The following is a 72,089-nucleotide window of genomic DNA, read 5'->3' on the forward strand; positions in this document are numbered from 1 at the left end:
CAATGCTGTGCGAACTTTTATAATTGTAATATGTGGACCCCGAGTGTGGTGGAGCCTACAATAATGTTTTTATATGAAAATGTTTTGAATATAAATAATTGAAAGGAAATAATATAAAATTTAACAAATATAATCTTACTTGTATGACTACGTGTTTTCCATCCACAGCACCTATGCAATGTGGAAAATTACATTTTAGTTCAAAATTTTTGGCGATTTTTTTCCATTCATCACATGTAGGTACTTTAAGTACAATGGATACTAAACTTGTCCATAATGCATCACATGTTTCTGCAATTATCTTTGTTATTGTGGATTGATCGATATAATACTGATATTGTAACGACATCATTGAATCTCCAGATGCCAGATATCTAAATAAGAAATTGTACAATCAACATTGAAACTATCATGTAATTACCTTGATTTGCTGTCAATATTGTTACATTTACATATTAATAAGTTACTAATATAAATTTTGTACCTTAATGTAAGCAGCAGACGTTGCTCAGGTGATATTGGCTCTCGACAAAGTGTTTGTTTAGTGATTTTTGGTAAAATTAAAGTACATAGCTCTTCAAATTGTGTTGCATTCATTCGACAATAATTTATAAATAAATTAGGAAGTAAGAAAACTGAGAGTTCTAACTCAGGTCCTCCGAGGGGGGGTGCGGGGCGCGGGGGTATCTCAATGGCGCGGGGTATGACGTCACGCGGGACGGGGGGTATCGCTGTGGCGCGGGGGCTGACGTCACGCGGGCGGGGGACGCTTATCGCAGAGTTGGGGGGGGGGGTCTAAGCATGTTCGGCAACTGATTATCTTTGTGATTTATGGCTACCCGAAGCCATAAAACTATGTTTTTCATTTTATGGACATTTTATCATTAGGAAAGGAATGAATTGGAGAACTTGAGGCGGCAAATGGACAAGCTCCGCCACGAAAACCAGAATCTAAGGATTCTTTTGCAGAAAATGGAGCGGAAACAAAAGGCCGCAACCGCCAGGATGGAGAAGACGATCCCAGGAGAAAGGGAAGCGGAAGCGCCACTCCCACAGAGAAGAGCAAGGAAAGGGAAGGAAGGACACGGGGAGACCTCGCTTCTGTCCAAGGACAGGAAGGCCTCCCCGCATCGAGAGGAGCCAGGAATCCTACTTCCGCCCTTAAGCGGGGGGATCCCAGGCCCCTCGTGGAGAGAGGACATACAAATGGAGATGGAGGAAACATCCTCTCCACCCGCAACGGAGAGCCCTCCCCCGGCAAGTGTTCCCTGCCGGGAAACGAAAGGACCAGCAAACGAGGAAAGGGATAGCCACGAGCGATTGATGGCAATGCTGGAGGGGGTAGTGGAGCGCATGCTGGACAGGCGTTTCGGAGCCCCACCAACAAGCCACGACCGATGGAAGGAAGGGAAAAGAACAACTACTCTTCCTCAACCGGGTGGCAGCAAAGACCCCCTCCCACCAGCAGGAAAGAAAGGAAAAGAGAAGAAGGGGAAAGGAGGAACCAGGAGCAAGGCCACTATCACGCTCAATCCCCCCGCAAACCCGGGGAAGAGTGTGTCGGCCAAGCTTCCTAAGAAGGACTCGAGGAAGGAGGTCACTGCTGCGGCACTGAAGCAGTCAAAGCAGCCGCCAAAGGCCACTCAACAGCAGTCTCAGACGGCTGCGAAGACTGCAAGCGGCAAGCAGCAGCAACTGCAAGAAGAGCAACAGGGGACGTGGGCCACAGTGGTAGGCAGGAACACGGCCCAAAAGGAGAAGAGGAGGGAAAACGCAGTGACAACCTACGAAAGGAACCGGAAAGGGCCAGGCTCCTATGAAGCCCAGCCCGGAGCCACGAACAAGAAGGGAACCCAGGGCGGCAGTGGTCACCATCACCTGTCCCCCTGGGCAATATGAGGAGACGATGCGGGAGGCCCGCACTAAAGTGAACCTCGGTGAACTGGGGATCACCGGGGTGAGGTTTAAGAGGGCGATTACCGGGGCCCTCATAATAGAGGTTCCCGGCAAGCAGAGTGACCATTGGCGGACAAGTTGGCCGTCAATCTGAAGCGTGCCTTCGCAGCGAAGAGGGACGTGAAAGTTGACCGGCCAACGAAGATGGCAGAACTCCGCCTTACAGGGATGGACGAATCCGTCACCCCGCTGGAGATAGCAGTGGCGGTGGCGGAAATCGGCGGGTGCGAGATAGAAGAGGTGCGAGTAAGGGACAAAAGAATGTCCTCTGCTGGCGTAGGGACAGCTTGGCTCAAATGCCCTCTCTCCGCGGCGAACAAGATAGTTGCTGCGGAGAGGATGCAAATAGGATGGGCACTAGTTACGGTGCAGCTGCTGGACAACCGGCCCCTTCAGTGCTACAAATGCCTGGAGGGGGGCCATGTCCGGCAGTGGTGCCCAAATGATGTGGACAGGAGCCGACAGTGCTATCGCTGCGGCTCCACTGAACATGAGGCGAGGAATTGCGGGGAGAGGATTCAGTGTCCTGTATGCAAGGATAAGAATCTCCCCGCAAGTCATCGATCGGGTGGTAAGGCGTGCACCTCAGTGCAAAAAGGAACCAGAGGACTGGCCCTGAGCAAGATGGTCTCTAAGGTCCAGCCCTCTTCCCAAGGGAAGGAAAGAGAGGAGGAGAGAAGACCAGCATCGGTCTCCTCCACCAGAGCCCCTACCCCCCTCCCGACTGAGAGGAGGAAGGGGGATCAGGAGGAAGACCCCTCGCAAATCGGGGGAAGAAAGAGGAGGAGACTGCGGGAGGAGCTGAATGAGGACCCCGCCTCCAATATGGAGGCGGAGAATGCAGGAGGCCCGAGCGATAGCGACGATGACCTGTAAAATAATACAGGCCAACGTTAATCACTCGGGCAGGGCGCAGGACCTCCTGCTCCATCATTTGGCGCAGGAGGGCTGTGGACTTGGGATCCTCTCGGAACCTTACAATGTCCGAGAGGGTCCCAGATGGATGGTCAGCCTCGAGGGAGGGGCGGCCATTTATTGGAGGGATGCCCCGAATTCCCCTCCCCTTGAGCCACATGTCAGGGGGAGGGGATTCGTGGCGGCTTTCTGGGGGCCCATCGTGGTGGTATCTGTCTACCTTCCACCCAGCCTGACGCCCGACAACTACGCGCGTCGGCTGTGGAGGGTGGGCAGACTGGTCGGAGGCTCTCTCCTCGTCCTGCGGTAGTCGCGGGTGACTTCAATGCCAAATCTGGCGTCTGGGGGTCCCCGCGACGGGACTGGAGGGGGAGCCTGGTTCTGGAATGGGCGGCGAGCTTTGGTCTTGGTATTATTAACACCGGGACCCAGAATACCTGTGTCAGGATGCGGGGGGGATCTATAGTCGATCTGACCTGGGCAAACCCCCCCCCGCAGAGAGACTCGTCAGGGGCTGGCGGGTGGCGACGGAGATGGAGACACTTTCTGATCACGAATACGTGACATTCTCCGTCGCCGCCATCCCAGTGGAGACCAGAGCTCGCCGGAAAGAGAAAGACGCCCAGTGCAAGCAATGGCCCCTCAGAAAGATGGATGTGGACGCCTTCCAAGCGTTCATCCAATGCGCCCTCATGGCCAGGGAGGACGCAGAGGAACAGGGATTGGAGGATCGGCTGAACTGGGTCCTAAGCACCATGGAGACTGCATGCGACGCCTCCATGCCCAGGGCCAAATTTCGGCCACCAAAGAGGGCGTATTGGTGGTCGGACAGCCTAGCCGATCTACGGAAGCGGCTGATCCATGCCAGGAGGCGGGCCAGCCGCCATCGAGGGAAAGAGGAGGTATGGGCGGACTACAGGTCCCTCAGGGACGATTTCCGGCGAGACATCAGGGCAGCCAAGGCCCGCTCGTGGGGGGGAGCTGTTCTCCTCTCTTGATAAGGATCCTTGGGGACGCCCCTATCGGATGGTATTGGGTAAACTCAAGTCGGAGACGTCCCCGATGACGGAGACGCTGGATTCCCTCTTCGTCCAGGAAGTGATAGACACGTTGTTTCCCTCGATGGAGGACGGTCTTAATGACCCGATTCCGGAGAGGGAATACGATTGGGACGAGGAGGTGATGCATGTCTCGAGAGGGGAGCTAAGGGGCGTCGTCAGAAGAATCAAAAGCGCCAAGGCGCCCGGTCCTGACGGCGTCCCTGGTAGAGCATGATGTCTCGCCCAAAAGGAGTTCGGCGAAGACATGAGGGACCTGTACACCAGATGTTTACGGGAGTGGAAATTCCCCCCAGAGTGGAAGAAGGCGAACATCGTTCTTCTTCCCAAAGAGGGCAAACCGCGGGACCAGCCTTCCGCGTACCGGCCGATATGTCTCCTAGACGAGGCGGGCAAAATCCTTGAAAGGATCATCTGCGACCGCCTCGTCGATCATCCGACCCGGGAGGGCCGAACCTAAATGCGGATCAGTACGGGTTCCGCGTCGGGCGCTCGACGATAGACGCCATTCGTCGGGTGCGCTCGATCGCGGAAGTGATGGATGTTACTTGCGGTAGCATTGGATATTTCCAATGCCTTTAACACCCTGCCCTGGCGACGTGTGGGGGTGGCAATGGAATACCATCGAGTGCCCCCCTACCTAATCGCCATGGTTCGGGACTACTTTCGGGACAGGAGGCTCGTGTATTACGACCGGGACGCGGTAAGGACTGAGAGAGTGATGTCGGGTGGTGTTCCACAGGGATCAGTGCTTGGCCCACTGCTGTGGAACATCACCTACGACGTGGTCCTGCGAACTGCCCTCCCCTCCGGCTGCAGTGCCATCTGCTATGCCGATGACACATTGGTGCTGGCTGGAGGAAAAGACTGGGGGGAAGCAGCCGCGAGGGCGAACCTCGCGACTGCCAGGATCGTTCACACGATCAGGGCGGTGGGGCTCAAGGTGGCGCCCCAGAAGACGGAAGCTACGTTCTTCCATAACGGAAGGCACGGGGCGCCACCGCGAGCCACGATACGGGTCGCGGACATCCCAATCCTGGTGGGGAGCCAGATCAAATATCTGGGTCTCCATCTCGACAGCCGATGGACCTTCGGCGAGCATTTCCGACGGATATCCCCTAGGGTAGAGAAGGCGGCCATGGCAATTGGCCGCCTCTTGCCCAACCTGGGGGAACCTGCGGAAAATGTTCGCCGATTATACGCCGGTACCGTCCACGCCATGCTGCTGTACGGTGCTCCAGTATGGGCCGGAAAGGTTGAAACCACCCGGACGCTGAGGAATGCCTTGCGGCAGACACAGCGCCGGGTGGCCAACCGAATCTGTAGGGGGTACCGTACGGTCAGCTGGACGGCGGTGGGGGTGCTCTCCGGAGTACCCCCCGTGGAACTTCTCGCCCGCATGTACGCGGATGTGTATGACCGCGAACGCGAGCTGCAGCGGGCGGGGTTCATCATTACGGACGATATGCGGCGTACTGTGAGGGGGCAGGCCCGACGAGTCCTCATTGTGCGATGGGCCAGGCTTCTGGAAGATCCAAACCTGCCTAGCCAGAGGACCGTCGAGGCCATAAGACCGCATTTGGTCCATTGGCTAAATAGGCCCAGGGGAGGGGTGACGTTCAGAATGACCCAGGTGCTCACCGGGCATGGGTGCTTTGGTGAGTACCTGTGTCAAATAGGTAAGGAGCGCACGACTCGCTGCGTCCACTGCGGCCACGAGTAGGATGACGCACAACACACTCGAGGTGTGCGTCACGTGGAAAAAAGAAAGGAGGGATCTCGTGGCCGCGGTGGGTGAGGACTTGTCGCTCCCGGCCGTGATTGAAGCAGCAGTCGGGAGTGACACGGGGTGGAGAGCCCTCTCCTCCTTCTGCGAGACAGTGATGGCGCAGAAGGAGGAGAGGGAAAGAGAGAGGGAGCGTACGGGAGGGAGAAGGCGCTCCTTGGAGCGAGAAAGAAGAGAGGAAGAGAGCAGCGGCGGAGACGAACCCCCTCCACCCCGGAGGGGGAGACTTACCCGCCTTCCCGTGGCCAGTATAGACCCGGGATGGGGTTTTCGGGGGTGGACCCGGGACACTTAAGGTGCCTTTTCATGCTGACGCTCGACGCTCATTTTTAGCGTCAAAAGACGTCACGTGACCAAAATTGACGAATTGGTATCTTTATTTTTGGTCACGTGACGTCTTTTGACGCTAAAAATGAGCGTCGAGCGTCAGCATGAAAAGGCACCTTTAGCTCCTAGTCTCCTCCCCCGACAACCTCGCAGGAGGGAGATGGGTGGCATGTACTGACGAATAATTGGGACAAGCCGCCCGAACCTCGAGGAGGGTCCCCTGGCTGACGGTCGAACCCGCCTAAGGGCGGGGGGAACCACAGCCGGGGGGCAGGGGGGCCGGGGCTCGAGCGGGAATACTCGAGCCCCGACCCCGCCCCCAACACCATTTTTTTTGGCGCTATGGAAACCTCATGGTACCACTCACCCACCGGGTAGGGGATGAGGGTTATGTGGGACTCCTTGTCCCACATCGCCGATCCACGTATGGATCAGCCCCCCCGAGGGGGGGGACTTGATCTCTATCTGGGCGGACGCCTCCTTCTCCTATTTGTTATTGGAGGGGGGCGTCCGCCCACCCTTCCTCCGTCTCCTCCATTTTGTTGGAGGATTCTTTCCTCCCACTCTCGCTCTCTCTCCGCCACCTCCTTTGCCAGCATGACTGCGTTGCAAAAGGAGGTGACGGAGCCCCACTTCTCTTCGCTCTCCAGCATCGCCTTGACGATGCTGGAGAGCGACAAATCCTCGCCCACCTTGTCTTTGAGGACACGGCGCTCACCCTTGAACGCACTACAATGTTCGAGGGTGTGTTGCGCCGTGTCCTCCTCTTCACAGTGGCAGCAGCGCGCCCTTCCTATCCTACACAGGTACTCCTGAAAGCATCCATGGCCTGTGAGCACCTGTGTAGTCCTGAACGACGTCTCGCCGTGAGCCCTCTCCACCCATTCTTCTAAGAACGGGCCCACGGCCCCGACGACGCGCGCCCCCGAGTGCGTTGGGGGCGCATTGGAGGTAGTTTTTCCACCTCTCCATCATGCGTCGCCGGGCCCAGAGTTTCACCTTATCTCTCACCCCAGCTGAGAGTTTAATGCCCCACCCACGGAGCTCCCTTCCTCGCGTGTATGATTCTTCATACATCTTCGCTGAGAGCTCCATGGGAGGCATCCCAGCTAGGGTAATTGCCGCCGCATGGGACACCATCCGATAATCGCGGATGCAGCGAATGGCCACTTTCCTTTGGGTACGCCTGAGCGTATCCCGAATTCTTTTTGTGGCCATCGCCGCATCCGCCCAAACCGGGGCCCCGTACAGGGCCACCGAATTCACGATGCCCGCATACAGACGGCGCACTCGACCGTCCGGCCCTCCCAAGTTGGGCAGCAGGCGACAAAGCGCGCCTGCTACCCCTTCTACTTTTTTCGTCAGACGGTCGAAGTGCCCGGTGAAACTCCAGGTACCGTCCAGGTATAGACCCAAGTACTTAAGGTCTTTTCCTACCTGGACGGAGACGCCGTTTACTGCGACATGGGCTCTTGACGGCACTCCTTTTTTTGTTTTTCGAGTGCCGTTATGGATGAATAGCGCCTCCGTTTTTTGAGGCGCTACTTTTAAGCCCATGTCGCTTATCGCGCGCACGGCGCATGTCACTGCCACGTTCGCGATATTTATCGCTTCCTGCCAGTCTTTCCCCCCGGCTAGTACTAGTGTGTCGTCTGGATAGCAGACGACACCACAGCCGGGGGGAAGTGCCGACCGGAGGACTCTGTCATAGGCAAGGTCCCACAACATAGAGCCAAGTACTGACCCCTGTGGGACCCCGCAAAATATTTCCCTCCTTTTTTTTCCCTATCGTTGTGGAAACCTCATGGTACCACTCACCCCCCGGGTAGGGGATGAGGGTTATGTGGGACTCCTTGTTCCCCTTGGCCGATCCACGAATGGATCATTCAGGGGGCCCAAGACCTACCGCACTAAAACCACAGCGGGTGTTCTACTCGGGCGTTAGGTGGGGGACGGCGAGGATGCTGGTATCCCATGCCGACTCGCCGCCCCCCGCCTATTTCCTTCTCGGGGAGAGCGCCGCCCCTGAAGGGGACGACGCTCTCCCTCCACGCATCGTGTGGATTGTTCGCGGTTGCAGCGCAGGGCGACACCGACCCCACACCACGCCCTCCCAAAAAGTTTGGGGGGCGGGGTCACGGCTCGAGTATCCCGCTCGAGCGGCCATCCCCCGCCACCGGAGTGGTGCTCCCTCCCCCTCCCTAAGGGATAGGGGATTCGGCGTCCAGCCCCGGAGGCCTTCACCAGGGGGGCCCCTCTCAGAAGGAGAAGGACCCTCTCTACGGCGCTTGCGCCCTCCCACCGGTGCCTTTCGGCTTCCGGTGAGAGGGCGCTCCCACCGCATCTACGTCTAAGAGGGGTGAGATCGCGCCCCATGCGGCCGGGCAGTGCGCGACCACCACAGGCGCGCGACCCCTCCCCCGGCCACCCCGGTTGCTCCCTCCGCTCCCTTGGGAGTTAGGATTCGGCCGCAACCAAGGAGGTTGCCCATTTGGGGGCGCGACTGCGCCGGCCCCGCCTAAGCGAGACCGACGCACCCGCGCCCCCATTTCTCGTGAGGTCCTAGGGGGGAGCGCCGGGACTTAAGCGTCCCCGGCCCCCCCCCCAAAGACCTCATCCCGCGTCCAAATTGGACACAGGTATATTCGGGCCCCCCCCCCCCCGATCCCCGCCACCACGAATGGGCAAGCCCATCGACGGCGGGAAAAGAGGGGGCCCGTCCCCATCCTCCATATCCGTCTCTTCCCTCTCCCTCCTTCTCCTTCTATTGGGGTGGCGCCCCACCCCGATTCCCGGCCCCGCAAGTGGGCAAGCCCTCTGACGGCGGGAAACGAGGGGGCCCGTCCCCATCCTCCGTATCCGTCTCCTCGTCCCTTCCTCTTCTTCTTCCTCTTCTTCCCTCTCGCTCCCTCCGTCTCTGTTGGACTTTGGAACGGTCTCTCCCAAATTATCAAGGGGGCGCGCTCTCTGCACGAATTTAAGCAGGGACTCTATACACACCTACTTGATCTGACTTCGTTGGACCATACGCGCTCTCGCCTTGCCTAACTCTAACTCTTTTCTCTCTCTCTCTTACACACCGGGACCTTTACAGTCTGACATCTATCTATCTGCAATATACATAACTTGTATTAATTAATTTACTTTGTGCTTATATTTTTGAAAACCGCTACTATAATCACATATAATTGTATTCAACATACTCTAAGAAATGGCGCCTGAGGGGACTCTGCTCCCAGGGCGCTCAATAAATATTGCTTTCTCTCTCTCTCCCTCCCCCTCTCCGCCTCCTCCTTCTGCAGCATTACTGTGCTGCAGAAGGAGGAGAACCCTCTCCACGCATCATCGTTTTCTGTCATTGCCCTCACTACTGAGGGCAATGACAGATCTCCTCCCACTGCGGCCACGAGTTCCTCTCTTTCTTCCGCCCAGGCACCACACTCCTCCATTGTGTGCTGGGCGGTATCGCACCCGTGGCCGCAGTGCCAGCACCGCGTCGTGCGCTCCTTTCCTATCCGACCCAGGTACTCACCGAAGCATCCATGGCCTGTGAGCACCTGGGTCATACGGTAGGACACCCCACCTTTGGCCCTGTCCAGCCAGTCTTCTAGACAGGGCCGTATGGCCCCGACGGTGCGCTGACCCGGCAGCCTCGGATCCATGAGGCTGTCCTTCGACCTTTGGATCAGCGCCCGTCGGGCGTGGACTCTCACCGTACGCCGGAGGCCCTCCGTTATTGGGACGCCCGCCCGCTGATATTCTCTTGTACGCTTGTATACATCTGCGTACATGCGGGCGAGCATCTCCACTGGGGGTACTCCTGCTAGTACCCCCACAGCCGTCCAGCTCACTGTCCGGTAACCCCGGCATATTCTATTGGCCACCCGCTTTTGCAATTGCCTTAAGGCATTTTTTGCACCGCGGGCGGCCCCCAGACTCTCCTCCCATACCGGGGCTCCGTACAGGAGCATGGAATGAATTGTTCCGGCGTACAGTCGACGAACACCTCCGTCCGGTCCCATAAGGTTTGGCAGCAGGCGTTGCAGCGCCATTGCTGTCTTCTCCACCCTGGGGGAAAACATTTCCCTCCTGCATTCCGTGCCATTTCTGTCCCGGAACATTATTTGTCTGTGTGCAAAATAACTCCTAATGACCCCCATGAGGTAACCAGGGACGCGATGATAAACCATCGCGTCCCCGATCCTGTCCCAGGGCAGGGTGTTGAACGCGTTTACAATATCTAGTGATATGGCGACAACAACCCTGCCCTCTTCTATGTGAGACTCCGCGAGGGACCTCACCCGCCGTATGGCGTCGATGGTGGATCGTCCCTCGCGGAAACCATATTATATATATCCTCATGGAGGTCTATACCGTCCCGGGACAGATGCCCGACGAGGCGGTTCACTATAAGTCTTTCAAACAGTTTACCCGCCTCGTCCAACAGGCATATTGGCCTAAATGCAGGAGGGGAGCCCACCGGTCTTCCTCCCTTGGGGATCAGCACTAGCTGTGCTGATCCCCATTCATCAGGGAACTTTCCGTCCCTGAGACAGTTATTATATAACTGCCTCATGAACCCGGACAAATGGCCCTCGACCAACCCCCAGATCCGGCCGGGTATTCCGTCGGGACCAGGGGGTTTATTTCTCCTGGCCCTCAGTCTTTTGAACACCTCGGCCATCTCACGCTCCGTGATCTCCAGCTCCTGGTTCCACCCGATTGGCTCCTCCGGAATTGGAGGAGTCCGTGTTGTGGGAAACAACTTTTCTATAGTTTCCTCCAGGAGCCGGAGATCCATACTTTCCGTCGCGGGGGGCGCCCATGGTTTAAGCTTGTTCATAACAAGCCTGTATGGGCGCCCCCAGGGGTCTGCGTTAAGGACGAGCAGCTGCTCGCCCCACGCTTTGGTTTTAGCCTTTCTGATGGCCGCACTGAGGGATTTCCTGGCTTCCCTATATCCCACCAGTGCGTCCACCGTCTCCTCTTCGTTGTCGCGCCTCCTCATCTCTCTCACGAAGCGGCGCCTTGCATGGACGGAGGCCCTGCGGAGTTCCGCTATCTCCTCCGTCCACCAATACGCCGCACGGCGCGACAGCGATCTGGCCCGGGGCATGGCGAAATCACACGCATCCGCCATTACGCCCCGGAGCCAGCTAACCTGACCTGGCACATCCTCTTCCGGCACTTGGATGCCAGGCCAGGTAGCTGAAGAGACAGCTGCCAACAGTTTGTCCGGGTCCATCTTTTTGAGGGCCCATCTCTTGGGGCGGGTGTTCTCCCCCCCGTTGCCGCGGTTGAGCACCCGTTGACGGGTTACCTCTACATCAAATTTGATGTAGAGGTGGTCGGACAAGGTCTCTTCGTCCGACACCCGCCAGTTTCTTATTTTGCCGGCCACAGAGGACCATGTTAGGTCCACGATTGATTCCCCCTGCGGCCGGAAGGGTGCTCCTCGACCCTGTGTTAATAAGACACAGGTCGAGTGCCGCGGCCTACGTCTCTAGGACCCTGCCTCTCTGATTCGTGGCACGGGAACCCCAACGCGTTGACTTCGCATTGAAGTCCCCAGCCAGGATCATTGGACGAGGGAGCCTCCCGCGGACGTATTCCGTGATTTCGTCCAGCGCTCCCTCGTACCTGGCAGAGTCCCAGCTGGGGGGGATATACACCCCCACCATTGTGATGGGCCCCCAGTCCGCCGCAACAAATGCGTCGCCCTCCCCTGCCTTACTGCAGGGGGGGCCCCCAACACCAACGGGAGGGCGTGATGTGGGGTCGGTGGCGCCCCGCATCATAACCGGGAAGGATCCGCACGATGGCGGACGGGGAGAGGTCTTGATCACCGATCAAGGCAACTCCCCGGAGAAGGTGGCGGGGGGGGCGTCTGGACGGCATGGGATACCAGCATCCCAGGCGCCCCAAACGCCCGAGACGGACACCCGCTGAGGTTTTAGTGAGGTAGGGCTTGGGCCCCCTAGCCGAACCATTCGTGGCTCGATTAAGGGGAACAAGCAATCCCACATAACCCATCGCTCCATCCCGGGGGCATGGGTACCTATGAAGGTTTCCTCAGCGTATATATAAAAAAAAAGGAAAGGAATGAAGATTTTAGGGCCGACGCTGCGACGAACATGTCAAACGTTATTTATAGGGGTGCAAATGTAAAAGCGTTGACGTTCGGCAGCTTTGTACCCTCGCGGAAAATCTCCCATAAACGAAAGCGAAACATCTTCCTTAATATTTTTTTAAGGAAGAATTGCGACGTATCAGCGCAAACGTTCGGCTGCTTGTAACCGGAGCACTCTAGAATCCATAAAACTATGTTTCTCATTAAATGTCCATAAAATCATTAGGATATTATTGAAAGGAATGGGGATTTTAGGGCCGACGCTGCGACGAACATATCAAACGTTATTTATAGGTGCAAATGTAAAAGCGTTGACGTTCAGCAGCTTTGTACCCTCGCGGAAAATCGGTCGTAAACGAGAGCGAAACATCTTCCTTAATATTTTTAAGGAAGAATGCAACGTATCGGCGCCAACGTTCGGCAGCTTGTGTCCTTACTCCTCTATCCATAAAACCGATATCTCGGGAAACTATCTTTTGAGATACGCCAAATGTTAGAAAAGGAGATAGAATTAGGTGAAATATATATAAGGAGGATGAGAGCGCGTCAAACCATAGTACGATTTGAAAGCGCATAGATGCAGCGGTGAAAAAAGTTTAGTGGTTACTTTCTTGTATTAGAAGTGTTAGTGGTATAATAGTGAATAAAAGAAATAATGGAAAACATCGAGCAGAACGAACGCGACCTGTTGGAGCGGTCTCATCAAGTCACCACCTTGGGCGAATATTTTGAATGGGCGCTGCGCTGCGAGGACTTTATCAAACTGCTCGAAGAACGCAGTCGTGACAAGCGTCCGCGACTCTCGATTGGATATAGACAATCTTTGGTTGCTAGAATCGCGCGACTCGAGGGTGCAAAGACTCGATTGCAGAGACAGTTTATACCCAGTGGTGGTAATTACAGTGGCGATAATAACACGGGAAGACTCGTTTGGCGAGAGATCGATACCGCGTTCGAAAATCGGATACTGACAGGTGCGGTGATTAACGCAGACTATATCGAACCGCTACAATTTTTGGAAGACGCTAGTAGTGTAGTACTCGAGCAAGTGCAAGATGTTATAAAAATACACAACTGTGCAAAAGTAAATACCGTGTTCAACGGTGAGTTTGTGACAGGTGATAAGCGCGCCAACAAAAGCATTAACACGCGAAATTATGAACTCTTTCGCACGTCCGATTTACGCGAGTGGTATGAGCGGCATGTCATCGAATCCACATTGGCGTCTCTCGAAGAGTTTCAGGAACGTGATAGCGGATGAGCATTGTCACGAATCCTTGATTTTACGGGCAACGTCAACTAGTGCAATCCTATGCGTGCTGGGTGTTATTTAAACTTGCCGCGAGATATTGTGACGAAGAGAGCATTGGTGAACGTGCAGTCTAAAGACAATGCATGTTTCGCGTGGTCAGTGGTGGCCGCTCTGTACCCCGCCGAAAGAAATGTGACACGGGAATCTTCATATCCTCATTACACGACAGTGTTAAATTTTCAGGACATTGAGTTTCCGATGACGTTAACCAAATAAAAAAATTTGAACTGGTAAATAACATCTCAATCAACGTCTACGGCATTGAGAGGAAGAAGCAATTATCTATTCTTCCGATACAGCTCACCGATCGGAAGAGAGAAAAACATGTAAATATGCTGTATGTGGAGGAGGATGATAACATTGGGCATTTCGCGTATATCAAAAATCTATCTCGCCTCGTAAGCTCGCAACTGAGCAAACACAATGGTCAAAAATATATCTGCGATCGGTACGTATATTTATTGCAAATTATATAATAATTGTAAATAAAATTGTAAATAAAATTGTAAATAAAATTGTAATTTTTTTTTCTTTCACAGATGCTTGCACTATTTCGGATCGGAGGACAAGTTGCAGTCACATACAGTAGACTGTCGAGAAATGAACGACTGCGCTACCCGATTACCAAGCGATAAAGACAAGTGGCTCGACTTCGACAACTACAACAGAAAGGAGCGACTTCCCTTCGTGGTGTACGCCGACTTGGAGTGTGTGCTGAAGAAGACGCCGGAACATGCGTCATACTCCCAACATCACGAGGTATTCAGCATCGCCTATTATATACATTGTTCGTACGACAACTCGTTATCCGCGTATAATTCTCGCCGTAGTATCGATTGCGTTTCATGGTTCGCCGAAGAACTTAAAAATTTAGCGCATCGCGTAAAGGGTATTTTGTCTGATAATGTCCACATGACAAAATTAACGCAAGATGAACGGGAAAAACTTCATAGCGCCACGCAATGTCACATTTGCGAAAAACCGTTTGTACAAGACGATACACGCGTATGCGATCATTGTCATTTGACCGGTCGATACAGGGGTCCCGCGCACTCAAACTGTAATATAAATTACAAAGACTCTTATGTCATTCCTGTAGTTTTTCATAATCTATCCGACTATGACGCACATTTTATCATAAAAGAAATAGCTACCGCGTATGAAGGACGCGTAGATGTGCTTCCAATAACAAAAGAAAAATACATTTCATTTACAAAGACTGTCAATAGTACTGACGATAAAGATTGGAAAGCTTGCGTGAAATTACGATTCATCGATTCATACAAATTTCTCAGTGCTAGTCTTGACAAATTGACATCTTTTTTGAATAAGGATAAGTTAAAAATTTTACGTTCCAATTTTTCTGCATTATCCGCTCACAATTTTGAATTATAAACGCGAAAAGGTGTCTTTCCGTACGAGTACATTGACTGTGTGGACAGGCTGCAGGACACGCGTTTACCACCACGCGAATCGTTTTACAGTTCTTTAACCGGTGACACTGTATCCGAGAGCGACTACGCACACGCCGTCAACGTGTGGCAGCAGTTCTCCATTCAAATCTTGGGTGAATACAGCGATCTGTACTTAAAAACTGATGTCTTGTTGTTGGCAGATATATTTGAAAACTTTCGCAACACTTGCATCGCGAGTTACGGACTCGACCCTGCGTATTATTATACTCTTCCCGGGTATACATGGGACGCCATTTAAAACATACACGCGTAAATTTCGAACTGCTTACCGATATCGATATGGTCATGTTTATCGAACGGGGTATACGCGGTGGTCTAAGTCAATGTTCAGGAAGATATGCGCAGGCCAACAACAAGTACATGCAGTCATGTGATCCATCGAAACCATCATCATATCTCATGTATTTTGATGTAAATAATTTATACGGATGGGCAATGTGCCAACCATTGCCATATGCCGATTTTCGATGGGTCGATGACGTATCTAATTTTGACATCTCGTCAATAGCGCTCGATTCGCCTACAGGCTATATCCTCGAAGTAGATTTAGAGTATCCACAACATCTTCACGACACGCACACTGACCTACCGTTTTGCCCGACACATGACAAACCGCCCGGCAAGCGGGAAGATAAGCTTCTCGCAACGCTATATGATAAGAAGCGTTATGTCATACACTACCGCAACCTGCAGCAATGTATGCGACACGGCCTTCGCGTTACAAAAATACATCGCGTATTACAATTCACTCAATCTCCATGGCTCCGAAATTATATCGAACTTAATACAAAATTTCGAACACACGCGAAAAATGATTTTGAAAAAAATTTATACAAATTAATGAATAATGCAGTATTTGGCAAAACGATGGAAAATGTGCGTAATCATGTGGATGTAAAATTACTGACAAAGTGGAACGGACGATACGGAGCAGAGGCGATGATTGCTAAACCAAATTTTCACAGTAGAAGCATCTTTTCGGAAAATTTAATTGCCGTAGAATTACGTAAACTCGAAGTAAAATTTAACATACCAATCTATGTCGGTATGTGTATACTCGACATATCGAAAGTGTGTCTGTACGAATTTCACTACGAGTACATGTCACCGCTCTATCGTGAAAGATGCCAGGTAATGTACACTGACACAGATAGTTTAATATACCATATTAAATGCGAAGATGTATATGAGAATATGAAGCGCGACGTGAGCAAATTTGATACGAGCGATTACGCTGTGGGCAATGCGTACGGTATACCGCTCGTGAATAAAAAGGTACCCGGTCTAATGGAAAGATGAAAACAACGGCGCAATTATGACTGAATTTGTAGGGCTTAGAGCAAAAATGTATGCCTTGCGAGTGGATGGCAAGAAAGATACCAAAAAAGTAAAAGGTGTCAAGAGTAACGTCATCGCGAGAACGATAACGTTTGACGATTATACGCAGTGTTTGAATGATGATATTGAAATGACACGTAGTCAGTCTTGTATAAGATCGAAATTGCACGAAGTATACACCATTCGCGAGACAAAAATTGCTCTAAGTCCGTACAACGACAAGCGGTATATCATACCTGAACCACTGATACATTACTGTGGGGACATTATAAAATACCATTGTAAATTATATTTTGTAATGTAATGTAATGTAATGTATTGTAATATAATGTAATATTGGTGTGTGTGTGTGTGTGATATAATTGTATGTAACATATGTGTATGTATTTCATATATTGGAACGGAAGGGATGTATTGATAAAGATTTTGTATTTCACATATTTCATGTATATTGTAATATTTCAAATATTTTTATATGTTGTACACATTATATATTTTTAAATTTTTGAGTAATTAATAAATACAGTTTGTATGAATTAAATTGTATTATCCTTTTGTATCCAAGAGTTGTGTGAATTGTCAAATCCCAGCCATTTTACGTAAACCTCGTCACCCCTTCTGCGCAGTACTTTCTCCACGAGATATACGTCCGGATAATTCGCGCTATGCAACTCGTGCTCGTAAAACGCTCCAGCGACAGATGTTTTGCGATAGTCCTCGAGTAGATAGTGTAGGAACACGTGAACGGTAGCAATGAATAATTTTTCTAAGTCCTTATACGATAAAATAAGAATATATTTGACTCAATTACAAAGTGATTCGGCGATCTTAGCAGTATCGAAAACGAGCAAGGACTCTCTGCCGTGGCGGTAAATCGGATGTATTTATTTCTTTCGCTTCGGTTTCTAGAACGTTCTTGATTTTTCGGTTACCGCTTTGTCTGTCGACTTCGTCAAGGTACTCGGAGTTATTTTCTTTTACTTATTTGCCTTACGAAACAAAGCGAGTCGACCCACACTGTTTTGTTTACGTTGCTATTATAATACAGAGTTTGTCTCGAACAAATAACGGTTGAAACGAATATTCGGTATTATCGGTTCGCTTATGAGAGAATTATTCACGCAATTTAATATTACTTTTAAAATAATTCTAATCCTACATTCGGCCGTTCTGACAATTGAATCTGTCCTCAGATTTCGTCTGAATTAATATCGTCATCGCAAGAGTCGTCGTTTTCCAGCCATGGTTTTATATGATCGGCGGATGTCGAGGTTTCGATCGGTCCTTCATGGTCGCCGATTTTTTTTACTACATATCGGTCGTTACGCAAAGTTTTTATTATTTGATAAGGTCCTAGGAATTTCGCAGCGCACTTTAACCCTGGTCCTGCCTGTGTTCTTTTAATCGCTACTAAATCGTCTTCACTATAGTGTCTCGCTTTTTTACGCCGCTTATCATAGTTTCGTTTATTTTCTGCTTATGTACGCGTTATACCTTCTCGCGCTCGCTCTCTCAACTCATCTCGATCAACACAGAATATTGCCTCCATTTCTTCTTCGATCAATTCTCTTAACTCGGGGTTATCTCTCAGTCTCATATGAGTTCCGAACATTAACTGGAATGGAATTTTACCTGTGCTTCTACTCGGTACCGCGTTTAAGTATTGTTGCGTTTGATGCAGATATTTATACCATTCGTCTGGCTTAGGCGCGGCTAATTTTGTCAATACCGGTATCAACGATCGATCTATTCTCTCGACTTGCCCGTTCGCCCGAGGAACGCCCGTCGTAATTAATATATGCTCGATATTTTCCTTTTTACTATATTCATGAAATTCGTTCGACGTAAAGGCAGTTCCTCGATCCGAAATAATTCTTCTCGGGTTACCGAAATGAACAGCTAATTTATTCAATTTATCGATTACTTCCGATGTACCGGTCGATCGCGTAGTGAAAAGCCATACAAATTTAGAAAATGCATCCACTATCACGAAAATATAGTGATATCTTTTTTTTGTCGAAGGAAGCGGTCCTAGGTGGTCGATATGATACGTCTCGAGAGGTACATGGCCTTTAGGTATCGGATTTAAATAGCCGTCTAATCTACCTGTTTTTCTGTTCGCCAAGATGCAACTCACGCAATTTCGAATAATTGTTTCGACTATATTACGCATGTTCGGAAACCAATAGTTTCGTTTGATCAGCGCTTCTGTTTTTTCAACCGCAAAGTGACCGTTTTCATGTGCGTTTCGTGCTACCTGCGCTTGTAGGCATTTAGGCACAACTAATTGTAGATCGCCTTTAATTTCTTTAAACAACAGTCCGCCTCTTACTACATAGTCGTCGTTTTGTCCTTTGTCGGCCAGTGAGTAAATATCACGCAAATTTACATCCTCTTTCTGGGCCTTTCTAATTCTCGCAACCATATTTTCTTCCGATTCGTTTATTATAATAACATACTACAAGGTAATGGATTTCGGCTTAATGTATCTACGTGGATCATATTTTTACCCGGGCGATGTACAATGGTATAATCGAATTCTTCTAATGATAAAGCCCATCTAGCGACGCGAACGTACAGATCTTTTTTATTCATGGTCATGGTAAACGCTTGACAATCTGTCACAATTTTAAAACTAATTCCTAATAAATAAACTCGAAATTTTCGCAGCGCCTTTATTATTGCCAACGTTTCCAACTCGTAGCTTGTATATTTTGTTTCGGCATCCGTTGTTTTTCCGCTAGCGTAATATATCGGGTGCAACGCACCGTCGTCATCGCACTTTTGCAATAAGATAGCGCCAAAACCGTACATTGATGCATCGGTGTGTAATTCGGTCTCCGCTTTTTGTTTATACAATTTTAACACCGGTTTTTCGCTTAATATAAATTTCAACTTGTCGAAAGCTTCTTTTTCTTTCGCGTCGAACTCAAATTTCGCGTTCATTTTCAATAAGTTACTAAGCGGTCTAGCTATTAACGCGTAATTTTTAATAAATTTACGAAAGTACCCCGTTAATCCCAAAAAATTCTGTACTTGCTTTAGCGTTTTCGGCTGTGGGAATTTCGTCACGGCTTCTGTCTTATTTTCGTTCGGGCGCGTCGAACCGTTCTCGATTATATGATCCAGAAACTCGACTTTAGTATGCAGAAATTTACACTTCCTCCAATTGATGTCTAACCCGAAATTCTCGGCTATGCACAAAACTTTCTTAAGGCCCGATAGCACGGCTTCAAAATCTGTCGATGGAATGAAGTCGTCCACGTAGGTTAATACCACGCCGTTCTTAATTAGTTCCCGAAAGATCTGGTTTATGAACCTCTGGAATACCGCCGGAGAATTGCATAAACCGAAAGGTGCATAAAGAAATTCGTATTGTCCGTCCGGAACTACAAATGAAGTGTACTTTCTACTTTCTTTTTGTACTGGAACGTGAAAAAATCCGTTTCTCAAGTCAATTGTGCTGAAAATCGACGCCCCTTGCAACGCATCTAATTGATCATCAATTAGCGGGAGCGGATAACGGTCCTTAATTATTTATTTGTTTAATTGTCTGTAGTCGATACATAATCTCGTTTCTCCCGTCTTTTTTTTACTAGTACTACCGGACTCGCGTAGTCTGAAAGCGAAGGTTGAATAATGCCCGTGGTCAACCATTCGTTTACGTGTGCGCTAACTTTTTCTTTCTCCGACGGAGACAAACGCCTAGACCTCTGATAAACTGGTTCGTCATCACGAAGCACAATAGTCATTTTGTATTCTATCTCGCACTTTTTGTTAGAGTGATATTTATTAATCATATTGCTTACATTACTTTTATATTCGCTTGTTAGATGAGATAGATCGACATCGCTGTACTCACTCGCTAACTCGATTTTAAAGATCTCGGGGAGGTTGTCCGCTGCTCGTACCTCCGCGCAAGGTTTTCGCACCGTGATCTTTCCTTCTTCGACGTATAAGTTAATTTTATCTATCAAGTCGGTTCCCAAAAGTAAATCGTACTGTAGTAATTCATTCGGCACTACCGATAGGCTTGTTAAAAGACATTCGTCGTCGATCTTAATTTCGATATCAAATTGCCCTATCGTTTTAAAATTTTGTGCGCCTATACCGCGGAACACGATTTCCCGATGTGTCAGATTCGGTGATCCCACTTTTTCGTATCGATCCTCGCGTATCAGTGACAATCGCTACCTGTGTCGATCAAAGAGACCAGATTCTCGTTATTAATTTTCACGTCTTTAAAATATTTACGTTCCGGTTTCGAAATATCGCGCATATTTTTAACTTCGTTGATTTTAGTTTTTCTTTTTTCGCAATTAGCCGCGATGTGCCCGAACTCTTTACACTCAAAACATCGCGTACCTTTTGCTGTAGACGGACAATCCGCCGCACGATGTCCCTGCGCCCCTCAATTGTGGCATCGCACCGCGCTCCTTGCCATCGCCGACTCCTCTCTCTCGGTACGTCCCTGGGCGCGCCGCTCTCTCGCGTTTCCTTGGGCTCCGGGCTGATTCCTCCCTCGCAGCGACACTCTCTCGGACGCCTCGAGCAACGCCTTTTTCATCCGCAGCCGTTGCACTCGTGCCTGGTCTCGCAAAACTGGATCCAGAATCCCCTCGATAATGTACTCAGCCACTTCGTCTTCGTCGATTTTAATTCGGTTTCCCATGATCACCTTCTGATGTAGATATTCATTGAAGGTTTCATCTCTACGCCAGATACGCTGCTCAAACTATTTTCTCATATGTACCTTTCCCAGCTCGTGAAAGAACATATTCTTCAGCTCGAGTAACAGCTCGTCGACAGCGATCTCAGTGTACGTCGGGTTGGAATGAAACCACTCCTGCGCTCTGCTTTTAAGCGCGCTCCGATCAGAATCCTTGTTAAATCGTCCGTCAAATTGTAAGCATTTCTTAGGGACACGCTTCTCCCAGGCCTCGAATGTGCCGCTATCACCCTCGAAATATCCCAACAGGCCCGCAATTGCGTTGATGTTCGTTACGCCGGTCTCATGAATCGCTGGACTTCTCGCCGTCGCGTTGTCCCTCCGCTCGCCTCCGTCGGGATTTATATTTTGCGTGCGTCTCAGCAGCTCGTTCTCACGTCGCATTAGCTGCAGCTCTCGCTCCATCAGTTGCTTCTCTTTCCGACACAGCTCCATTTCTCGCTGCAGATACTCGACATCGGTATCATTCACGCTCGGTTCATCCCCATTCTCGTTACTCCCGCGCTGCACCTCCTCTGTCTCGTTCGGCACACGCGGCATCCAATTGCCCGCTGGATCTTTCTCCAAAAGTCTGGCAATTAGCTCAGTTTTCACGCCTTGAGTCGACAAGCTCATCGCTCGAAGTATATCTTTTAGTTCGTTGACAGTGAAACTATTTGCATCTTGCTCAGCACTCGCCATTCTCTCTTGTCAGCCAATCCTCAGAAACTCACGAAAAATCGGTACTAGTCGAAATTCTCGACTTTACGTCGCGACCGCTCACTGCCCTCGCAGCGTCAACTCACGTCAATCCCGGACGAGCCCCCAAAATTGTAGGAACACGTAGCAATGAATAATTTTTCTAAATCCTTATACGATAAAATAAGAATATATTTGACTCAATTACAAAGTGATTCGGCGATCTTAGCAGTATCGAAAACGAGCAAGGACTCTCTGCCGTGGCGGTAAATCGGATGTATTTATTTCTTTCGCTTCGGTTTCTAGAACGTTCTTGATTTTTCGGTTACCGCTTTGTCTGTCGACTTCGTCAAGGTCCACTCGGAGTTATTTTCTTTTACTTATTTGCCTTACGAAACAAAGCGAGTCGACCCACACTGTTTTGTTTACGTTGCTATTATAATACAGAGTTTGTCTCGAACAAATAACGGTTGAAACGAATATTCGGTATTATCGGTTCGCTTATGAGAGAATTATTCACGCAATTTAATATTACTTTTAAAATAATTCTAATCCTACAATAGGTTACGGGATTAATACGCTGCACTTTAACAATTTTAAACACTTCGGTTGTCCAATTTGGTGTGTAACCCTTCTCAAAAAGTTTCTTGTACTTGCTAACGCGTACCGGGTCACTTTGAACTTTGCCGGAGCGGCAATCTTTATGTTACTATATACCGTTTTTAAAAGTTTATCAGCGATCGCGGGGGTGACGTCGACGGGTCGCATGCCGATCGTTCGATGCTTGCGCGCGTTGTAATCCGATACGAGTTCCGCCAACGCGTCGATCCACTTGTAAGTTCCGTTCAGCGTAAACATCTTCCACATGTCGTTCTTCAGCGTGCGATTGAATCGCTCGACGACCGATGCCTTCAATACCGAATATGTAGAATAGTGATTGATGTTATGTTTCCGTATAAGCCGTTGCACGTCGGCGTTATAAAATTCTTTCCCCATATCGGTTTGCATGTTTCTCGGGCATCTCTTGCTATCTTGAATTATCTCGGCGATAGCGTCAGCCGTCTCGCTTCCACCTTTACTCTTGAGTGGAATGGCCCACGCATGCTTGCTCAACACATCGATGACGGTGAGTATGTAATGGTAACCTCTGTTGAAACGAGAGTACGGACGCATCTCAACGATGTCAGCTTGCCACAGGTGATCGTATCCCCGCACTATGACGTGTTCGGGGAAAATTTTTCCTTGCCGGCGCGTGCAGTTCGTTCACCAACTGCCGTTTCTCCAAACTATGTTGTTTCATCGCTTCGTCGGTTTTTCTCGATCGCCGTTTGTCGCTCGTTTTGCGATTCATTTTCGTTTGTGGTTCTTCAATAGCCGTTCTTGAGCCGTTTCTGACCCGTTCGTAGCTGTTCCTGACCCGTTCTTGAGCCGTTCGTAGCCGTTCTTGAGCCGTTCCTGACACGTTCGTAGCCGTTCCTGACCCGTTCGCAGCCGTTCCTGACCCGTTCTTGAGCCGTTCGTAGCCGTTCCTGACACGTTCCTGACCCGTTCTTGAACGGTTCTTGAGTCGTTCGTAGTCGTTCTTGAGCCGTTCGTAGTCGTTCTTGAGCCGTTCCTGACCCGTTCGTAGCCGTTCCTGACCCATTTGCAGCTGTTCCTGACCCGTTCTTGAGCCGTTCGTAGCCGTCCCTGACACGTTCCTGACCCGTTCTTGAACCGTTCTTGAGCCGTTCGTAGTCGTTCTTGAGCCGTTCTTGAGCCGTTTTTGCATTGTTTACTTCCGTTCTTGACCCATTCGAAAATCGTTCTTGATTCGTTCGCTGCCTTGTTCACAGTCGTTTCTAACCCGTTCGTAGCCTTTCCTGACCCGTTCGCAGCCGTTACTGACCCGTTCGCAGCCCTGCTTGAGTTGTTTGTAGCCTTGCATGTAACCGTTAATGACTTGTTCATAGCCTCGTTCGCAGCCCTGCTTGAGTTGTTGGTAGCCTCGTTCGCTGTTGCTAGGCCGTTCATAGCCTCGTTCGCAGCCTTGCTTGAGTTGTTGGTAGCCTCGTTCGCAGCTGTTGCTAGGCCGTTCACTACCACTGCCACTCATTGTAGTTAGATAGTAGTTCGATAATCCTTCGTATCTGTTCGATAATTGTTCGTAGCCGTTCGATAACCCTTCGTAAATGTTCGATAACCGTTCAATAGCCGCTCCTAACCCGTTCACTGCTGCTCATTCAGGTTGATAGCCGTTTCTGAGTTAGCGTTAGCCGCGCGTTGAAGTTCGTTTATCACAATCTGTATTGCCCGCAAGTCCTTCTCGAACGAAGTCAGCTTCTCATCTGATTCTTTCTGTTGATTCATCAATCTTTTAACGCAGGATTCCACATACAGTTTGTTGACGGCATCGGTGTCAGCCTCAGGTTGCGCTACACGACGAATCTTCCGCGACCTTGCGTCATAGTCCGTAACGACGCGACACAGAGCGTTTTCGTGCACATAACTTTTCACCAATCTATCCCAAGAACCGCTTGTGCCGGTTGCATCATTTCTTTGTTCGAATAATCCAAAATTGTTGATAGGCATTTTTTTTTTTTTCCGATACGAGTGACGCTGATCGACTGATTAGATTTGTCGAGACATCATTCAATTTATAATAATGCCTGCTTCGCGAAGTTCCTCGATGATCGACAGGATCTCATTGTCGTGAGCGTTGTGGCCAGCTCGGCGCGAAGCGTCCAGCAATCGTACCCGATCCACTAGCTCGTTGGGGTCATCCCAGTGTATGTAATCGATCTTATTGTCGGTTAGTGCCATCGCGTGAGGCATGAATACTTCCTTTCCAGATTTTTTCTTTTAAATCGAAATCACTGGTGCGATTATATGTTTGTACTTGTATCCCCTGTTGCTTCGTAATTGGCCTTGCGTGTCATATTGCGTTTATGCGCGTTCGTCGCCAATAATATGCTCTTGTATTTATGCATATCATCCTCCGTGTAAATGTCATCATCGGGAATTCTCTTGAAGATCAACTCGTATAATCCTGGTGTACCAATGTACCTCACTTTGTCTATAATTATAGAGTCATATTTGTCAATGTCGAATCGTTTGTTACCGAGACGCATTTCATCCTTGTCGAAATAGACACCGTACACGTGATCGATTTTCCTTTCTTTGTCGCCACCGAGAGAGTGCTCATGTATTCTTGTCCGAGTGGTCCCAAGTGCTTTCGCAACATTTCTTGACCTTCCAGCGTTTGTAATGTGTTTCGAACAAACGATGTTTCGAGCGTGCTGCCCGAGGTTTCGAAAATATTTTCGTTTGCGAGTGTTTCGGGTATCATAGGTTGTACGATTCTCGTTGTCGCGAACGGTGTAGAGGTTATCATCGGTTCATCCAGTAAAGCATCCGATGTACGCGGTGTCGATGAGCAATTCGGGTTTGACCGTTTCCTCTTTTTCGGTGTCGCGTCATCCTTCTCCTCTTCCTCCTCCTCCTCCTCCTCCTTGTACCGCTTGATGGGTAAGATTTTAATCTTTGCGGTACTTTCCGGCTCGTTTTTCACCGCGATTGAGTTGTCGACAATCTTTTGTAGCGGCTCAATAATAGGTCTAAAATGGGTCTTGACCGCGATATCGTCATCGATCTTACCGGTCTTCAAAGCGCGACCAAAAAATGTTTCTTGCGGATTGATTCACTCGTTTTCGCAATCTCCTTCGCTATCTTTTCACGCTCGCGAATATTATCGTTCTCAGCCATGTCGGTAGAGTGTCGAAAGCTCGTGGTTCACCTCTCTCGACAGAACATCGGCAACGACTAATTGTTTTGCGGTATCGCGAACACGTTAAATCCGTTTCTGTATCGGCCGTTCGTAAGCGAGCTATCCTTGTCTATTACTAGGAATCCATACTTTTGCTGCCAACAAGTACGACATAATTCACTAAAATCCTCGTATGACATGTCGGTATTCACGTGATCGTTGTACACATGTTTCAAGTTGATACCATCCTGTTTAAACAAGATTAGCAGGTTTGCGTTGTCGCGTATAAGATGTTTCGGTATTCTTGCGTATGTTTGACAGAGATAGAAGCAGTCGACGTTCGAGTGGCGTCCCATTGAAAAGTATTCTCTTATCGTATTTTGTTTGTCGCACGCCACGTCATCGAAAACGAAAATCGAGTTTGGACATGCTTCGCTCGGTGGAATGACGTCAATGTTATTGGAGAATGTAAAATAGCCGATTTCATCGATCGACGTCAACAAATTCTCCAGATACCGATATTTTGGCTGTTGCAGCGATTTTGAGTACACGTACACGTTTTCAAAGCGGAAGCTGTGCGGGCTTTCTATCAAACTAATCAACACGTTAGTTTTACCGCAATTCGAGGGGCCGCAAACGATCGCGCGTATAGTAGTCGGCAGTATCGTACCGTATCTACGCATCTCCGCGTTGTCCCCCATCGATCGTAATCTGGCGTCGTAATTCGTCACGCGTATCGCGAAAGGTTGTCGCACGAAATTCATTTTCACACTCCTGACTGGATCGAACGTCTGCCTATTTATAGCTGCACGGAACCGCGAATTGCTCAGTAACGAAAAAATGTTTGTCTTGCTATCAAGTCCTTACGATATTTGTAATTTGAGCGCCGAACAGCTACAATTTGTGTCGAAAACAGTTTTATTGCGAATGTGCGGCAATTACGTCCACTGCGTGTGGGACAAGCTTCCGGAACATATAAAGGCGGATTTGGAGGTTCAAACCTATCGCCGCTGTTTCGAACATTACAATCGACCGTGACAGCGAACGCACATTGACGGTTCAGCGCCGATGATAAAAGATTGCAGCGAATGTCAACGAAAATAGGTAGAGGCCTATTAAATCTCGCGATAAACGCACTTCCGATCGAATTCCATATCCCCGGCTATCAGTTTTGCGGTCCGGGCACGCGACTACAAAAGCGATTAGCCAGAGGCGATCGAGGTATCAACCCATTGGACGCGGCGTGCCCTGAACACGATATAGCGTACTCTCGAAGCAACGATCTCATCGAGAGACACGCGGCAGATAGGATACTCGCCAAGGAAGCGCAAACTCGCATCGTTGCGAGAGATTCGACTCTCGGTGAGAGAGCCGCCGCCACAGCTGTCTGGGCAGCGATGAAAGCCAAGACGAAGTTCGGTATGAGCCTGAAAACGACAAAGACGAAGACGAAGAAAAAGATGGCGAAGAAACGAATACTTCCGGTAGCGAAACGTGGGGGTGTATTACCGATTCTACCAATGTTGGGCGCGCTCGGATCTCTGGTCGGTGGAGCGGCTGGTGTAGCAAAGATGATGAACGACGGAAAAGCTGCACAACGTCAGCTGCAAGAGATGCTACGTCACAATCGCGCCATGGAAGGTCACGGATTGTATCTCGCTCCATACAAACACGGACGAGGAGTTTCAACGAGAAAAAGGAAAAAAAAACGTCAAAGAGAGGCTAAAAATGCCGCAGGGCGTAACTACCAACATACAATTGCTACAACTGGCAAAACGTATGCACATTCCGTATTTTAGAGGTGTTTTCATGCGTGATTCATTACCGATCGGTGGTATATATCGAAACGAGAGCGGAATCGTAAATTTGGATAACGCTAAAGGATCGGGTACTCATTGGGTAGCGTATGCAAAGAGGGGGGATCGCGCTATGTATTTTGACAGTTTCGGCAATCTTCGACCGCCGAATGAATTGGTGCGATATTTAAATGTGACAAAGATACAATACAATGACACACCTCTTCAAACTTACAATCAAAGCATCTGTGGACAATTGTGCTTACAGTTTCTCCGAGCGATCGATGCACGTGAATTTAAAGACTGACATTGCACTATTTAACTCAGTATTCGTTTAACAGTTTTGTCAACATGTCTATGACATTCACACTGACCGGGAAGAGTAGTGTTCTCGCGGTAAACTACTTTCGAATACAAGCTGGTCTAGCGGATTTTGAGACTTATCATACGATATCGAACGTGAATTCCTCGAATAATAAATTTTACTTTGGCAAAGATACCGCGGAAATTACGATTCCCGAGGGATCGTACGAGCTGCAAGCGATACATGAGTTTTTGAAACATGCAATTTTACGAAAACGTCCGCGACACGCTGTTCGTGACGATGATAAAAAACACGCTGACACCACGCATATTCGGACGAATGACGACGGTGACTTTGAAGATGGAGAATATCCGATAGTGTTCCGCGCTAATTATAATACGATGAGGAGCGAGATCAAATGCGCCTACAGAATGAATTTTAGCAAGCGTAACAACATTGGCTCGCTGCTGGGATTCTCGAACCGTATACTGCAGCCGCGAAAATGGTACCAGTCGGACATGCCGATTAATATTATCAACGTGAACATTATCCGCGTAAAATGTAATGTGACCGCGGGCGCGTACAGCAACGGCAAACTCGTTCATACGATACATGTATTTTCACCGAGGGTACCACCAGGATATAAGATATCGGAAACACCGGCGCACATCATTTATCTGCCGATCATCGTGCGGAGCATTACGGATTTAACGTTACGCGTTGTCGACCAGGACAGACGATTGCTCTATTTTCGAGGAGAAGAGATCACCATTAGATTGCACGTACGACGACGACAGCGATAACGTACGTGTGCGGCGTATGAGATGCTCGTATTGAACGGATCGAAAGACACGAGAGATAACACAATCTTTACGGAGCCAGCGACAACAACGTCGACATTCGCTAATATCCAATCATCTGGTTGCACTAAGAAAAAGAAACTGAACGCATCAAACGTTGCGTTTTTACAATCTTTGGGATTCGTGGTGCGAAACATCTGAACACTGACCGACATCCTCAACATCGGAGACGAGCCAATCTTCGACGATCGCATCGTCAAGATCGAGACTCACACGTACAACCCGTTCGCTAACACAACATTCGGACACAGTGATGAGATAAGAATACCCATACAACAACAGGATCTGTATACGTTGCCGTATGAGAGTTTCCTATACATCGAGGGAGAACTAAAGATAAATAAACCAACCGACGGATCTGCTGTGATACTGGGAAATAATTGTGTCGCATTCATGTTCGATGAGATTCGATATGAACTCGATGGCGTGGAGATTGATCGCAACAGAACCGTGGGAATAACAAGTTTGCTCAAAAACTATGTAACGATATCATCCGATAGAAGCGTGATTATGAGAAACGCCGGCTGGACTGATCCGACTACTGCAAATGGAAACTTCAATTTTTGCGTACCGCTCTACATGTTATTGGGATTTTGCGAGGATTACAGACAAGTGGTGATTAACGCTCGTCATGAGTTAATCTTAATACGATCGCGCAACGACAACAATTGTCTGGTTGGAGATTCGACGCTGGAGCCTGTGATCAACATATTCAAAATACAATGGCGAATGCCACATGTGTTATTGAGCGAGATTAACAAACTGTCGATGCTGCGCGCTCTGGAAAGCGGACATTACCTCAGCATGGGTTTTCGCTCGTGGGATCTGTATGAGTATCCGCTATTGCAGCGTACAACCAAGCATTCATGGGCCATTAAGACAGCGACTCAGCTGAAGCCACGATATGTTATATTCGCTCTGCAGACAGGTCGGAAAAACATCATGTCTGAGGATATGAGTCGATTCGACGATTGCAAGATGACCAACGTGAAACTCTATCTGAACTCGGAATGTTATCGTACGACGATATGAATCTGGATTTCGATAAAAACAGATGGTCGATTCTGTACGATACATATGCGCGTTTCTGCAAGAACTATTATGGATACGAGTATCTCGAGCCGAGTCTCACCGTCTCAATGTTTCTACGTAACGGCCCGTTCGTGATCATCGATTGTTCTCGACAAAACGAATCGGTCAAGAGCGCAACCGTGGATGTGAGATTGGAATTCGAGTGTAAGGAGAATGTGCCGATGAATACCACTGCGTACTGTCTCATCATACACGATCGCGTGATCCAGTACAACCCGTTGACCAACGTTGTGCGCAAAATCACCTAAACGCACCAACAATTTAGAGAGAGGGGGAAGCATAGCAGAATATAAATCAAAGTGTTATGAGATGGTTGTCATTCTTCTTTTTAACTGATGCATCGAAGAGAGAGAGATCTCGTCATGTCCGTACCAACGTTTGTGGAGCTACAGGGGTTTATCCTCAATAAACAATTCATTGTAAAGGAAGCGGCAATCCTGAGAAGAGGATTTATTTTATCACATTATTTTTTCGTATGTCCTGTACCATGGGGTGTGCTCATAAAATCGGAGAGACACCAAGCCTCATGGTTGACTCAAAATCATCATGGATTACAATGGAAAGATGGAAACGTTCCATATAGCATGGCTCAGCGTTTGATTACAACAGCTATCGTTGGTGGACCACATGAAGAAGAAGAAGAAGAAGAAGAAGAAGAATCCTTTCTCGTATATGTAAAAGGACTTGAAAAGCGAGAATGGTTAGCCGATATATTGGATGATGCGGGAAACGGTTTGATTATTGAGACCTTAGATGCTGATTACGACGATATCGAGTCTCTAAATAATCTAGATGTTAAAAACACTATGCGATGTGGAAAACATGTTAAGAATTGCGCATTACAAAATGTGTTCAAAATATTTAACTGTTGGTCGCAACGCCAGAAAGAATTGCAAGATTTGGAAAAATAAAATATTTAAACATTAATGTTTTATTTCTTATTCCCCCTCCTCATTTCTTCCCTCGCGAGTCGTTTAAGAATTCTTTTTATCCGAGCACCGTCTCTCCCTTCTCCTAAATTTCAGAGCGCCAATAGTATTCTAGAATGTCCCATCACATTTATCCCACTACTTTGAAAAATAAGTGTCACGTATATTCTTAATTTTATACGATCAATGTTGCGTTAATCGTTCGTGCTGGTAGTTCACTTTTAAAATCTGGAAATATGTACTACGCTGAAAGAAGCAGTGGCTCCGGCAGACGTGTGAATAATTACGTACCGAGTCGTGATGACACTCCATCGTTTGAGAATAAATGTGACGAGTAAGTTTTGTTTAACTTCTTTCCATCTTTATATTTTTTACAAATTGTATTATTTTTCAAACTAATTTCATTTTTACAGCATTTCGTTGAAGCCTCGTGCAGTTCGTATACTAGGTAGACGATACGCATTGACAGCTACGGAATTTAAATTCCTCGAAATTGGTATCAAAGTGGATCCACCGAGTTACGTGGAAATCGCCATAGGAGATCATCGAGGAAAGGAATTAATACTATCTCTCGAAGCGTGGAAGGGACTCTACGAGCAACGTCACAATATTCAAAATTTCCTTCGGAACGACTCTAAAGATGTCCACAGTTTTAGCGTTGGACCACTAACAGTGAGATTTCATACGATTAATGACACCAAGTTAATAAGTTTTGAATCTTCAAATGTACGCATGATGATGATCGAATCGACGTTACACCGTATGTTCAATCTCGATCCATGCATTGATGTAACTTTTGATCGATTGGTTAAAATTACCAATACAGTCGATATCAAGTTTACGCAATTTTCAAATATCGCGTCCAATGTAACGAATCCTAAAGAAGTATCAAATGTAATACGCGCTAGCGACGCCTTCAACAAGCATCAGCTCATCGATTGCGAGCTGGCAGCTTTAGTTTTTAGTCCATAATATGTAAGAAAAGAAATATTTAAAAGAAGAATAAAGAGTTTTTAAGTCTAAATTATGATGTAATTTCTTTGCATGCATTTCCATTCTTCATCTTTCTCCCACCCGTAAGCAGTCCCAGCTCTCATACGTAGCTCGTTTCATGGTCCTTGCGGGGGATTACGTCATGCGGGGGATTACGTCATGCGGGGAAGGGGGAACGCCAGGCTAGAGACCGAGAGGCTAGGGACTGAGAGGCTAGGGACCGAGAGGCTAGGGACCGAGAGGCTAGGGGCCATGAGAGAGGTAGCGCGAGAGAAATAGCGCGAGAGAGATGACGCGAGGCGCAGCGAGGAGAGAGAGAGAGAGAGAGAGAGAGAGAGAGAGAGAGGCGAACGCGAGAGACAGAGATAGCGAGAGGCGCACGCGAGAGATGATGCAGCGAAGGAGAGCGCGAGGTGTTCGCAAGAAAGAGAATTTTTTTTTTTAATGTTTTTTTTCCAATATTAATAATAATAATTCTTTTATAATAATATTCTTAATATAAATGGGAGGAAAGAGAGGAATTATTCTAAAGTAAAATATGTGTTTTTATATTTAAAATAATTTTTTTTTTATTCATAAAATAGGTATGTGTAATATTTATAATTTTGTGTGTGTGTGTGTGTATGTGTGTGTGAATTTAAAATTTAAAATATAAAATATGAAAAGAAAAATATATATATTCAAAAAAAAAAGTATATAAAATTTAAAATATGAAATTTAAGTGGTTGGATAATGGTGGGGCGGCCGAATTCGGATGATGTGGCGGTGACTGCGGTGGCGGCAACTGTGGTAGTGACCAGGCAGGACTCCTGCATAACAGAAAATTTTTATTATTAATTATTTAAAAAATTGTTTTAAATAAAAATAGCGGTACTTACTATACCCATAGTGCCTCCCTGACAGGTTCAGGAGGGTACGGTTCCTCACCGAACAATTTGCGGAGACAGCACACATCGTCCCATTCATTGTAATCTTCCTCCATGTCACCCCACAGCTGGTCATTGTAATAGCGGTCGTATTCCCGCCCTATCCGCACCCATCTAATATGCACTTCACGCTCCGAATTATACCACAAGTCGTGATACCTGGGTCGATCATCGCGAAATATCATATCGACCCACCTGGGCCGATCATCATGACGCTCAATGTTTTCAAAATTCATTTTTCCACTTTAACTTCACTGTACTTAACTGCACAAACGTTGAAGACTTTATGACAAACATCGCGGAGACAGACTCTCTCCATAAGTTTCAACCCCCATCCCTCTCAAAATTATCACAATTCTTCCTTAAAAAATATTAAGGAAAATGTTTCGCTCTCGTTTACGACCGATTTTCTACGAGGGTACAAAACTGCCGAACGTTGGCGCCGATACGTTGCATTCTTCCTTAAAAAATATTAAGAAAAATGTTTCGCTCTCGTTTTTATGGGAGATTTTCCGCGAGGGTACAAAGCTGCCGAACGTCAACGCTTTTACATTTGCACCCCTATAAATAACGTTTGACATGTTCGTCGCAGCGTCGGCCCTAAAATCTTCATTCCTTTCCTAATGATAAAATGTCCATAAAATGAAAAACATAGTTTTATGGCTTCGGGTAGCCATAAATCACAAAGATAATCAGTTACCGAACATGCTTAGACCCCCCCCCCGATTCTGCGATAAGCGTCCCCCGCCCGCGTGACGTCAGCCCCCTCGCCAAAGAGATACCCCCCGCCCCGCGTGACGTCATACCCCGCGCCATTGAGATACCCCCGCGCCACGCACCCCCCCTCGGAGGACCTGAGTTAGAACTCTCATAGTTTTCCTACTTTAGGATTTCTTAATAATGTTGATATTGTTTTATTATAAGCCCCATCAATTTTTCGCTTAAAAAGAAAATTTGATACCCAATATCTCTTCTTATTTTTTCTTTTTTTATGAATTAATATTGTTGCAATGCATAACTTCCTCCGTTGAACCATTTGTATTACGATATATAGCAAATCAATATAATTTATATCAGCCATACTGAAATCTTTTCTAAATGATGTACCAAAACAATACCGTATGACAATTACATGTTTTTTTTACGACAAACGATAAATTATAATGCTATATTACATACATACGACAAAATTTCGTCGGATAAACGGACGCATGCGCAGTATCACCCAATCAGAACGTCCGACAAGTTCGGCGTACGACACATGTAATATTAGCCTGAAGGTGCGTACAGACTTGCAACAGAACATCGTAACGTAACGCCGTCGCGTAACACCGACGCAATGTATGGACAATACCCCGTAACCTCGCACCGAACATTTAAGCGCAACATAAATGTTCGCGATGAAGTTACACTGCGTCCCGTCGTTTGTCGGTATTTCTGCGCCGCATCAAAAGATGTCACGCAGAGACGTTACGCGTCGTTTGGACGGGATTGAAAACAAATGAGAAATGAGTGTAACACAGTTCGCATCGGTGATCGGTCTGCATGAGCCATTATCGCCAGTATATCGTGTGAGTGTATATTATTCAGCATGCAGTGGAACGAAGAAATTACTCTTCGATTTATTGATATTTACAAAGAAAAAGATTTGCTCTGGAACTTCAGAAATGTGAATCATTATAACAAAGTAATGAGAAATGATGCTTGGCTTGACATAAGCAAGCAAATGAATGCAACACTAGACGAGTGCGAGAGAAAAATGTCATCTTTATTGTCAGCATTAAGGCGTGAGAGATCTAAAATAAAGAAAAGCCAAAGTACCGGAAAAGATAAGCTGCAATAAGTATTATGTAGAAATTATAGATTAGGTTAGGTTAGATTAATTGTAGAATATTTATAGATAATTTATTTTTATTTATTTTTTATTTTTTATATTTATTTTTTGAATTTATAAATACATTTATTTTTTCTTGTAGGTACAGATGAAATTTATAACACCTCATGGTTCGCATTTCAAAGCATGCAATTTATGTTGGACAAAAATGAACCGAAAAATACATTAAACACGGTAAATATAATTATTATTTTCGTTTCTTTAGAAAGTATAACATAAATCTTTTGATTATAAGAAAATAATATAAGTAGTATATCTAATGTGGTAAATAAGTACATTAATTTTTTTATATATTACTTTGCATTTTAATGAAGTATATCTTAAAAAATATAACATATTTATTTAAAAAATAATACTTATAATTAATAATTGTCTTGCCATGCTACTCGGCCTTCGTTCATAAAATAGTTAGCCAATTCTTCTCGAATTTCTTTTGCTGCTATAGTCGATTTTCGGGGAACATGCGCAAATGATAATAAAGAAGTCATATTTCCTTCATTTCTTCAAGACCCTGGTCTTACATTTCTATCTACATTTTCACAATCAAAACTTCCTGGAGGTGAATAAATGTTGCGAGCTTGAGAATTTCTTCTCAAGAAGTTATGTAAATGAATAATTGCTAATACAATAAAACTAGCTTTATCAGGCTGTAATAGCATAGGTTTTCTCAATACTTTAAAAACTGCTGAACTAATGCCGAAAGCATTTTCAACTACTCTGCGAGCTCTACAGAGTCTATAATTATAAACTCTTTCGCGAGAACCTTTTTCATAATTTCCCGGGAAAACTTTCATAAGATCTGTTGTAAGAGCGAATGCTTGATCACCAATGAAAAAATAAGGAATGTCTGTGTTTCTCTTTGGCAATCGTTGAGATTTCGGTAAATTTAAGCTTTCTTGTTGTATTTTTTTATATAATGCACAATTTTGAAAGACTCCACTATCTGAAATTCTGCCCTGACATCCAATATCCACGAATATAAAATTATAATTAGCGTCTACTACAGCAAACAAAACAATGCTAGATTTATAATTAAAATAGTCACTGCCACTACAATAGGAGGCTTACAAAACTACATGCTTTCCATCCAATGCTCCTAAGGGTGCTGTCCCATGGCAGTCGGAATTTCGGAAAACGGAATCTCGGAAAAGTACTAGAATAAGGATCATCCAATCAGAATTATTTGGCCGGAATTGAATTTTTATCTCTATACATACGAGGGTTGTCTGAAAAGTTTCCGACCTCAACATGAAGATGGCAGCACTCGTAAACAAAAGTTGGGGAATGTGTTTGCGCATGCTTTGAAAGGTACTCACCAAAATTTCAGCCATTTTGGACGCGCAGTTGTTGTTTGACAATCATTTGAGTGAGTCGATGTGAGTGTTTTTGTGAAAATGGAAAAAATCGAGTATCGAGCTGTCATTAAATATTTGTTTTTGAAAGGCAATACGCCTACGCAAATCAAAGACGAGTTGGACGCTGTGTGCGGGGACTCTGCACCATCATTTATCACCGTGAAATTTTGGGCTGCTGAATTTAAACATGACCGTATCAGCTTGGGTGACGATGAACGTTCGGGACGTCCAAAAACTGCAACCACTGACGATAATATCGCTCAAGTTCATCAAATGGTGCTAGACAACCGTCGAATTAAAGTTAGAGAGATAGCAGAGGCTATGAACATGTCCAAAGAACGTGTTTGTCACATATTGAATCAAGATTTAGGCATGAGAAAGCTGTCCGCGCGTTGGGTGCCGCGTTTGCTCACTTTGGACCAAAAACGTGTTCGAATGAACATTTCCAACGCTCTGTTGGCGCAGTTTAGGCGCAATAAATCAGAGTTTTGGCGCCGATTAATTACTGTAGATGAAACTTGGATACACCATTATACTCCAGAAACAAAAACACAGTCAAAACAGTAGACTGCGAAGGGGGAATCGGCTCCAAAAAAAGCAAAGGTTGTTCCTTCGGCTGGGAAAGTGATGGCAACTGTTTTCTGGGATAGTCATGGAGTTATCTTAATCGATTATTTTCAAAAAGGAAAAACCATTACAGGAGCATACTACGCATCAGTACTTGACAAGCTGAAGGCAGAAATTGCGGAAAAACGGCCACATTTGCAGAAAAAAAAAATTTTGTTTCGCCAAGACAATGCGCCGTCTCACACCTCAGCGGTTGCCATGGCGAAAATCCACGAATTACGGTTTGAACTGCTTGACCACCCTCCTTACTCACCAGATCTAGCCCCAAGCGACTTTTTTTTGTTCCCTAAGCTAAAAGTTGCGCTCGGAGGACAGAGATTTTCGTCGAATGAGGAGGCCATCACCTTCGTAAACAACTATTTTGCAGAGAAAGACGCCGAGTACTATTTGGACGAGTTGAAGAGATGGGAGCATCGCTGGGAGAAGTGTATAGACTTACAAGGATACTTATCTTTGTTAGGTCGGAAACTTTTCAGACAACCCTCGTATAAGAAGAATTTTATTGTTAATAAATAATTGTTCGGTAAGTATTTATTAATATATAAATATTCAATGAAATATTTAATCAAAATATTTTATCGCATAAATAGTTATTGTATTGTCAAGATTAAAAGTTGCGTGCTTGTCGGTCCGGATTTTTTGTAGTTGGGTTCCCCATGGACTAATATTTCCGCAATTAGTAAAAATTGAAAAATTTATTTTGATAATTTTCCGACAAAAAAAATAATTAGTGCAATAGAAGAATATATAAAACAGTGAAATTTGGATGTATTGTTTATTATAACAAAAGATAATAAAGAAATTTTCTAAATTGAAAGACGATTTGAGGTTAGAATAGCATTCCGTTTTCCGTAAAATCACTCCATGGGGAGCGAAGCTATCGAAAAATCGGATTGATCCCCACTCTAGTACTTTTCCGAGATTCCGTTTTTCGAAATTCCGACTGCCATGGGACAGCACCCTAAGCAGTGGGGAAAGTTCCACAATTCTTCGAAATGTTTCGCAATCATCAACCAATCATCTTGTGTTGTTGGAATCTAAAAGAATATGTAAAATAAATAGTTATATCTATTTTAAAATTTATTTTATTTTACTTTACATTAATTAATTAATTAATTTTATTTTACAGATAACTGAAAATACGGAAAATAAACAGAATGACGTATCATCGCATGCTGACGTTCATGAAGAGGACATGAATGTATTGCAGCCCATTGAAAATAAAAAATCTTTAAGGAAAAGAAAAAAAAAATGAACATGATTTGGATACAGCTTTTCAACTTTTGACCAAATGTGCTTCAACTGCAACCAATAATGATGAATGTGATGATTTTGGGAATATAGTGGCCAAAAAACTACGACTCTATCCAAATAGAATTCGAAGTGCCATGCAAAACGATATTTTGAGTATTTTATTAAAGGCAGATACCGGATTTTATAATCAACCATATTTCCAAAACCTTTTCCAATCACAACTAAATTATCCTGCATATGTACAACCCCAATCTAGCTATCCTTCCCAAATAAGTATAGCAACAACAAGTGTACAACCTTCCATTTCTAATCAATGTACTGATACTCAAAATGTCTCACATCCAAATACACCAATATCTGTTTATAATACTTCAACAGAAGATTCATCTGATGAACAGATTACATTCCAATCTTTATAATTTATAATTTTAAATTCACCAATATTACTTTAATAATTACTTTAATAATTTCAGCAATATTATTTTAATCTAATTAATATCTCTTATTTTATTTTTAATCAAACAATATGTTAAAACATTATGTTCTTATATGTCCAAGGTTGTACTTTAATGTAATTTAGTTTCTTTTGCAATATTTGACAGTATTACATATTGTAACTATTTCATTTATTATATTTATAATATTTATTATTGTTTAATGTTAAATACATATAAATAGTTACATTTAAAACAGTATTTTTGTTTTTTAATATAAAATATATAATATATAATAGTACTGTAAGAGTGGGACTTCCGTTTCCGGTGCGTTGGAGTGAGACACGTGGGGAATAGGTGTGTGTGTTGAGAGGAGTTTTTGAAGAGGTTAAAGAGGGAAGGGAGGAGCGAGAGTGGTGTGAGGTAAGAGTGGAGGTGCTGGAGAGTGAGGAGAGAGTGGAGGATGCGAGAATAGAGAGATAGAAAGCAGGGTGAGGAGGCTAAAGTCTGGAGAGAATAGTGACAGTTAGGCAGGGAGTAGGAAGTATATAGAGAAGGGCACGCGGCAGTGGTAGAAAGTTACTAGAGTTACTAGAGTGGAACTAGGAGAGAGCAGAGAGTAAGTAAGGAGATAGAGAGGAAACAGGATAGGAGAAAAGAATAGCATAGGGGAGAAGATACAAGGATTAGAGAGTAGAATTAGAGGGAAATGAGTAGCGGAAAGAAAGAGGGAAACAAGGGAGGTGAAGGTGGAGGGATGAGAGGGAGAAAAGAAAAAGAAAGGAGCGGAAGTTTAGGGAATATAGAGGAGATTTGGAAAAGAAAAAGGGAGATAATGGAAAAAAGCGTAGAAGAGGAGCAACAGGGTGGCCAGATCGCCGGAAAAAGGGGAGGGGGGAGATAGGGAGGATGATAAAAGAAATGAGGGAGGAAATAATGGAGGGGATGGAGGAAATAAGGGAAGAGATAAAGGGGCAGGGAGATAGAATAAAAGCGGAGATGGAAGAATTAAGGAGAGAGTGCAAGGAGCAGATGGAGGAATGGGGAAGAGAGAAGAGAGAATTGAGGAGGGATATGGAAAGCATGAGGAAGAGAATGGAGGGGCTGGAAAAGACGATGGAGGGGTGGAAAATAGGAAGAGGAGGGACAGAAGAGGGGGTAGGCGTAGGAAAGGGAATGGAAAAGAGGATAGGGGAAATAGAGAGGAAATGGGAGGTAATGGAAATAGAGGAAAAGAGGAGGAATATTGTGATAAGAGGGCTGGAGGTAAAGGAAGGAAAGAGGAGAGAGGGGGCAGAAAAGCTGATGGAGGAGATAGAAGCAAAAGTGAAGATAGTGAAGATTAGGAAGATAGGAGAGAATAGAGAGAAGGGGAGGGAGATGGTGGTGGCGGAGCTAGAGAGGGAGGAGCAAAAGTGGGAGGTAATGGAGAAGAAAAGAAGGTTAAGGGGCAGAAAAGAAAGGATTGGAGCGGATTTAACTTGCAGGGAAAGAAAGGTAAGAGGGAAGCTGGGAGAGATTGCAAGGATGGAAGAGAGGAAGGGGGAAAGGGCATGGGTAGGAAACGGGAGGATAAGAATAGGGGATAAATGGTGGAGATGGGATGAGGAGGAGGAGGTATTGAAGGATGAGAGAGGGAATATAAGAAGAGAGGAAGCGGGGGAAGAGGGGGGACAGAAAGGGAGAGGGGGGAAGTAGGGGGAAGCAAGGAGAGGAAGAGAGAGGGGGAAAGAGGAGGATGGAAGATGGTGTTTTGGAATATAGCGGGAATAGGGAATAAGGATAAGGATTTTTGGAAGGGGCTAGAAGAATGGGAGGTAATAGTGCTGGCAGAAACATGGCTAGAGGAAAAGGATTGGAAGAAAGCCAAAAGGAACTTACCGAAAGGGTATATATGGGAGGCACAATGGGCGAGTAGAAAGAGTAAGAAAGGAAGAGCGATAGGAGGAATGATGATGGGAGTCAGAAAAGAGATAACAGAGAAGGGAGTAAAGATAGAAAAGGAAAGGGAGGGATTTATGGTGGGGAGAGTCAAAGCGGGGGGGGAGAGATGGAAGATAGTGGGGGTATATGTAAGAGAGGGAATGGAAAAAGCGGTAAAGGAAATGGAGCAGTGGGTGGAGGATAAGGAAGAAGGAGTGCACACAATTATAGGGGGGGATTTTAACGCGAGGACAGGAAGAGAAGGGGGAAGAGTAAGAGGAGAGGAGAGGACAGAAGAGGAGGAAGAGGGGGAAGGTAAGAGAAGATCAAAAGATAGGGTGACGAATGCAGAGGGAAGGAAATTGTGTGAGTTTATAGAAGAAAGGGGATGGAGCATACTAAACGGTAATATAAGAGGGGATGAGGAAGGGGAATGGACATTTACGGGGGGAAGAGGGAATACGGTAATAGATTACGTGATAGGGAATGAAGATAGCAGGGAAAGAGTGAGGAGACTAAGAGTGAGGGACAAGGTAGACTCGGATCATCATCCAATAGAGATAGAAGTGGAAGGGAAGAAGGAGAGAGAGAGGGGAAGGCAACAAGGGGGAGCGGGGAGAGGGATGTGGAATGAAGAAGGATGCGGAATATTGAGAGAGAAAGTGGGAGAAATGGGAAAGGGAGAGGAGGAAATAGAAAGAGAATGGGAAAGAGTGGAGGGGAAACTAAGGGAGGCGATGAGAGAAACAGAGAGGGAGATAAGCAGAAGGAAAAAGAAAGAGAGGAAGGGATGGTGGGATGAAGAATGTGAGGGGGAGAAAAAGAAGGTAAGAAAGGAGCTGAGGAAGTGGAGGAGAGAAGGGGGAGAGGGGGAGGAATACAAGAAGAGGAGGATGGAATACAAGAAGTTATGTGAGATGAAGAAGAAGGAGGAGAATGAGAAATGGGAAAGAATGGCAGCAGATGTGAAAAGGGAGGCAGAGGTATGGGAGATAATGAATAGAGAAAGGAGAAGGAGGGAGGGTATAAGTGAGGAGATTGGAATGGAGGAATGGAGAGGATACTTTATGAAGTTATTGGGAGGGGTAGAGGAGAGAGTGGTAAGAGAGATGGAAGAGGGATGGGTAGAGGGGGAAGAGGAGGAGGAAGAAGAAGAAGAGATTGGGAAAAATGAGTGGAGGGAGGCAATTAAGAGGCTGAAGGAGGGAAAGGCGGCAGGGATAGATGAGATTCCGAATGAGTTGTGGAAATATGGAGGAGGGAATTTGGAGGAATGGGCATTAGAATTTGGTAACAGGATATGGAGGGGAGAGGGATGGCCGGAGAGATGGAGAGAGGGAGTAATAGTGCCGATAATAAAGAAAGGAGAAGGGAGGGAGGTGGAGGATTATAGAGGGGTGACGCTGATGCCGACGATATACAAAATATATACGATGGTGTTGGCGGAAAGGATAAGAAAGGAGGTGGAGGAGAAAGGAATAGTGCCGAAGAACCAAACGGGATTTAGAAAGGGAATGGGGACGATAGATAATATATATGTGTTGAATTATGTGATAAGCAGGCAATTGGAAAAGAAGGGGGGGAAAATGGCGGTAATGTTCGTGGATTTAAAGGCGGCATTTGATTCGGTGGATAGAGGGAAGTTAGGGGAGGCAATGAGGGAGAGAGGGATAAGGAAAGGGTTAAGAAGAAGAGTGGAGGAGATAATGAGGGAGACGAGGTGCAGGGTAAAGGTGGGTGGGGAATTAGGGGAGGAATTTTGGACGGGTAAAGGTGTGAGGCAGGGATGCCCATTGAGCCCACTGTTATTTAATATTCTAATGGCAGATTTGGAGGAGAAAATGGGGAAAGTTAAAAGGGGAGGGATAAAGATAGGAGGAGAGAGGATATACACGTTAGCGTACGCGGATGATATGGTGTTGATGGCGGAAGATGAAGAGGAATTGAGAGGGATGATAGAAGACTGGAGGGATATTTGGAACACAAGAAGTTGGAGCTTAATGCGAAGAAAACGAAGATGAGGTTTAGAAGAGGAGGGGGAAGGTGGAAGAAAAGAGAATGGAGGTGGAAAGGAGAAAAGATGGAAGAGGTGAAGGAGTTCACATATCTGGGATATAGGGTGCAGAGGAACGGAAGGCAGGAAGGGCAAGTGAAAGAAAGAATAAGAAGGGCGGCAGTAGTCATGGGGCAGGTGTGGGGAATAGGGAAGAGAAGATTTGGCAAGGATTGGGGGAGAAGATTATGGTTATTTGATAGGTTGGTATGGACGGTATTGAGTTATGGGGTGGAGATATGGGGATGGAAGGAGAGAGAGGGAATGGAAAGATTAGAGGAAAGATTCCTAAGGTGGATGTTAGGAGTAGAAGGAAGAACACCGGGGTACATGGTAAGAGAGGAGGTACAGAGGGAAAAATTGAGAACGAGAGCGGGGAAAAGGGCGTGGAGGTTTGAGAAAAGGATGGAGGAAGGAAGGGGAGGGGAATTGGCGAGGAGGTGCTGGGAGGAATTGAGAGGAAGGGCAAGGGAGGGAAGAGCAGAGTCGGAATGGGAAAGGGAAAGGATGGAGTTCTTCAAGAAAAGAGGGTGGGGGATAGAGGAGGTGGAGGAGTGAAGAGGGGCGGGAGAGGGTTGGTATGGAAGGGTGATAAGGCATGACTTGGAAGAGCAAAGGAGGGAAAGGTGGGAGAGAATAGAAGGATCGGGATATAATAGATGGTACAAGGAGATAAAAGGAGAAGGAGTGCCGGAGTATTTAAGAAAGGAATGGGGAGAAAATAGATGGAAAAGGGTGGCGAGGTCTAGGTTAGGAAGTGAGATAAGGGGAAGCAGATACTGGGAAGAGGAAGAAAGGAAGATATGTAGAATATGTGGGAGGGAGGAGGAATCATGGGAGCATGTTTGGGAGAGGTGTAGGGAATGGAGGGAGGGGAGAGAGAGTTGGCAGGAGGTGGTAAGGGAGATGTTAGGAGAGAAAGGGGAAGGGGATGGTGGATGAGGAAGGTGGAGGAGAGAGAGGGGAGAAAGGGAGAGAGAGAGAGAGAGGAGAGAGAGAGAGAGAGAATGAATGAATGAATGAAGGAAGGGAAGGTAAAGATCGCGAAGGGAAAGTAAGGAGAAAGAAGGAAAGAAAGTACAGGAAATGGAAGTCCTTGCGGAAGGCGTGTGTATGTGTGGAGGTTGGGCGGATGCTATGGGGAGAAGGCCGGGATAACGGGCGACCCAGAGGCGGATGCCCAACATCCTCAGCGGGCGAGTTTAAGTTAGGTTAAGTTAGATTAAGTAATAGGATAAGTAGATATAAGGAAATAAGTGTTACGAATTGAGAAAGGAGGAGAGGTATAAGTTTGTTATGTTTTGTTGTTTCCTTTATGTAAAGAGATTGTAACCCTAAGGGGAATTCAATAAAACCAATACTACTAGTACTGTAAGAGTGCTATTCTGAGCCGCTCTTAATAATCAAGACAACACTTGATCTTGTAACAAGCATTTATTAATGATTTTACGCTCACGTATCTCTCTTACTGTAACTAATTATTTAAATAATATAGCCGAACAAGCTTAGAGGGAAAACGCTCGTCTTGACATTTTGTGTAGCTTCTAAATTAATTCGCCTATAACCAGAGCAACCAGATAAACAACCGCTTAGAAACCTTACTCGCATGTTTAGATGTTTAAATGTTCGCGCACTTCCGACTACATGGCCATGACGTCTACATGACGTCATGGCGCACACACTCAAAATATAAAGAGTTGCGCAGAAAGAGTAAGATCTCTTACAGTTTCGGCCATTCCTGACCACTCGCGTTCGTCTCGAATGCGAAAAATATAAAATTTTACAATAATATTAAAGTAAAAACATCATAATAAATTAATATTGAACATAACTCAAAAGATAAAGAGAAAAGTAATTACATAAAATACCTGACTAAAATACAATTATTTTAAACATATAAAAATTTAAACAATAGGCTTACTCCAAGGTTTAAGTCGATCAGAAGACAAAATTGAATTATAAGATTTTTGTGTTATATTAAACCCGGGAATATCCTGAACAACATATCGGTTCTTATTGAGAACTTTTGAAATCATATAAGGACCTCTATATTTTGGCTTTAATTTAGCATCTTCACCTGGTTTAAGAAAAGAGTCTCTAATTAAAACAAAATCACCAGAATTATAAATAGAAGGTCTAGAATGTTTTTCATCATAATAAAATTTATTATATTCTTTTAATCTATTAGTGGCATCAATTGCAATTATACGAGCATCTTCTCTATTTTTATTAAAGTCCAAATCAATTTTAGCCAAATCAGAAAGAAATTTAGATAATTGAGAATCAGAATGGTTTCTTTGATCATATCCAAAAAGTAATTTAGAAGGGGAAGCTTTTAAAGCAATATGATAAGTATTATTACTGACATATTGAATAGTTTCCAAATGAGAATTCCAAAAAAGTTGATTTTCAACAATCTTTTTAAGAGAGGATTTTAAAAATCTATTAACTCTCTCTACTAAACCATTAGCCCAAGGAGCTGTAACAGCAATTAAACTATGTTTAATATTTCTAGAATTAATAAAATTAGAAAATTCTAAAGAGGAGAAAGCTGTACCTCTATCAGAAATTAAAATAGGAGGATTACCATGGTCAGAAAAAACATAAGATACATTTTTAATAGTTTCTTTAGAACTCGTTGTCTTTACTGAAAATAAATTTGTAAATCTAGTAAAAGCATCAATAATTATTAAAATATATTTAGAACCATCAGAAGCTGCCTTTAAAGGACCAAAATGATCAATATGAACAATTTCATAAGGAAAAGAAGGAGAATCAGTAACTTGTAAATTCCTCTCTCTAGAATTAGACAAATCATTATTAAAGAGACAAACCAAACAATTATTAATATACTTTTTGACTCTTTTCCTAAAAGAGGGAAACCAATAGTTAGCCGTAATTCCTTGTATAGTTTTCTCATAGCCACAATGAGCCATATCATCATGATAAGAGCGAATAACATTATTAATCATTTCTTCTGGAATAACAAAACGAGGAGAATATGTGCCCTTCCTGTAAACTAAACCATCAAATAATTCAAACCTTTCATGTTCATTCCTAGATAAATTTTATGCAATAATATTTAATTTAGGATCTTGTAATTGACGATATTGCAATTCTTTTTCAAGAGGCATATATTCAATATAAGCAGAAACTCTACTCAGAGCATCAACATGAACCATATGTTTACCGTCTCTATGTTTAACCTTAAAAGAATAATCCTGTTTATTCCTAGTTATTCAATTTCAAAGACCAACGAGCAATTCTATGATTTAAATTAATTTTATTTAAAGCAAAGACCAAAGAATTGCAATCCGTAACAATTGTAAAATCAAGACCATACAAATAAATATGGAATCTTTCCACTTTGGATCTTATAATGGCTAACATTTCTAATTCAAAAGAATGATAATTAACTTCAGCCTTATTAGTAGACTGACTAAAATAAGAAACCGGAGCCCATAAACCATCAACTTGTTTTTGCAGTAAAATTCCAGCAATAGCAATACTACTAACATCCGTATGCAATTCTGTTTCTAAAGATGAATTATATAAACGTAAAACAGGATAAGAAGTTAATTCTTTTTTTAAATTATCAAAAGCAAGACGACAATTTTCATCAAAAATAAATTTAGAATCTTTTCTTAAAAGATTTTGAAGAGATTTACATTTAACTGAATAATCTTTAATAAATCTCTTAAAATAATTAGTAAGGCCAAGAAATCTCTGTAATTCAATAACCTTTTTAGAAAATTAGCTACAGCTAATGTATGTTTAGGACTTAAAGATATCCCAGAAGGAGATAAAATATAACCAAGAAATTCAATAGAAGTTTTCAGGAAGGCACACTTATTATAATTAACTTTAAAATCAAATTGTTTTAACAATAATAATACACGTTTTAACGTGTTTAGATTATCTTCAACAGAATAAGAAGGAATTAAAATGTCATCAATATATATAATTATTTTGTCTTCTTTAATCAAGGATTCTAAAATCATAAATAATCTTTTTTCAAATTCAGCCGGAGCTTCACAATAACCAAAAGGTAATCTATTATATTCATATTAGCCATCCGGAGTGGCAAAAGCAAAAAATTTAGTGTGTTCAGGATGAATCTTAATATTATGAAAACCGTCCTTTAAATCCAACATAGAAAAAATACTTTTATTAGAAATTTTTGTTAAACAATCCTCAATTATAGGAAAAGGATATTTTTGTTTAAAAACTCTTTCATTCAAAGGTCGCAAATCTACACATAAACGAATAGAACCATTTTTCTTTTTAACGGGAACAATTCTGGCACAATATTCCGAAGAACTTTCTTTAATTATTTTTCTTTTTAAAAGATCATCAATAATTTCCCTTATTTAAATTTTTTCATTCCAGGCAAAACGCCTTGGACTGTATCTAAATATAGAATCATCTTTTAACTTGACTTTGACAAAATAATCATTATCAGGAGAAATTATATTAGAATTCTCTATTTCTAAAATAGTAAAAACCAATTGTTTTTTAATATTTTCATCAAAATCAATTTTAATATTATTCAGTAAATCATTTAAATCATTAGATTGATCGTTTAAAACATCAGTAGATGCAATTTCAGAAAAAAGTTCTAATTTTTCTTTTTCTTTTCTTTAATCAAAAAGGCAAGAAATTTTATTTTCAATAAGAAAATCTCTTCCAAGAATTATTTGAGAAGAAAAATTATTATCATTTAAAACATGAAAAAGTACATTAGCTTTAATCAAAGGAAGCGACTCTAAAATAATTGGAGAAAGCACTATACCAAGAATTTTAATAGGATTACCATTTAAAGCTTTATAAATTTTATCGGAATTCAATAGAAACATCTGAACCAAAATATTTTTTAAATAGTTTCGAGCAAATGAAAGAAATAGGACTACCCGTGTCCAATAAAGCCAAAATTTCAGAATTGATACCATTAATAGAAATAACATTAATAAGAATTATTAGTAGAAAAAGTTCTACAAGAATCAGAGGAAACTAAAGCAACAGTGTTATCAGAATCGTCAGGGTACTTATCCACTTCATCATCCGCAGAAGCTGTGGAACCCGTAGATGAAAATTGACCAGATTGAACAGATTTCTTTTCAAGTTCCTTCCTCTTCAGTTTAAAGCAATCCTCTTTTAGATGATTTCTCCGATGACAATATGTGCAATAACGATCCTTATCCTCTTTAGAAAGATGCTCCACTTTATCATCTAATTTACCAGAATGATTATCCTTGTCGAACTTAGGCCTCATCGAAGGAGATTTACTCGGAGGATCACCAGTTGTGGAAGTGATATGTTGCATTTCCCTTAAAAATTGATTAAGAGAAATTAATCTTAATGAAGCAGCCGTAGCTCGAAGAGCAAAACTGCCAATTCCTTTAATCTGAAGTTGAATAGAATCTTCATCCGATAATTTGAGATTCCTCATTAAAGCCAACTTGTCCATTGCATATTCTTGAAAACTTTATTTTGTAAAATTCCATTTTCTAGCATTAACTTTTTGAATTACTTCATTAAATAGGACTTTTCTTCTAAAGCGATCAATGATCTCCTCTCTAAAAGAAATCTATGATTTATTAACAGAACCAGTACTCAAATCGAACTATCTTCGAGCCGTTTTAGAAAGTTTTGAAGTGGCAGCTGTCAACATCACCACAGACGAAAGATCAGCATGAAGATCGGCAACAGTTTCAATTTTTTCTATTCAAATATCTATATCCTCATCTTCCGTGCCGGAAAAGAAAGGAATCTGGGAACTCAAAAATTTGACTGCATTACCCGTCGAAGCAGAAAATCTATCTTGACGATTCAAATCGTATTGACAAGCAGAAACATGATGAAGATGAGAACGATCTTCAAATTCATTAGGATCCAAATCACGAGAAGTAGCATCTTGAACAGGCTTATGGCCAACTGATAAAGCCATAACTAACTGATTAAACATTTCTTGTTGTTTTTGCATTGAATCTTTCATCATAGAGCAAAATTGATGTAAAAAATCAGAATTGGACATCTAAGAATTACTAGGATGATTATTTAGAACAGGATCTTCAAATACCTGAGCCGAAGAAGGGAGATTTTGAGCCTCTTCAAAAACTTCTTGAGAATGAGCATCATTATCTTCATTCGAAAGGTCACCTCCTTTAGTATGCTGCAAAATTGCTTCGATACAAGCAGCTTTATTCTTCGGAATAGAAGATAAACCACAATTGCGAGCCTCTTGATGAAGTTGCGCCACTGTTAGTTTATTCAATTCACCAGCATCCATCTTGATGAAAAGAAAACTTCAAATTCACACACAGCGGGCACGAAAAGAATTATCCCACTTCTGAAGCTGTAAGAGTGCTATTCTGAGCCGCTCTTAATGATCAAGACAACACTTGATCTTGTAACAAGCATTTATTAATGATTTTACACTCACGTATCTCTCTTACTGTAACTAATTATTTAAATAATATAGCCGAACAAGTTTAGAGGGAAAACGCTCGTCTTGACATTTTGTGTAGCTTCTAAATTAATTCGCCTATAACCAGAGCAACCAGATAAACAACCGCTTAGAAACCTTACTCGCATGTTTAGATGTTTAAATGTTCGCGCACTTCCGACTACATGGCCATGACGTCTACATGACGTCATGGCGCACACACTCAAAATATAAAGAGTTGCGCAGAAAGAGTAAGATCTCTTACAGTACCAATATAGAACATATAAAAAACTGTAATTTATAGTATAAATTTAATCTATATTTGTTTGGCGCTCACCAATTGTTCGTGTCGTATGTTAGTTTGTTTATTATTGTTATCGCGCTAGTTATATTTTCTTTAACATGTTTGTCGTTTCGAATGCTTATTGTAAATTATTTTGACTTTATTGTAACGTATTGCCAATGGATAGCGAATCGGAGCCCAAAGGTAATCGATTAACTAAACGGTGCTGCCATCGCTATCCATCGATCCAAATTATTGAGTGTGGGAGCACACTACTCGCTTGCCGTGCCTTACAGGAAGAAGGCTCGGACACTTGCTCACGAGATCCGCTCCGGAACACTTGTTCGAATACTGGCTCAGTATCTACACGACTGGTTGCTCATACCTCACTGGAAGAGAGGAGACTTCATCCCTTTGCAGGAGTTGAAATTGCATGGATGGAAGGAACTGCATTCGGCACGCTTATCTCTCTCTCTCTCTCTCTTACTTACACTGCTTTATCGCTTAACGCTCACTGCATGCTGCACGGAAAAGCTGTGGAGGATCTGCTTGAGAAGCACGAGGCACGCATCGCACGGTGAGTCGCTTACCTTTGCTCATTAATCGCATATGTATTGGTTTAATCTCGCTATCCACGCGGCTTTGCGTAATTATCGTTTTATGTAAAGCATTCGCGTCGCTTTCGTATCGTTTCGTCTCATAAAACGTTCGCTATCATTCGCAAGATTCGCAAAGGGGAGAATTGTAGATACCCTCCCCTAACAATATTGTTATCTAATATTGTGTGTAATAGTAATTACTTTATTTTATTTCACTTTTGTTTTCAAATAAATTTAATATTATTACTCTTATTTTTTTACATGTCTAAAGCAGTGTAATGATAATGTTTAACATTTACAAAAAAATGAATAAAAATGCATATTCTTACCTTTATGTTATCTTGTAATACTTTAATTAGAGCTTGGCATACTTCTGGTATAATATAGATTATAGCTTGTTTCGAAATTCTAAATAGATATTGCAAGCTGGTATATGATTCACCACTCGTCAAAAAACGCACTGTCAAGGCAAGTCTATCTTGTATGCTGATAGCTGTCCTCGTATCTCTTTTAAAAATTATAGGACCGATCAAATTTAATAAGTATTCAAAATCTGTTGAAGACATTCTAATGAAATTCTTATACATTCCACTAATCTCTTGAAATTTTAAATCGGTGAGCAAATTATTACCACCGTATTGATCTCTTTTTAAATATAATAGCATTTGCCACCATCTTCTCTTTTTTTTCTTTTTAATTTTATAATAAATATAAATATATGCTGCTGCAGCGAGGACACTTCTGTCCATTTTCAGTGTTTAATCTCACAACTGCTCCGAACGTAGTGGGACGCAAGAATGTTCTAGTTCGCGACGACGTTCGGTTCGGGTGACAATTTTTCTCAAATATGTACGCGTAACATCCCCTCGTTCGGTGCGAGGTTACGGGATATTGTCCATACATTGCGTCGGTGTTACGCGACGGCGTTACGTTACGATGTTCCGTTGCAAGTCTGTACGCACCTTAAGATGTATTATATAAATAGTGATGTGTGTATATTACAATTGTGCTTAGTTAATTATAAAATAACTATTTTAACTATACCCTACTTTAATTATATTGTAATTTATTAGATATATTTTTTTAAATATTGAAAATAATAAAATAAATAAATTTTAACATAAATTTTTATTCATTTGGCGCAATTTTTTGATATCATTTTTTTTAGAAATATTAAATTTTACAGCATAAGTTTTTGTCAATTGACAGAATTTTGTTATATCTATTTTTCTAGAAAATTATAATTATTATTTTGTACAATTAAATAATATTGTATAAAATTAAAGTGACATTATTTTTTAGAGCAGTTTTTTTACAGTAATTTAAAAATATTGTTTTTTATAACATTAAATTTTACAGCATACGTTTTTGTCAATTGACAGAATTTTGTTATATCTGTTTTTCTAGAAAATTATAATTATTATTTTGTACAATTAAATTATATTGTATAAAATTAAAGTGACATTATTTTTTAGAGCAGTTTTTTTACAGTAATTTAAAAACACTGTTTTTTATGTAACTTTACCTTTACCCTAATTAAATTAATCAATTAATGCTATATTCAAGCAACAATAACTATCACATTACTATAATCACTCTGTTAGGAATGTGCAAAGAAGAGAGAGAAGGACAGATTAGGGCACAACGAATAAGATCGCGCCAGCACACGAGCGCGCGCATACACGCGAAATCAGGAGAACGAACCGAAGGAGTAGGGCTCTCCACATCGCGACTCGCAGACTCGCTCTTTCGCTTCCGAATCGTGGATTGGAGCGGACGCTCACGCGAGTCTATTGTATACGCGCATTAGGAGCAATTATTAAACTCTTGAAATTATCAACTTTGAGTGTTGTTATTCTGGCGCTCCTGCCCGATCACTAACCACGGATATAGGTCGCAAATTAACAAATTGGCGACGAGGCGAACGTGTGGTCGAGAAGCACGGGAACACAGGAAATTGCCTGACGCAGAAAAACACGTGGCACGGCCGGAAAGGATATCGCTCGACGGACGGCTGACGAAGCAACGTCGCAATTATGCCAGGACCCGGTCCTACGGTTACAGCCGATATGAGAGGTGCCTTGAATTCTTTTACAATAGAATTTTTCGATCCCGAAGTCACCACGTTACAACGTTGGCTTCAAAGATTAGAGGGAGCGTTCGCGATTTGCGGAATTGATGGTATCGCGAAGACATCCTATCTCTTATACTACATGGGGGCAGCCGCCTTTGACGCAGTTTGCGATCGATTAAATGAAGAAAACCCATTTCAATCGACGTTCGAAGTGCTTACGATCATCTTACACGACATTTAACAGCCGGAACCGCTAGAAATTGCAGAAAATTTTAAATTTCAACAGAGGAAGCAAGAAGAGGGAGAGAGAGAGAAACGATACAACAATTCAATATAGCATTACATAAACTTAGCGTACATTGCAAGTTCGGAGCATACTTAAGACAGCTCTAAGGAACCAATTCGTGTTCGGCCTAGCCAGTGCAAGGATACAGAGCCGGCTATTGGAAAGGAAGGACCTGACCTTCGATCTAGCGGTACAAGTAGCCACATCAATGGAGTTGTCGGATAGGGGAGCCAAGCAGTTGCAGGGCAATTCAACCCCCGTGGATTACATACATGCAGAGACGAAACAATAGTAATAGTAGTAGTTACAAGGACGTCAAATGTTATAGATGCGGCAAGGCGCACCTTGCATCGAAATGTACGCTCGACAAGGAGATCCGATGTAATGGTTGCGGCCGTAAGAGGCACCTTCAGCGGGTTTGTTTCCAAGCCAAAGGACAAACGAACCAGGTCGAGGAAGTCCTACAGGTGGAACAACTAGGCCATCGAGATAAATTCGAAGCGAGCCTGTTGGTAAACGGCAAGAAAGTCACCTTCGAGGTGGATAGTGGATCGGCCGTGACTCTAATGTACAGGCGCCACGCGCGCGCGCTGTTTTCAGGTTCGACCATGTATAGCACAAATCTTACTCTAGTTACATTTTGCAAAAACGAAGTCAAAGCGTTAGGCTATATTACGGTGCAAGTTGCGGATCACGGTCGCGAATGGTTACGCCAATTAGGAAATTTGTTTACAATGAATTCGAAGCGTAATAACATGCAGATTGACTACATTAATGCAAGCTGGAAAGCATCGATCGACAAAATTTTGCAAAAATACAAAAACATTCGTCAGACTGATTTTTCAGAAATTAAAGGTGTCGAAGCAAAAATTACACTTAAAGACAATGCGCGGCCAAAATTTGTACGAGCGAGGTCTGTACCTTTCAAATTAGTACCCTTAATTGAAAAAGAATTAGAGAACTTACAAGAAGCGGACATTATTGAAAAAGTAAATACGTCGGAATGGGCAACACCGATCGTCCCCGTGTTGAAAATGAACGGTCGAGTACGTATCTGCGGGGATTACAAAACTACCGTTACCCTCAAGTTTCTATAGATAAACATCCTCTGCCGACAATAGACGAGCTCTTAGCAGCAATTTCTGGAGGCATTACATTTTCGAAAATAGACTTAAGACAGGCGTATTTACAAATGCGCGTAAGGTCAGAGGACAGAGCTATCCTCACTCTTAATACACACCGCGGATTATATCGGGTAAACAGACTGATGTATGGTAACGCGTCGGCGCCCGCGATTTGGCAGAGGGAAATCGAAATAATATCACAAGGCATTCCAAAGACCGCTGTTTTCTTAGATGACATTGTAGTCACGGGTGAAACCGAAGAACAACATTTAAAGAATTTAGAAACAGTATTAAGCCAATTACAAAAATACAATGTAAGAATTAACTTATAAAAATCTCAATTTGCGTTGAAAGAGATTAAATATTGCGGATTACATTATAAATAAAAACGGTATTAGCAAAGAGAGACAGAAGGTAAAGGCAATACAAATGATGCCGAGACCGCGAAATATTACGGGGGTACGCGCATTCGTAGGAATGATTAATTACTATGCACGGTTTATAAAAAATTTAAGCTCGATCGTCTTTCCTCTAAATAAATTACTGTGGAAAGATGTCCCGTTTGAGTGGACGCGCGAGTGCGAAAATGCATGAATTCGAGCAAAGGCTGCATTTCTCGAAGAAAAATTATTAACGTATTTTGACTCCAATTTACCATTGACCCTGGCTACAGACGCCAGCCCAACTGGGGTCGGCGCAGTGCTATCTCACATTTATCCCGAGGGTACAGAAAGAGTTTTACAATACGCTGTATGTGTTTTACAATATCTGTGAATATTTTTGTTGCGTTCGTGACAACGTCTGCGAGAGACGTTGTCACAAACGCAATAAAAATATTCACAGATTGACAAAGAAGCTTACGTGATAATATTTGCAGTAAAGAAATTCCACCAATATTTATACGGTAACAAATTCACATTGATTACAGACCACCGCCTGCTCGTACAAATATTCGCATCGACAAAAAGCTTACCGGCTTACAGCGCAATACGGATGCAACATTACGCATTATTTTTACAGGGATTTAATTACGACATTAAGTATCACAGATCCGAATTACACGGTAACGCAGACTGTTTATCACGACTACCTATTGAACAAAATCAATACGTACGCGACGTAGTAGACGTATACTTGCTTGATACAATTTCATCATTACCGGTTACAGCAATTCAAATAGCTATTGAGACAAAAGCGGATAAAGAATTGCAAAAGCTGTACACAGCATTACAACACGGTACACCATTACAGGCAAACGAGAGATTTAAAATAGAGCAATCAGAATTCAACTTGATTAATGGCGTTATTTTGCGCGGGAATCGGGCGGTAATACCTAAGACACTCCGCGCTAAAGTATTAGAGGAGCTACACGCGGGTCATTTCGGCGTTGCGAAAATGAAAGCGCTGGCCCGCGGCCATTGTTGGTGGCCCGGTATTGACACAAGCATTGAAAAGCTAGCGAAAGCGTGCGCAAATTGTAATAGTTACGCAAATAATCTGCGAAAAGTAGAAACTCATATGTGGAAACCTACAGTAAGTCCCATGCAACGCGTACACGTAGATTTTGCAGGCCCATTTTTAGGACACACTTTCCTCGTGTTAATTGACGCGTACTCAAAATGGCCTGAGATTCACTTGATGAAGTCGATTAATGCAAAAAGTACAATAGATAAATGCAAAGAAATTTTCGCGGCTTACGGTCTGCCGCAAGTATTAGTCAGCGACAACGGCAGAACATTTATTTCAAAAGAATTTACAGACTTCTTAGAATCTCAAGGCACAATACATAAGCGCATGGCTCCGTACAACCCGGCAACGAACGGACAGGCGGAACGATTTGTACAATCATTCAAACAGTCATTACGTAAAATGGCTACAATTAAAACAAATGTACACGCAAAATTGCAACGTTTTCTTGCGCAGTATCGCGCAACACCACATACGGGCACAAATAAAACGCCTGCGGAACTATTCCTAGGTAGGAAACCCCGAAATGTATTAAACTTATTAAAACCAACAATAACCAATATTGTAAATAACCCGAACAGCAATAAAATTTTTAAAAGTTTGGCGATAGGAGACAGAGTACGCTGTAGGAACTATGTAGGAACTATGTAGGAAAAACAAAATGGAGATTCGGGCGTATTTCACGAGCATTAGGCAGTTTGCATTACGAAATTAAATTAGATGATGGTCGAACCTGGATACGCCACATAAATCAACTGCGAGAAATAGATGAAGCAACGCCAGCACAAATCAGGGACGACAACGACATAGAGGATACTTATGGTCCAATCGAGGACACAATAGCAAGACAGACCGCAACGGAGGAGTCATCCCAAGAAGAGACCGACGAAACATCGGTCCCCGAAAATGACCCCGAACCGCCGCAACCATTGCAGTCTCCGAAAGCGAACAGAGTCGCAGCTCCAGAGCCGTCGAACCGCCGACGGAACAACGAAGCTCTAGAGCCAACGCCGATGCGTTGCTCAACGAGAGTGAGAACATCGCTCCGCGACGTTTACACGAACGTTAATATAATTTTGGTACGCATAAATTGTACTCGGATGCATTTTTTTTTAAGTGTAGGCAAGATGTTAGGAATGTGCGAAGTAGAGAGAAGGACAGATTAAGGCACAACGAATAAGATCGCGCCAGCACACGAGCGCGCGCATACACGCGAAATCAGGAGAACGAACCGAAGGAGTAAGGCTCTCCACATCGCGACTCGCAGACTCGCTCTCTCGCTTCCGAATCGTGGATTGGAGCGGACGCTCACGGGAGTCTATTGTATACGCGCGTTAGGAGCAATTATTAAACTCTTGAAATTATCAACTTTGAGTGTTGTTATTCTGGCGCTCCTGCCCGATCACTAACCACGGATACAGGCAAAGAAATAACACACTCTGATATTCATTATTCCATCTCAGACTTCAATAAACATTTCCAAAACTATTTCTAGAGTAATTTCTCAATATATTAATTATATTAATATCCAATAAGTTTAATTAAATTTAAATTTAATTAAATTAGATACTACTCGCAATAAAACCCAATTCCTAATTAATGCAAGTTTTAATAAACAACAAATGATAGATAAGCCATATATAACATACCTTTCTTTTTTGCGCTGTGAAAACCTCATGGTACCACTCACCCCCCGGGTAGGGGATGAGGGTTATGTGGGACTCCTTGTCCCCCATCGCCAATCCACATATGGATCGGCGGTGGGGTCCAAGACCTACCGCACTAAAACCACAGCGGGTGCCTTCGCTGGCGCTTATGGAGGTGGCAAGGAACTGCCGGAGCATTACTTCTTGCCATCCCCTGGCCCTACCTTCTAGGGGAGCATCCTCTCCGAAAGGAAGATACTCCCCCCCGCGAATAAGCCTGCGGTCCTTCCCGGTTGCGGCGCAGGGGGGCACCACCCCTACGCCGCACCATCCCAAAAGTTTGGGGGGCGGGGTCACGGCTCGAGTTTTCCCGCTCGAGCCGCCACCCCCCGCTCCCGGAGCGGGGCTCCTTCTCCCTCCCAAAAGGGACGGGAGATTCGGCCGGCGCTCCAGGAGCTCTTCTCCCGAGGGCTCCCATCTGTTGAAGGGGGGGAACCCTCGCCGCAGGCAGTGTTGCCCTCCCACCGGCGCTCTAAGGCACCGGTGAGAGGGCCGCCACTGCCGCGTCCTTTCCCGGGGGGGGGGGGGCACGTGCAATGGGACTTATAATGACTGAGTTCCTGTGACCCCCCCCGTGCCCCCGGGCCGCGGTTCTCTCCCTCAGCGGGATTCGACCATCGGCCCGGGAGCATCGCCGAGACCCTCCCCTAGGGGAGGAACCCGGCAGGGGCGGGGACGGATGCCACCCGACTCCCGGCCACAGGCTTTCGCCGTGCGGCCGCCAGCCGGGCGACACCCGCCCCCGCCCTCCTCCTAGGACTACTGCTATTCTGCCCCCGAGGGCTTCATGATGCCGGGCGAGGGGGGCACAGCGCCCCTCGTCCAACCGCTCCGTCCTTGTGGGCCCTCCCTATCTCAATTACTGGGCGAGGGGGGCATAGCGCTCCTCGTCCATCGTCCCGTTATATCAGCCCCCTATCGTTGGGGGCTGAGTCTTTATCTGGGCGGACGCCTCCTTCTCCTTCTACTCGGTATTAGGGGGCGTCCGCTCACTCCTCCTCCATCTCCCCTGTTTTGCAGGAGGAATCTTTCCTCCCGCTCTCGTTCCCTCTCCGCCACCTCCTTCGCAAGCATGACTGCATTGCAGAAGGAGGTGACGGAGTCCCAATTTTCCTTGCTCTCCAGCATCGCCTTGACGATGCTGGAGAGCGTCAAATCGTCCCCTATCTTTTCTGTTAGGACACGGCGCTCACCCTCGAACGAACTGCAATGTTCGAGGATGTGTTGCGCCGTGTCCTCCTCCTCTTGGCAGTGGAAACAATGCGCCGTACGCGCCCTTCCTATCCTACACAGGTACTCCTGGAAGCATCCATGGCCTGTGAGCACCTGTGTGGATCTAAATGACGTCTCGCCGTGAGCCCTCTCCGCCCATTCTTCTAGTAATGGGCTCACGGCCCCGACGACGCATGTGCGTGACGACGCCCCGAATGCGTTGGGGGCACATTGGAGAGGTAGTTTTTCCACCTCTCCATCATGCGTCGCCGGGCCCAGAATTTCACCTTGTCTCTCACCCCAGCTGAGAGTTTAATGCCCCTCCCACGGAGCTCCCTTCCTCGGATGTACGTTTCTTCGTACATCTTTGCCGTGAGCTCCATGGGAGGCATCCCAGCTAGGGTAATCGCCGCCGCATGGGACACCGTCCGATATCCGCGGACGCAGCGAATGGTCACTTTCCTTTGGATACGCCTAAGTGTATCCTGGATTTTCTTTCTGGCCATCGCCGCGTCCGCCCAAACCGGGGCCCCGTATAGGGCCACCGAGTTCACGATGTCAGCATACAGGCGGCGCACCCGACCGTCCGGCCCTCCCAGGTTGGGCAGCAGGCGACATAGTGCGCCTGCTACCCCTTCTACTTTTTTCGCCAGACGGTCGAAGTGCCCGGTGAAACTTCAGGTACCGTCCAGGTATAGACCCAAGTACTTAAGGTCTTTTCCTATCTGGACGGAGACGTCGTTTACTGCGACATGGGCTCTTGGCGGCACTCCTTTTTTTGTTTTTCGAGTGCCGTTATGGATGAATAGCGCCTCCGTTTTTTGAGGCGCTACTTTTAAGCCCATGTCGCTTATCGCGCGCACGGCGCATGCCACTGCCACGTTCGCGATATTTATCGCTTCCTGCCAGTCTTTCCCCCCGGCTAGTACTAGTGTGTCGTCTGCATAGCAGACGACACCACAGCCGGGGGGAAGTGCCGACCGGAGGACTCTGTCGTATGCGAGATCCCACAGCATGGGGCCGAGTACCGACCCCTGTGGGACCCCGCAAAACATTTCCCTCCTGCATGTTGTGCCGTTCCTGTCCCGGAACATTATTTGCCTGTTGGCGAAATAATTTCTGATGACCCCCATGAGATATCCGGAGAACGCGGTAATGAACCATCGCGTCCCCGATCTTATCCCAGGGCAGGGTGTTAAACGCGTTAATAATATCTAACGATATAGCGACGACCACCCTGCCCTTTTCTAACTGTGATTCCGCGAGGGACCTCACCCGACGTATTGCGTCGATGGTGGATTTTCCCTCGCGGAACCCATATTGTTCCTCATGGAGGTCCATTCCGTCCCGGGACAGATGCCCGACGAGGCAGTCCACTATAATCCTTTCAAATAGTTTGCCCGCCTCGTCTAGTAGGCATATTGGCCTGTACGCAGGAGGAGAGCCCTCCGGTCTTCCTCCCTTGGGGATCAGCACTAGCTGTGCTAATTCCCATTTTTCGGGAAACTTCCCCTCTTTTAGGCAGCTGTTAAACAGCTGCCTCATGAACCCAGACAGTGGTCCCTCGACCAACCCCCAGATCCGGCCGGGTATTCCGTCAGGACCAGGGGCTTTATTTCCCCTGGCCCTTAATCTTTTGAACGCTCCGGCCATCTCACGCTGCGTGATCTCCAGCTCCTGGTCCCATCCGATGGGCTCCTCCGGGATTGGAGGAGCCCGGGTCGCGGAAAACAACTTATCTGTTTCCTCCAGGAGCTGGAGATCCATGGCTTCCGTAGCAGGGGGCGCCCATGATTTTAGCTTGTTCATAACAAGCCTGTATGGGTGCCCCCAGGGTTCTGCGTTAAGGGCGAGCAACTGCTCGCCCCACGCTTTGGCCTTGGACCTTCTGATGGCCGCGCTGAGGGATTTCCTGGCTTCTCTGTATTCCTCCAGCGCATCTGCCGTCTCCTCTTCGTTTCCGCGCCTCCTCCTTTCTCTCATGAGGCGACGCCTTGCGTGGACGGAGGTCCTGCGGAGTTCCGCTATCTCCTCCGTCCACCAGTACGCCGCACGGCGCGAAAACGGTCTGGCCCGGGGCATGGCGAAATCACACGCGTCCGCCACTACTCCCCGGAGCCAGCTCACCTGTCCTGGCACATCTTCCTCCGGCACCTGGATGCCAGGCCAGGTGGCTGAGGAGATAGCCGCCATCAGTCTGTCTGGGTCCAACTTTTTTAGGGCCCATCTCTTGGGGCGGGAGTTATCCCCCCCATTGCCGCGGCTGAGCACCCGCTGGCGGGTTACCTCTACATCAAATTCGATGTAGAGGTGGTCGGACAAGGTTTCTTGGTCCAACACCCGCCAGTTTTTTATTTTGTCAGCCGCAGAGGGTGTGGACCACGTTAGGTCCACGATTGATTCCCCCTACAGGTGCTCCTCGATCCTGTGTTAAAAAGACATAGGTCGAGTGCCGCGGCCCACATCTCTAGGACCCTGCCTCGCTGGTCCGTGGCACGGGAGCCCCAACGCGTCGACTTCGCGTTGAAGTCCCCGGCCAGGATCACTGGACGAGGGAGCCTCCCGCGGATGTAATCCGTCAACTCATCCAGCACTCCCTCGTACCTGGCAGGGTCCCAGCTGGGGGGGATATACACCCCCACCATTGTGATGGGCCCCCAATCTACTGCCGCGAACGCGTCGCCCTCCCCTGCCTTGCTGCAGGGGGGGCGTCCCTCCTCGTATCTCCAATGGATCGCGACCGAGCCGGTTTCGTTTAACGCCCAGCAGGGGTGGCCACTGGGCACCCCCGGGACGTATGGCTCGGCCGTGATCCCCATACCACTACCACGCTCGCTAAGGGCCTGGACAAACAAATCCTGTGCCCCGCGAGCGTGGTTGAGGTTCGCTTGGAGGACCCCAAGGGACATCTTAATTGATGTTCTTGGGGTCCTCCTCCACCTCCATCCTTTCAGGAGCAGCTGTCGGCTGCTCCTTTACTACCTTGGGCATTACTGCCCTGGGGCTATCCGCCCGAAGGGTGTTCTCCCCGGGCGGATTTCCCTTTTTTCCCTTCGTTGGAGGGGCCGTTTTGTTGCCCCTCTGTTTTGGGGGGGTGCACTTGGCACTACCCACCCTATGGTCGGCCCGCAGTCCCAGGTCCGCGCAGATGGTGCACTTAGCCTGGCCCCCGCAGTCCCTTGCCAAGTGTCCAGGGGCCCCGCAGTTATAGCACAGGCCGCGTCTATCGGCCCGGCTCCTGCACTGCCCCTGGACATGACCCTTTCCTAAACAGCGGAAACACTGCAGGGGCCTCGCGTCCAGCAGCTGGGCTCCCGCGCGGACCCACCCCAGGGTGAGTTTTCCTTCTTTGGCCACCTTGTTGGCGGTGACTAGGGGGCATCGGACCCATGCCGTGCCCATGCCCCCTTGAAACTTGACGTTCCCTACTTTAATGTCAGAGGGGTCGCATCCTCCAACTCTGGCCACCTCGGAACGAATTTCGTCCGAGGTGACCAACTCATCGACCCCTCTGACTCTGAGCTCGGCCGTTTGCACTAGCCGAGAGACTCTCACACCCTCTACGTTGGCCAAGACGTCCCTCAGCCGGCTTGCAAAGGCGTCCGCCTTCTCCGCCCGTTTCTCTTCAACGACCTCATATTTCAGGCCACCAGTTACAGCCCTGGTGGCCCTCATTCCGGAGATCCCCATCTCGGACACATTTATCTTGGATCTCGCTAGGTCCACAACCTCCTTGTATTTCCCTTCCGGGCAGGTAAGGACAACCGCCGCCGTCCTTTGGATCCTCCTCTTTCCCGTCTTCTTAGCCGCCACTTTATCGCCTCCCTTCTGCCCTCTATTGCTGGAGGGGGGGAGACTTTGGCGGCTTTCTTTCCCGCCTGTGGGAGGGCCTTTGTGGGTGCCTGTTGTTCGGGCTTCCCTTTTGCTGTCTCCTTCTTCTTTCCCTTCTTCCTCACCACCGTCACCCAGGTTTCATCCTGGGTGTTGGCTTGCGGTGGGAATAGGGAGCCGGTGTTGACACCTGATCCCACAGGTTTGCGATTTCGGGTGGCACTCGTGTTGTCCTTCCTGGAGGGAGGGGGGTTGCTTGGGACTTTCCCCTTGCTGACCCCCCCGCCCGACTGGGAGGACTTCACGCTTCTGCCCTGCGCGGCGTTAGCGTCCGGGCTTGGTCCTTTTGGACCCTGCCCTATGGCGACTTTCGCCGCCCTGGGTGGAGCGACACGCTTAGTGTCTCCCCCGTTTTTTCCCTGATGTCCGGCAGCGGGCTTCCTCTCTTTTACCCCTTTCGGGGTTTTCGGGGTGTTGCCCGCCCCGGTCTGCCCAGCCTGTGAGGGAGGAGTTCCGTTCCCGGCCCTCAGCCCTTGAACGAACTCCTCCTAATTTGTAGTAGGTTCTGGATGCCTACTGACATCTCGTCGTAGGCATCCTTGTCCTCGGCCTTCTCAACGCCCCGGGGGTATTCTTTCCCCAGGACCTTTTGGACCCCTTTGATTGGGGGCCGCTGTGGGAGCGGTTGGGCCTGAGCGTTCGGGAATTCGACCTACATGGGGGTCGGTCCCCCGGAGGCCGTGGCTCATTCCTGCCGGCGTTCGCGCCTTCCTCTCTGGCTGGGGTTTCATTACCCCAGCTTGTGCAGCCGCAGTCCTTAGTGGCCCCTGCTTTCAATTTTGCTCTGGCTTGGGCCGCCTCTTTAAATAGCCTGGCATTCTCAGTCTGCAAGGCCTTAATTTTCCTGCGGAGAGTTTCCGCTTCCCCTTCTTCGTTGCCTCGATCCGCGGACTGCGCCCTGACGGCCAGCGTAGTGACAGCAGCCCCAAGAAAACTGGCCGCCTCCTTCAGTTGTTTCTGCACTGTGCCTTTTAAATTTTTGGACATAAGGGCAGCCTTACTAACCGCGAGCACTTGTTGCATACCCACGGCCGAGATGTCGGGAGTTGGAGCCTCCCTCAGTTGCTCCATCTTCTCCTCGGTCTGCTCTGCCAACTTCACCCCCGCAGACGTGCTGCGGAGAGGCTTGCTGAGATCGAGCATTTCATCTTCATGCTCTTTCTCCCTTCTTATTTTCTCCTCGGCCTTTCTGGCTTGTAGGACGTAGTGGTCGCCCGTCGTGGCAGGGCGTCCATGCTTACTCTTCTTGAGGTTCGGCTCAACGAGGACGTTCATTACCTCGGCCTCCTCGTCACTCGTTATCACCGTCATTTTCGGCAGAGCAGATTCTGCCATCTTCGGCAGAACATACTCGCCCAGGTTGGCTGTATGCCTGGACGGTGGTGCCAGGTTCATCTCCTGTGTACCGGAGGGGCCTGGTGTCACCTTCGCGTCCTCGCGCCTCAAGGGTATTGAAACCTCTCTTATCCCAATCACCCGAGGCTTGCTGGAGAGAGGACCCGGGTTGGGCCCCCGCTCCACCCTTCCTCCTCCCGTCTTCGCTATGTTATTTTTCGTGACCTTCATTTCTAATTATCCTACTGTCCCGCTGCGGCTCCGTCCCCCAGGGTATACCCCCACCGGCCAAGGGGTGCCCCGAAACATGACCAGCCACACCCCAAGGCCGGGCCCCAAGTTCCCCCGGGGAGGGGACATACGCCATAGGCCGGGGGGATACCACACCCCGGCCAGGCCCCGAGCCCCTTACTTCCCCATGAGGGGTTTAATTCCCCCGTGGGGTTTCAGGGATCCCGCACCTCCGACTGCGAGCACCGCAGCGGGTGGCTCCACCCGGGGGGCCCCACGGACGCTTCGGACAGGGTCGCCGCTCCCCGGCCCTGCCCTACACGCCGTGGCGACCAGCCGTCCCCCCGCCGGTTAATCACTGCCGGCGAAAGGGACACACCTTCTCCTGACCGGGCGGTTCGGAAGGGGAAACGGTCCCGACCGGCCAGGAGTACGAACTCTCGCCGCTGGGCCCCACCTCGGAAACGTCCGAGCGGCCCCAGCGGCAGACCCGCGTGGCACCCTCCGGGCAATGCCCCTTGGGTAACCCCTCCGGGCAAAGCCCCTAGGGTAACCACGCGTGGCCTTCTCCGGTCCGAGCTCGGAATACGTCCGAGTGGCCCGGGAACGGCCAACCCCAGGGATCCGGGACGGGGACCCAGGCTACCCAGCCTGGGACTCCCGACCGGCGCCCTGAGGCTCCTCTCTCGCCGCTGAGCCCCGCCTTGGAAACGTCCGAGCGCCCCCAGCGGCAGACACGTGTGGCACCCTCCGGGCAATGCCCCTTGGGTAACCCCTCCGGGCAATGCCCCTTGGGTAACCCCTCCGGACAAAGCCCCTTTGGTAACCGCGCGTGCCTTCTCCGCCGCCCCCGGCCCGAGCTCGGAATAAGTCCGAGTGGCCCGGGTGCGACCAACCCCAGGGACGCTGGGACGAGGGCGAACCCTCCGACCAGTACCCTGAGGCTCCTGCTCGTCGCCGGGCTCCGCCTCGTAAACGCCCGAGCGGCCCCGGCGACTGATCGCCCTGACTCTCTCCGGGCAATGCCCCTCGGGTTAACCCTCCGGGCAAAGCCCCTCGGGTGGTCACGGCAGGTCACCCACCCCGCGGCCCCCGCCGCACAAAACACCACCACGAGACCCCGGGGGGGCGGGACATCCCCGGGACTAAACCCCGAAAATACCCCCCCCCCCCGAGACACAGGACGGAACCCCGGCGGCCGAGGCCGCAGACTGCATGGCGGGAAGACAAGCGCCGAAGCGCCGTGCAATGTCCTCTCCTAGCGGTGCCATGCCACCGTGCGTTTGAATTCCGGGTCGCCATCCCTTACCACATACGAGCCGAGGCTCTAACGGGGAAGTGGGCCCCGGATATATAACATACCTAAACTCAATGTTTCACCTAAGAGGCCAGAACCGAATCTCTCAATGTTACCAAAGCACATAACTATTTTCACAATTGCAGTTTACAACTTTACAATATTTCTTAACAATATAAAGTTGTACACAAGTATCAAAAGTAAATTACTATAATATCCTGTAATGTAATATTTAAATATTTATAGAGTCAATAGAAACTCCTCGATATCATATTCTATAAACCACATTTGCAGATAATATTCGTATTTATTATGTACTTTTACTTATTATTACACTATAAGTAAATGATTAAAACCATAAATCAAATCTTCTTTAGAATAATATTCTACATAAGTAACAGAATGAATATATCAATATTCACACCATATAATTACCTTTTCAGATGTAATTCTATTTACATCCTTTCAATAATTAGTCAAATAATCATAAGTGATTAACAATAACGATTCAATAATGACTCAATAAACTTCCTTATGTACTAATTCACTTAATACAAGCTATTATTCAGAATAATTTGAACATTCTCACTCAATTACAAGAATCATTACAATTACATTAAATTTAATACCTCGTTCATACAATATTATCAGTAAAGTATCCTGTAAGTCTAATCTTAACCAATATAAACTTATTAACAAGATGTAATACAGTAAATTTCCATATATGTATAGTGTGTGTAAGCAAAACTAGATGCAAATATAACTTATTCTAACGCAAGTAATAATTAAATCACATTCATTTCTATTATCGCTTTATATGTATAATCCGATAACTAACAGTTCATACACACAGCGAAAACCATCATATTCATATATATGTATATATATATATGACTTTTAACCACAGGATGAGGTATTACTCTAAATCTTCCAATGATTCTCAAAGTATCAGCGTTCTTTCCCCTTTAATAGGTACGTATATGTATCCTTATTCATATACAATCAGCCAGTAATCCTCAGGATAATTTTAGAGCTTCCAAGATATTATCTAAATCCACAGAATTTCTTATTATTATATAAATTCAGATAATTCCACATAACCATATAGGTTAGGTTAGGTTATATCACTCCAATATAATAGTATATTTCAAATTGAAATATCCAAGCGTTAATTCACATATAAATAAATATGCCCTATTAACAGCATATGCTTATGCACATGCTCATGACCTCTCGTATAATTATAAATGTATAATTAATATTTCAATATGATATCTTATTTTGTAACAGCCGCTTTTTGCGATCGTCGGACGGCTCAGTCGGGATCAGGGCTCGAAAAAAGGTTGACACAGAACACGCCGTTAATTTTATGTTAATAAAATTATTTATTAAAAAAAATGAAAGAAAGAGAAATAATAAACATGAAAGTATATAAAAACGAATCGCAAATGAATCGCGTGAAATTGATAATACAGCGATTAAACACCGCACGGAAAATCTAACATAATATGCGGTATCGTAATAACTCGCGAGATACTCAGAAGACAAGAAGTAAACGCATTCCGGATAATAACATATAAAATATTATTCGACATCTAAACACGTCACGGCAAATAACATATAAAATAATATTCGGTATCTAAACGTATCGCGGTAAATAATATACAAAATAATATTCGGTATCACGAGGAACAGTAATTAAACGTCTAGAACATAATATTCGGTATCACGGAAATATAATAGAGTAGACATATATATATCGGTCGCGCACGCCATTAGTTCGCCCGGGGCGTATCGGTATGTAGGCGCGAGTCGGGGGTGAGCGCTTTGTACGGCGCGAGAAAGTGGGCGGCGCGTTAAGAGAGGCGCGAAGGATCCTCTCTCGCAAGGATGCGACCGTGAATGCGTTTATTGCAGCGGCGGCGTGTCACGGCCGGGCGGCGGATTTTCGGGATGCACTCGGCTGTCGCGTTAGCGCGACCCGAAACGGCGGAGCTCCACTTCGATAAGGTGTTATTTTAATCGTAAAAATCTCACTAATCCATTAAAATTATTTCCAAACCGATGCAAATTAAAAGTTTTTATGACATATGTCATGTTACTATAGAAAATATTTTTGTATTTCGCATATAATCGGTTTAAAAATAATTCTAATGGATTAGTGAGATTTTTGCGATTAAAATGACACCAAACACGACATAAATCGGATAATTTTTAATTAGATAGGTAATTAAAATTTGGATTACATATCATATAAAAATCATCCGATTTATGTCCGATGTCGTGATGTCTTTTTAATTCAGTAAAATTATATATATATATATAAAATTTTACTTTTACTACTTTAATTTTTTATATATAACATATATTTATCCGCGTGCGCGTAGTATATATATATATATATATATTGTTAAAATGAAAAATATCGCACAAAAATATAAAATATATATATATATTTTAATTAATTTATATATACACAAAATGTATTTTTTATCTATAATTTATGGATATAAAATGTGTAGATACATATGCGTCAAACAATGATTTTAGATTTTAATCGAAAAGTGGATGTAGCACGGACATGAACCAATTGGTTGTTTTACCATAGGATCGAAAGTGGATGTGGCCATGTAGTTCCAAGCGGCCGTAAAATGGATGTACGTGACGCTAGTGTACTGCAGAGAAAAAGCGTTTGACGAAAAACGGCGGCGTGACCTCTCTCATTCTTCTCTCTGACGATACCACAGATTAATAGACAGATAGCCAAAGGTCTGGATGAAGGCGAGACCGGCATTTCTCACTGATTTCAGCGCCATATCGTAGTAGTGGCCAATGCAGTAACTACTAACTACATTCCCAAGAAGTAAGTCATTTTCGAAGTCAAAAGTCGCGTCGTTAATACGACGGTAATAATAGTAATTGTGGGATTTCAGGTTCAAAACTTGGGATGGCATATTTTTTTTTTTTATTATTTTATATGTATGTTATATGTATTATTTATTACGCAGACATAAATATTCGGCATATATTTATTGTTTTTTAGATACGTATATATCTTCTTATATATTTAAAATGTATAAAATAATCATAATATAAATAAAATATTTTTACAGAGAAATATTTTTAGAAATATTTTTACTTTTTAAAAATTTATACATTTTTTTAATTTTCTTAAATAATCTAATAATGTTAGAATACACACTTTTCAACTTACGGAAAACATTCGGATTAAAAATTTAAAAAGTGTATGAATTTAAAAAAAAAGATATTTCTAAAAATATTTCTCTGTAAAACTATTTTGTTTATATAATGATTATTTTATACATTTTAAATATATAAGGATATGCGTATATAAAAAACAATAAATATATACCGAATATTTATGTCTGCGTAATAATTTTAAATAATTTATATAGATTATCCCATAAATAAACTTTAAAATAATATATATGTATATGTATAATATTAAATTTATAGAAATTAAATTTACATCTAAAATTTAATATAAAAAATAAAAACTAGATGACTAAAAAATTGACTAAAATTTCTCTTCTAAATATAAATTTAAAAAAAATTTTCAATATTAATTTTAATTTAATATTTTACTTTTTTTCAAGAAATTTATAAATTAATAAAATTTTTACTAATAAACTCTTATACAAAAAGTACATTAAATTAAAATTACTTATTTAAATTAAATCTATTCTTACTTACGTTACTATCTATATAATTTAAATAATTAAATTTAATTGCTAACTTACTAACTTAATGAAATTTAATTTAAACTTATTATTAATTGTATTGTGTCCGTCGAAGTTTCGATCGAACGGCGGGTCACATAGAAAGATAAGTATAAGGATAGGTCGCGGATATAGGGGTGGTCACTGAAGCGGAGCGCGTACAGAACAAGGAGAAGAGAACAAGATTGCGTTCTCGCTCTTTGCTTTATTAAAGCGTGGTCAATCTTAAAATCTAGGTTTATATTATTTAACAGTAGATCATGGTCGAATATCTCTGATAGCAAGCACCCCCGCCTCACCCCCGCTCCCAAGCTACTCGGTCCACCTGTTCACGAGGGGGTGCGAGGGAAAGCCATCCGAGACACACAATAAGTGTCCAAATAAACACGCGCGGTCACGAGTAAGGTAAATTCCTTAGCTCCCGACCGAACACTAATACTTAATTAAACTTATTACTTAACTAATTTTAACTTATTAACTAGTTTAAAATTCTATAATAATAATAATAATCTATATAATAATAATCTATTTTTGCTTACGTTACTATCGCTATAATTTAAGTAATTAATTTAATTTAATTACTAATTTTATACTAACTTAATTAAATTTAAACTAATTATTTTTTTAAATTTAAATTAATTACTTAACTAATTTAATATTAATATTAATTTATTATTAAATCATATAAAAGCCCATTTAATAATACCTTAACGCATTCTGAGATGTTTAATAAACTGCAACAGTTGGTGGATCTGGAATAGGGTCGAATTCGTCAACATTCTCCATATATTGAACATTGTTACGCCATGGTTTCAACTACCAGTGCATACGTATATAATTTCATTGATGTTAATGATATCAAGATCTTCTAGAATTGACAGTTCTTTTAATACTGTATCAGATATATGACTTCCTATAAAGAATGGTATTAAATTATTAAATATCATCTAACGTTTAAGTCGTAAATTTACATTTAAGCGGGGAGCACACACTTTTGCATAAGTGCGTATAAGCATATGCATAAGGAAATTGATTGATCCATTTTCTTATGCATTTGCTTACAAACCAATCAGTTATTTTCTTATGCATATGCTTATGCATTTATGCAAAAGTGTGTGCTCCCCGCTTATAATAATATTATAAGATTAAAACATACTTTTTCCAAAAGTTTCCACTGTACATTTCTAGGGAGTATGCGATGCTTAAGAGTTCGTTCAAAGTAATCTTTAGTTTGAAAAATGTAGAATATTTCAAATCTATTCTCCTGTAGCCATAATCTGTTAGGTCGCGCATCCGTAATCCATTAAATCAGTCAAGTAACTGTCAATTCAGACAATTTATATCGTTTTGACCTGTGGAAATATAATATATTACAATATTTTGTAAAAACAATTAGACTTAATGTGATATTAGATTGTATAATAAACTATATTTACCCAACAAAACTGATAAGTCTTGCCAGATGTTGACCAATTCCAGTATTGTATTAGCATCTTATTAAGACATTATTACTTTTAAAATGATCTTGAAATCAGGACGGACTATTAACACCGATCATAATTACATATGTTTTATGTTCTTTAGTTTTTGACATTTTGTCTTTATTTCTTTTGATCTTCCAGATGCTACTGTATTTATTCCTTCTCTTCCTCCATTATTATTCTTTTTTGTAATTGCATATATTTTGAGTCTTAACATAAAGTCCAACATTTGAATTCTATGTGGATAACACTCGTTGTTCTGGTTAAACCAATCTTCATCAGCATGCTGGACGTGCTTTACACAAATGTCAAGGAGCTTTTTCTTCACATCTTTGAAATGCCAATACATCTTATAACATGAATTCATTGCTTCAAGTTGTAGTGTAATAATATTAAAAAATGAATCCGTTGGCCTTGATAGCCATTCTATTTCAGGATCATCTTCGTCTTGATGTTCATATTCACGTAGCTGAATATAGATTTCATTGTTGTTTAATTCTTCCATCGGTGTTTTCAAATTTTTTTCACGGCAGCTGTCGCACTTTGTATTCTTGTAACCGTAGCGAGCAATATATCCTGCGAAATATGAAATTGCATTTCTTTCATATGCCTCTGCCTCTGAATTTAAGTTCTCCTTGTTGGTGTTTGTTATTTCTAGATTGTCAGAATATTTAGTAATTTCTTCAAAGGCTATTGCAATGAAATTATCAGAGTCGTCATCCATTTCAGTTAAACAAGTAAATTCTTCTTGTAATGGAATACTGTTATTTTCCATTTCATCACGAACTACCGATGTACCATCCGTTAATGAAAATGTTTCTTGACAAGTTACATTTCCTCTGTCGCTTCCATAAATATATCCACTTGATAAAATGTGCGCAACGTTAACCGTACCATTCTAGCAGTTGGATTACGGTTGAATCCTCCGCGTCCTCTAATTTTTCCAAATGTATGTTCTACAGAATCTTGGTTACATAGTGCAGTGGCAAGCTTGAAATCCGGATAGTGTTGTTTAATGAAACGATACGTTGATAAAATTGCTTGCACAGTCGTAATCATTCCATCAAAGCATGGAGGTCTTGATATCTTGTTGGGGGAAATACTCCACTTCGAACTCCATTCAATAAAAGACGTTAATAATTCTTCAACCATTATCATCTGATAACGGACCCTTTTCTCCTTTTCAATTATTTAAATAATATACATTCATAGCATCTATTATTTTACTCATTTTGTAAACAAATTCTGCAGATGCTTTCCATGAAGAACTATTTAACACATTGCTTTGGCCTGCTGTTGACATTGCTGCAGCAAATCTTGCACTTAACATTTGAAATGCTCTTTTCACATTGATGACTTCAAAATTGTTTGGGTAAAAGTGCGTGTAGGTAATGTGACTCAATAAATTTGAAGTATTTAATTTTCTGTCAAATTGCCATGTTGCAAATAAGTCAAAAAAAGACATAATGATTTCGCCATTAACATAAATATACTTATGAGATCTCAACTGGCTAATCAACCTCTTGATAAGATGGGGCTAATCAAAAGAAGTAAAATACGTTTCATTGTTTAATGAAAGAAACGGTTCATGTGGAGTAATTTTCCAATTATTAAAAGCTTTTCTATTTGCTCCACCTTGATCACATGTGATTATCTGTACATTTGCCCCTACATCTTTTAATTTTTGTAAACATATCTCGGTGAGTTCAATAATCTCCTTATGTGTGAACTTTTTCCAGTCAAAAAGTATGCTACTATTTGCCGCCAACGATTTTCCGCATTAATGCTATCAAGGCAAAATAGTAGAATATGTCCCGCTGGTTCATCGTGTCGTCCCAGGGGTCTAAGATCTATTAATCCCTCGATGAGATCATATTTTCGGCTGTATTCTTCAAATTTTTTTATTGACATCTCATCGAATTTTAAACAGCAAACTCTTTGAGAAGGTGGTAGTTTGGACAAATTTTCTTGAATTTTATAAAATATTTCTTCACAAAAACCTGGTCGAATTTCTGTTTCAGATATCCAATTTCTGACGGAAGATTCTGATGGAAGATTTAGTCCAGCCTTTCTCATCCGTGAATATCCACTTGCGGAATAATAAAACATTTGTTTCGCTAAATCTTTTTCTTCTTTTGTGTATGCTTTTTTCCCCTTATGTAGTTGAAGTTTTATCATAGTTCTTGCAACTGGTTTCAGACATTTCTTTCCATCTAAAAATTCATTTATATTGTGTTTGCAAACGTTCTTGTTTTTCCGGATTTCAATATTGCGATGTTTCAACATAGCGCGCATATTTTTTTGTTTTCTCTTCCTCTCCATAAGAAGTTTTTTTAGACTCAAATTTTCGTTTTTTAATTTTTCTATTTCGGAGAATTCATCTTTATTATACATTTTTTGAGAGCAGACTTTTCTTGCGGTTTTTCTATTCGCTTTTTTATCATGTTCGCTTTCACTTCTTTCTGCGAGTAATTATTCAAAAATAGTGGAGGTGGATTTTCATTATTAAACCACTTATCGTCTGCGAAGTCATCTCCGAAATTGCAGAAAAGTTCTTTTCTGGAAGGGTAACATCTCTTACGTGTCGCCATTTTTATTATGGCTACTTCTTCATTTGTATTGTTCTTTTTGGCCTCTTCAACGTTTACTTGAAAATCGGTATGCGTTTCAACTTCCATTAGAATGCAGTCTTGATTTCCTGAATGGTTAACATTTCCTTGTACAATATTTTCATTAGTTTTGCCTTCTTCTGTAATTTTTTCAACATTATCTTTGACAAGATGTGGAATCTCAGTGTCCTTTGGGTCCCATGGTATGGGGTTTCTTCTACTATGTAACTTCGTACAGCTTATGAAATCTTCTTTATTAAAATGGTCTGCACATAATCCTGCCTTTTGTATTGATGCCGGGGACCACTTAAGTAACTTTTCATTACCTGTTTAAACATAAATCTACAGTTTATACACTGAAACAATATCACGCATTTCAATAACACCAAGTAGCAAACAAATACGTAAAAATGTTTTTTA

General features: G+C 44.5%; 3 protein-coding genes across 3 annotated transcripts; 2 read left to right on the top strand and 1 right to left on the bottom strand.

Annotated features, from left to right (window-relative positions):
* The first annotated feature begins 3,404 nt into the window (after positions 1-3,404).
* Positions 3,405-3,869, top strand: LOC145941445 (uncharacterized). The gene has a single exon (XM_083047557.1). It carries the CDS (start codon positions 3,405-3,407, stop codon positions 3,867-3,869), a length of 465 nt encoding a protein of 154 aa, XP_082903683.1.
* An 18,925-nt stretch (positions 3,870-22,794) lies between these two features.
* On the top strand, positions 22,795-31,402 carry LOC145941446 (uncharacterized). The gene is made up of 2 exons (XM_083047559.1): positions 22,795-22,830; positions 30,857-31,402. Exons 1-2 carry the CDS (start codon positions 22,795-22,797, stop codon positions 31,400-31,402), a joined length of 582 nt encoding a protein of 193 aa, XP_082903685.1.
* Positions 31,403-59,469: 28,067 nt separating this feature from the next.
* Positions 59,470-59,994, bottom strand: LOC145941447 (uncharacterized). Its single transcript, XM_083047560.1, has one exon. The coding sequence runs from the start codon at positions 59,992-59,994 to the stop codon at positions 59,470-59,472; it is 525 nt and encodes a 174-aa protein (XP_082903686.1).
* Between the last annotated feature and the right edge of the window lie 12,095 nt (positions 59,995-72,089).

Source organism: Prenolepis imparis, unplaced genomic scaffold (genome assembly GCF_030444845.1).
Source record: "Prenolepis imparis isolate NDT839.2.m4 unplaced genomic scaffold, iyPreImpa1.0 SCAF_10, whole genome shotgun sequence".
Classification (NCBI taxonomy): Eukaryota; Metazoa; Arthropoda; class Insecta; order Hymenoptera; family Formicidae; genus Prenolepis; species Prenolepis imparis.

Coding starts and splice junctions, on each gene's coding strand:
- LOC145941445 (XM_083047557.1), top strand. CDS start 3,405: ATGGAGACACTTTCTGATCACGAATACGTGACATTCTCCGTCGCCGCC.
- LOC145941446 (XM_083047559.1), top strand. CDS start 22,795: ATGGCCCACGCATGCTTGCTCAACACATCGATGACG. Junction 22,831..30,856: donor TGCTCAACACATCGATGACG/GTGAGTATGTAA, acceptor ATTTCGTTGAAG/CCTCGTGCAGTTCGTATACT.
- LOC145941447 (XM_083047560.1), bottom strand. CDS start 59,994: ATGTCCCTTGGGGTCCTCCAAGCGAACCTCAACCACGCTCGCGGGGCA.